The sequence below is a fragment of the Bidens hawaiensis genome, unplaced genomic scaffold (genome assembly GCF_021521415.1).
Source record: "Bidens hawaiensis isolate Kalapana, Puna unplaced genomic scaffold, B.hawaiensis_p1.1 tig00013365_1, whole genome shotgun sequence".
NCBI classification, from domain to species: domain Eukaryota; kingdom Viridiplantae; phylum Streptophyta; class Magnoliopsida; order Asterales; family Asteraceae; genus Bidens; species Bidens hawaiensis.
The window spans coordinates 301128-373216 of record NW_027492133.1 but is presented as its reverse complement, the minus strand read 5'-3'; the positions used below and the strand labels follow the sequence as shown (position 1 = coordinate 373216).

The window sequence follows — 72089 nt, the reverse complement described above, 5'->3', positions numbered from 1 at the left end:
CTGCGCCATTGAAATCGCGTACTTAACTTTCTTCCTGGTCTATGCCACTAGAGAGTCTTTGGTACGTCTATTAATATATTTTTTTTATGCATTACATTATTCACATATGTTTCATATATGAACATATAAAAAACATTTGCATATATGTCATTTACAGAAATTTACAATCAAGTTAGTTGTGTTGTTCAACATATTGTCTTTTGGGTTGATCGTGGTAGCAACATGGTATGCGGTCGAACAACCACTTAAACGAGAAGCCGTTGTTGGTTGGATTTGTGCAGTCTTTTCAGTTTGTGTGTTCGCTGCGCCGCTAAGCATTATGGTAAGTAACTATTAATCTCTTCATTTATTAACTTAGTTATTTCAACTAATTACTGATTAATGTTTAATTATCAGAATCTAACTTTTCTTTCCGGTTTTTTTCTTTTTTTTTTTTTTTTGGCAGAGATTGGTAAGACTGCACGTAGTGGAGTTACATGGGGCTTCAAACGTGATGATGTGGCTGCATATCTCTATGTTAAAACCATTACGTGACATGCAAATATGGGGCCTTTATCTTTGCCCGCTAAGGCCTTAACGGGCTCCAAAATTCCAAATGTTGATAATTGAGCAATTAATGCAATGAATTCTTCTAACGGGATAATTCATTAAAATGCAAACTTGCAAATATAATAATAATAAACTTCAATTTTTTTCACTAATAAACTAAGAATTTAACCATTTTTGTCACACCAATTCTATATTTTCTACGTCGATAAGCCTTGAAAAAGATGGATCAACTATCCAACGATTTATCTTTTTGGAAGGTGGATGAGGCGGTGATAATCGAAGTTGTTCGAGTGCGAGTTAAACTTTTAGTCAAGGACGACTGAACCTCAGGACCTGAACTGCTTGGATGAAGACCGCCACTATAACGGAAACGAGTGAAACTTTTATTTGATTAATATGCTTTTGTATTTTTTTATTTTTATTACTTTTTGTTGTTTTAGCATTTAAACTATTATATTTGTTGAATTATAAAGTATTAAGTAACTAAAAAATGATTAAGTAATAATTGCAATTTGTTAAAACCATTACACTTGATCTAAAAGGGGCTTTAGTGAATTCAATTTTATCTACATGGAGTCTAGTGTCATTTTAACGAAACAACCACTACATATAGTCTAATAAGAACCAAAAGTGTTGAATACATGCCATTCTCACTATCATTCTTCCTCACCCTATGTGCTGTAATGTGGTTTTTATATGGATTTTTTATCAAGGATTATTATGTTGCTGTAAGTATACATTTTATATATTCATGTTCTTTATTTAACAAGCTTTTTTTTGTTGATATCATCCTTGAAAGAAATACTAAAAAATAATGTAAATATATTTTTTTTGTATCTTCATAGTTTTAATAAAAACTTGAAAGAATTTTTTTCATGTATAAAAGCCTACAAGTTATAATATGTATGAAATTTTTTGTTCTTATGATATATTAATATGTGCACATTATAAATCTAACTGATTTTGTTTTAATAGTGTTTTTTTCCCTCACTTTTTTGGTAAATTTTTTATAATGCTCAAAAGTAAACTTGTCTTTTGTTTTTGTAGACACCAAATGTGCTAGGGTTCCTGTTTGGCGTGACACAAATGATATTATACTTGATGTACAAAGGCAAAAATGAGGGCTTGGGACCAATGGCTCAACTAAATGGTCAGGCGGCAGCTGCGACCGTGGTGGACTTGAGGACAATAATGGAAATGCAGGAACAACCCGCAGTGGAGATAGAGGTAGTGTTGGAAATGCAAGAGCAATCAGTGGTGGTTGGAGATGAAGCCAGTTGAGAAAAGAAAGAAAGACGTCGCAACTAAAGTACGTACTATGTGTTGGTTGATTGCATATAAAATAGAAGTTACAAGTTACAACTAGCTAGCCGAATATAAGCATGAATGTTTTTTTTATATATATTTTTAAGATGGGGGAGAACACGTTTAAATATAACTATAAATGCTGATCATTAGGTTAATCTTTTGAATTTACCATACTTTCTAAAACTTATTATATAGTAAATGCTTGCTTTTATGCATTCACATCACACATGTGGATATATATGTTTCTCTTTAGAACAAGTTACATTAAATGAAACTTAGCAATTAGCAAGAACAGTAATTAAAAGCAAATTAGAGAAACAAAACAAGAACATTAAAATTAGTTACACCTCATCTCTAGAAACAGATTGTTACTAAATTTGCTTGTTAATATCTGGTTGTTTGACCTTGACCTGCCACTAATCATTTTTTTATCGACGTTTTTGACTCCGCACTAAGCCACTAGTTTAAATTTAATCATTAAAGCATTCATTTGCTTATTTAATAAAGCTGATTCCTCGATGGCTTCTCCAACTTGTCACAATGAAAAAAGGTATTAACCTTAAGCTTCTAAAAACACCATATCACTCTCATCTCTTTATTTAGGCAATGCATGTCAGAAAATTGGTGTTGTGAAGTGTGACATGAAAGAGAGAGAGAAGAGAGAGAGAGAGAGAGAGAGAGAGAGAGAGTGTTTTAAATCCTTGGCTATGTGCGGATATTTGAAGAGAGAGAAAAGAATTGTGAGTAATGTGTATTAAATGTAAAAAGAGAAAGGTGAAAGAGATTAAGTAGTGGGGTGATATGGCAAAGATTTTTGTTAAGTATTTTAGTTTGTATTGGGGATAGTCTAAGAAGTTCTAGGTGTTATAACTAATTAGACTCCTTTCTATAACGCGGATGCATTTGGACGCACTTAGCTGAGGTGGCAGGCGCATGCCAGGAGTGTAGCATTGGGGCTACATGCGTTTTGAAGAGGTCCATGTCACCACGAACACCCTAAATGCATCTATGGTGGGCCACACTGAATTTAAATTTTTTTTTTAAATCAAACATTTACATGGTTGTTTTTAAATAACTAATGTTAGTAAATAATAATTAATAAAGAGTTTAACAAAAAATAAATAATAACTAATTTAAATAAATAAAACGTTTAAATAAATACTCATTTATTACAAAAATTAAGCAAATAATAATAATTAATATTTTTAAGTTTCTAACGGCAACTAAAATTCAAAATAATTTTTAAGTTGCATGCTGAACACTTTCTAGCCTTCGTTTATGGTTGTTTTAAATCATGTAGTATTGTTCCAATTTGTTTTTGTTTTTTAATTTAAGTTTTATCTATGTAAGTTCTATTTATTTTTTTTATTTTTATTTTTGTTTAATAATTTAAGAAAAATCCAACGACTTGTTTTTTAAATATTAATTTGAATATTAATTTTCTTTTTATAACATTCAAATGACTATTTTCTTTTCAATAATGTTATAATAAAAGTTTTATTTCATTATTTAAATCATTTCTTTAATAAAAAGAATATATATGTTAAATAAAAATAAAAATAAAATGATGATGTGGAAATAATAAGATTGCAAGTGGGAATAATTAATATGATAGCATTGAGGGTAAAATGTACATGTGAAAAGAATGAGCAGAAAGTTGATGTGGAATGCTCACTAGGTCTGCATCTGATAGCGTTGCAAATGATCTTATCTATGATTCCTCACCAGAGCTTGGCCTTTTAGCGAATAACCATCATAGAAAAAATAAAACGAGATAGTTAAAGCATGCATATATATATATATATATATATATATATATATATATATATATTTATCTCATTTGAATTTTCCAATAAGTTGTTAGTCATGTACGCTAGTTTATTAATTAAGCTTTAAGTAATTTCGACTTTCAAAATCCCTAAATTAATTGTGAGATTAAATATTGACAAATGTTTAGTATCAGGAGATGCGCATGAGTGTATCATGCCCATGAATCGGTATCTCGTTGTTACCTTAATTCGTTAAACTGCTTATACAATAGATGAACTTGCTGCTTACGTGTCTGTAGTTAGTTTTGGACTTTTGGTTAAAGTCACTTTTATAAATTTGAAGACCGCAATGCAAAATCCTTATATTCTTATGTACTCATCTAGCAAACGCTATTTGGGTCACCAAGACTATACGGGACTGCTGGGAATGGTGTTAATAAGACCTCACATTTAACACCTAAAAACTAAGATTAATGTATTTATTTAAAAATTTGTAAGTTTTTAATTAGTAATGGAATTCTGTTTGTGATGTATAAATAGGGCACGTCAACACTAGGTTGGAGTTATATCAACTTTCGATCAATAAACAAACACGAAGTAAATGACTAACACTTGTGTATATTAATCAGTGATAATAACTCAAAAAACTTATTATAGTCTCTCATACCTTAACTCGGTTTGACTCTTGATGAACCCTAACTCAGTTGATTCTCGTGTGTTCTTGATGAAACCCTAACTCGTTTGCATCTCATGTTCCTCTTCGATGAACCCTAACTGGGTTACATCTTACATGTTCTATAATGTCCGGTCATACCTCGGTTTATATAGACTAACCTAACTTGCTAGCCAAGACATTACCAATTACAATTACAAAACGATTATGAAACATATTGTAATTAGGAAAGATAAGTGGCTCGTGTTACTAAAATCTAGACTAGGCGCCGATTAATCCTCGATTAGTCATTAGTTTGCACTTCATTGTAATTTTGGACTAATCGGCCAATCAATCGATCTATGGCGAAATCCAGCCAAAATCAAGTTTAATCGGATTTAATCGGTTTTTTCTGATGAGGTTCTGGCCAAAATCGGCGGTTTCCGGTGAGATTTCGTCCAAAATCAACGGTTTTCGGCGAGATTTCAGCCAAAATCAGCGGTTTTTCAGCAAGATTCCAGCCAATTTCCAGCCAAAATGTGTTTGTGTATTTATAAAACTGAAAATTTCATATAAAATTTGTGCATGTATATATAAAACTAAAAACTATAGGTTAAAGTCCAATCCGATTAATCCCGATTAATCGCTAGTCCCCACCCCACCGCCCGACTAGCGACTAGCAATTTTTATAACACTAAACATAGCCAACTATGACCGACTTTGCAATACTGGTGTCTCAGGTTCACCGACTTGTTGCATGGAGTCCGAAATTACGTCCAAAATTACATTCTTAATCTAGGTTATGTCTTAATCTCCATTCCCCAATACTGTAGACTTTTGATAAGTCATAGATGACACAAAATTTTCATTAAGGCTATTGATTTTTATAAGATCAAACGTCCTAATAATAAACATGTTTTGCATGATGATGATTGATAATACATTAATAGTTATTCCTATAGGATAAATGGTTATTTTATAGCTTATTAATGATTCCCTTAACCTCTGAATCGGTCAAAGATAGAGTATGTTTAGTTTACTAAATTAATGATTCACTAAGCCTCTTAATCAATCAAGCCTTTTCAGCACAAAGTTGCCAAACAACCCCTAAACCCCTAAGTATGTTTGAAAATAAATAAGGGATCTTTAACTCAAAGCTAAAAGAGTTTACATGGTTAAATCATAACTTAACACATCATAATTTTCATCATATACCGGCTATCACCAACGACATATGCTTAGTAACATGCACATGTTTCTAAATAATTTATAGATTATTACTATTATTATAATAAATTTAATAATTCTTATGGTCGGGGTCAGTGGACCCTCTTACCCCCACAGGTTTCGCCCCTGAAGCCAATTACTTTTTTGATGTATTTCCTTATCTTCTCGCACGACCCGTAACTCTGAATCTCATATATATTGGTTCACCAATCGGACCTGAACAAGGAACAAACTCAACATCATCCCTGCTTCTTACGTTATAATCTTTGACAACCTGATAGAATCGGTTGAACACGTATTGTATATGTCCACTAGTACCAATTCGTGCAAAAATTACTTCAGTAGGTCTAATGCTTCCATCAATTTCCATGTGCAAAGTAACTTTAAGCTTCTTTTGTTCATTGAATCGATCATTCATCTCCTTATTCATATGATATATATATATATATATATATATATATATATATATATATATATATATATATATAATATAACAAAAAACCGAAATTTAAAAATGGGTCAGGTTTTTTTTTGGGTTTTGAAAAGCAACAAATGTTACATCCGGCCCGACAACCTGATATGCCCGAATTTTATTTTATTTATTAAAATTGAAAAATTATAAATAAAATTATTTTATTTATTAAATTATATATATATATATATATATATATATGAAAAAAAAAATTATTTTATTTATTAAAATTATATATATATATATATATATATGAAAAAAAAATATGTATTCTTAATGTTTAAACCAAATTACTCAGCTAATTAAAAGCCTAAAAATTTTTTATTTATTAAAATTATATATATATATATATATGAAAAAAAAATATGTATTCTTAATGTTTAAACCAAATTACTCAGCTAATTAAAAGCCTAAAAATTTTTTCGCCCTCGGCTCAAAATTTGTTCACGATTCTCGAAGACGGCCCTGGTTGTGCCGCATATTTTTTGTTTTTTGTTTTTTAAAGTTGAATTTTTTGCTTGCTAATTTATATTTACGATTATATATTGATGCTGACTGAATTCGCGTCGGCTCGCAGCGCGTTGGAATGTGGTTGTGTCACGTCAACATTTCTTTTTTTGTTTTAAATATTTTTTATGTTATTTTTTTGGGGCTTATTGGAAAAAACTGAAATCGAAGCAAACCCAAACTAAAAATTGAGAAAAGTGAAACTAAAAGGTTTTCAAAAATTCAAAAACTAGCGTTTCAGTTTTTGGTTTGATTTTACCCCAAAAATGACCCAAACCGAATTGTCTATACCCCAACCACTAGTATATGTAATATGACTCAAGAATTAGTACACACAGAAAAAGGTAAACATGTTAGACGAGTTGAAAATTGTCCACAAACTGTATTCAAGTGCATAGTAACTCTCAGGGGTTGGTCTAAAATCGAAGGATCAGTCAGTAGACCGTAAACGAGTTGAGCTAGATTGGGCTTGGGATCAGGCTCAAAGTTAAATGAGCGAGCTTAGCTCGGTTCCACTTGTTTATTTTATCGGGTTAAACTGTTGAGCTCTAGATCGGCTCATAAATAACTTGAGCCAGCTTGTTTATTTGAAAATTAGAAATTTTATATAAGATATATAAAACAATATAATAATATATTTAAAATAAACATAATGCAGATTATATATTACAAAAATTTATAATTTATATTAAAAATCTGATTATAACTTTTATATATATATATATATGGTAAGGATCCTAAGAGAACCGTTGACAAATTGAGAACTTTGAGAACCATTTTGGACCACTTAAAAAACTCTAAAAAAATATTTAAAAAATTATAAAACAAAAAAAACGAAAATTTTTAAAAAGTAATAAAACCAAAATTCTTATATTTCATTCCGGTTTCAATAAAAAAAATGAAAATTTTTTTCTTTTTGATCCGTATTATACCTAGACACATATGTATACTTTCATTTAATCTCTAGTTACATAATGTACACATATGTACATTATCATTTAGTTTAAATTATACATTTGTGTATAGAAAAAAGACTTATGTGTACATATATGCACATATTATATATATGTGTATAATTTAGCTGAGCCAAGATTTTTTTTTTTACGTTCTTTTTTTAAGAAACCGAGATGATAAATAAGAACTTTGGTTTTTTTACTTTTTTTATTTTGTGTTTTTTTTTTGTTTTATGATTTTTTTGTGGTCCAAAATGATTCTCATCGTTCTCAATTTCTAAAATGTTCTCACATGATCCTGATCCTATATATATATGTTAGTATAATACAGATGTTTTCTCACAATTTTTTTATTAAATTTTTTTTGTGTATGTTGAAATGCTAATAGTTAATAAGCAATAAATATTTCTACCCTCGCTTTGCAGCGGCTAGTACGTGACGGGAAGTCAGTCGGTATTGGTTCGATTCGTTATGATAAAATTTTGGGTCAAAAGTTTCATTACTAAAGTTGAGGAGTCAAAAAATAAAATGTTAAGTTTGAAAGAACAAAAGTTTATCAACCAAAATTAAGGGGAAAAAATACATATGTGAAACTTTCGTGACAATAGTCTAATTAATTAAAGTTAAAGGGCCAAATATTATATATACCAAACTTTTATGACCAAACTCACCGAAGTCTAAAAAACATAACATAATACTAGTGGAAGTGCCCGCGCGATGCGGCAGGGGAGGCAAGATTCGGCCGCTGGCAGTTCGGTTCTTTATGGTACCGCATTTGCTATACCAAAATTTATATTTAGTATTTTGTTTACGATATAAAGAATCCAAAATTGTTGACTAAAACTTCTTCTATAGCTTCACCCACCATAAAAAAATTACCCAAATTTTTAATATGTCCGCAACCAAACCGAATTCACACAAAACTCACCAATCGTCTCCGGATCTAACCAAATCATCCAACCACAAAAAAATAAAAAATTAAATTGTCGCCTATTCAGGAATAAAGTATGTTAGTCGGAATGAATCAGACTAATCATACAAAAAATTTGTAAGCAACTGATCATCTTGACTTTATTATAAAATACTCACAAGCGGCAACGACAATTTGCAACATCAATCCTCTGGTGATATAGCAACTTTGTAACATTTTAGGTAAGTCCAACATCTATCGTGGTCGTAAAAAATTCTTAGTTCATAAGGAATGTAGTGTCTCTTAGATCTCGTCATTTTTTTAAGAAACATTATCATTGATTTATATCACGCTAATGGGAAATCAATATGTTTAAGAAATATATTTATCATATTATATCCCGCATTTCGCACCTATGAAATGAACTAAAACTGTAAACTAAAGTCACCACAATGACATGGGAGTGTTCACTCTTCTAGTTTTATAAAGTGGAGACTTGTGACAAATGGAACTGTATACGCATAATCTTTCACTTTAAGCTTTATATGATTAAAGCACCTTAAAAAGTTTTATAGAGATGGCTTATACTTCCAAGAATTTGTCCAATATATTTATATCTAACAAGTAAATCAACAATAATTAATAAAAATTTGCTACAGTCAAGCATGGTGAAACTGGATTCGAGTCAAAAGTAGCATGTCATTTTAAATAAAGTATAAGACTATCAGTTAGACTTTATATGTATTCATTACCTGACGAATCAAATATCATCCCACATACACAACATATCCACTTAACAATAATAATCTTATTTAACAAATATTAGTCAATACATCCTGTCCCGAAAAACATGCCAAAGCATACACATACACATACAGACAAGACCTGATCAATTTCCATGCTTCTTAACCGTTATAAAATTAAATACCACTGGACATGCTTTGCGGTCCTTTTAAAGATATTTGTCCATGAGATACATTGTGTTTTACAAACGCCACCTTCTTTTTCTAAAAAAGTGTGTAACATATAAACATATTAAGTTGTGTGCACGCGTTTAACCATCTTCAATAGCTATAAAATGGGAAAAACAACTTACATTGCGAAAACGAGTCATTTGGTGATTAATCGGTGTCCTAAACTATTCTCATGGCACAGACTACATCAAAAACATATGATTAGTACTATCTACATACGCACACGTATATATATATATTATATATCAAATGGGCCAGGTTTATTTCATTTGCTTCAAATTGTTTTAATAAACAGTATATCAAATGCAATTGTAAGTTTAACTAAATTCACTAAATAAATAAAATATGAAAATGAAATGTTGTTTTAATGAAATTTGAATAGACAGATTAAACAACAATTTAATTTAGTTTATGTTCATTGCAACTTGCATCAAAAATAACTTTAATTTAACTACATTGACATCATAAAAAGCTATGATTTACGGATGAGCAATAACCGAACCGAAAACCGCAAAACTGAACCAAAAATCGACTAAACTGAACCAAAATTAACCAGAAAGCAGTTATTGGTTTTTTTTATATCTTCGATTAACCAAACCAAACCAAACGAGCAAAAAATCGACTAAACCGAACCAAAAATCAACGAAACCGAAGCAAAATTAACCGAAAATCAGTTATCGTTATTTTTATACCCTTAACCAAGCCAAAAATTGACAAAACCAAACCAAAATTAACCGAAAAGAAGTTACTGGTTATTTTTTATACCCTCAATTAACCAAATTAACCAAACTGAAACATTCATATATTCTAGCTTTTACCCATCCTTGTCACGTATTTCATGTTTTATCCTACCATTTCATGTATATAAATTACCAAATTCATATATTTCATATTATCATACAATTAAATTAATGAAAAACCTAAATAAAATAACATAATAACTGATGTTGAGTATGTAAAAGTATGTAAGAGCTTTGAGCTTTGAAACTACAAGTTTGACGTTATAAGTCAAATGAACAATCTAAATAGAAATGTAAAACTATTTCATTTAAATGATTTTGAATCATTGTTTTCTTGAAACAACAACATTTCAAACTCAAAAAGGTAAAAATTTCAATTTAATCAAATTTACTAAACTACCATTATCATATTTGATTCAATTAAAAAAAAAAATCATGTCTACTAAGAATAAGAGTATTGGGAGAACTTGTGGGCCCAAAGTCTCTAGACGGTTAGCCAAGAAACAAAACAACTTGACTAAATTGGCATCTAAAGAGGTTGGCATGAAAAAAAAATGCAATAAGTAGGCATGTAAAAAAGCGGTTTTCAATATATTAGAAATTTAAGTAAACACAAGTAAAATCTGCAAAAAGTTTAGGAATTAAATTTTTTGATCCCTGTATAGTAGTAACTCAATGGCCAGTGAAATGAGTAGGGTTGACTCAGAAACACCTTTAGTCTAAATCAGTAACAAAACTTTAATAATATTACCTTTAAACATGTGAACTAAATCGAGGCCAACAACACAAACAAGTGAATCTGCAGATGTGATGAACGCTTCTGATGTGGTACCAGGAGCAAACTGAAAAGGTAATATGAAATTGCAGTTTTCTAAATTTGATTATTTTGAATCTGCAGTCTTTTAAAAAAATCAAAATCAATCAAACATAACAACTTTAAACCAACATTAGAACATATCACTAAAGAAACCAATATGAATACCATATAATTCACCTATTTTTATCCTAACCAACTGTCCTATTTGTAATTTTTATATATAAAAAAAAAGAATTGGTTGCAAACAAAATGGACATAGAAATTGTGACAACTTGTAGCTTAAACTTAAAAGTGTAGTATAAGCAAACCTAAATTCTGAAACCGCAATACATACATTGAAGATATCTAATTAGGTTTAAACCAAAACCCACATGTAATCGGTTATGGGTTAGTAGGATAGGTATGAATAACATATGTGTTTAGTAAATTAGGCTAAAATACAACCTTTGGTGATCATGCATGATTAACGAAGAAAATTAGTACTGATAGGTCAATTTGACATAAATATTTGTAGAATTTAGAATATACCGTATCAGAAACGATTATAGGTCGATCCATGATCCCTGCCATAGTATCACCAGCAGCTATAATTGACTTCAAGGAATAACCCTAAATCAATTTGTAGAAGAATTTACAATGGCGTTTCGTTTTCCCCAATCCTCATCCAAATAACCCTAAATCATGGAGCACCAATTTTGCATAATTTTGAGATTTACATCTTCTGTAGGCGTTTTAATTGTTGATGATATAGATATAGATATATTATATTGACATTTACTAGGGGTCAAATAGTATAACATATACCAAGGGCCAAATAGTACACATAGCAAACTTTTGTGGCTAAAATTTAGCAAACAAATCTTGGTTAACTTTGCCTTTTATACAAACTAGGTTGCTTCAAATTAAAGGTTTTTTCAATTATTTTTTTTCCAAATAGTGTTACACTATGTGACTATACATTAACATGCATTTAGTTGGTGTGTGCGGTAAAAACCCTAGTGTTGCGGTGTCTATGCGAATTCCTTTGGTGTGGGTTACGCTACTCTGGTCGGTTGCGAACTTGGGCGTTGCAGCAGCAAGTCGACGCGAATCTAATCGGTTTTGTTTACGTTTGTTTTGGTACCAGAATAAAAAAAAATCAATAATTATATATTACATATATAGATAAATATCGGTGGCCGGCGTCGTAATTAGAGATGGCCAAAAAAACCGGTTGGGGAACCGGTTTACCGGTTTTTACGAAAACCGGTTTTTTAAAAACCGGTTTGACCGGTTTAGAAACCGCCGGTTCGTCTTTCGGTTACAAGTTCTAGATCCAAAACCGGTTAACGAACCAGTTAATGGAAAAACCGGTTTTTTTTATTAACCGGTTATGGAAAAACCGGTTAACCGGTTTATAAAAAAACCAGTTTATAACGGCTATATGCCCGTTTTTTTTGTTTTTGGACCGTTTTTTTTTTTTTTTTTACCATTTTACCCCCACAAACATCTATATATAGTTTAGGTTGGGTATTGGTTAGATCACACTCGATTATACAACTCCAAACGCTCTAAACGTTTATTTCATACGCGATTATTTTGTTATCTCACGCTCAATTATACCACATTACCACTCCATACGCTCTTATTTCGTAGTCGTTTATTTCATACTCGAGTATACCACTCTTATTTCGTAGTCGATTATCATGGGTGCCTCGAACACGGGGAGAAACGGTCGTTCGGGTCATCCCCACGAAACGAAACCATGATGTTTGGCAACATTTCGACCTATGCGAAATGTCTAACGGTAGCCAAAAAGCTCGATGCAAACATTGTTTGAAGTTTTATGGCAAAGATGCAAACTCCACTTTAAAAGCGCATGTACAAAGGCCCTTTTGCAAGGCCTTGAATGACGAATCTGGAAGTAGTTCGCAGCCGGAGATGACGAATCAAGGAGCGGTGTTTACGTACGACGTTGAAGCGGTACGTCAACAGTTTTAAAAAAAAACCGGTTAATAAAAAAAACCGGTTAATAAAAAAACCGGTTTATTAACCGGTTCTAACCGGTTTCCAAACCGGTCCTAACCGGTTAGACCGGTTAGGGTTTTGACAGCAAAAAACCGGTTTTTCCGGGCCAAAAAAAACCGGTCCGGTTAATAACCGAACCGGTTTTTTTAAAAAAACCGGTTTGTGCACCTCTAGTCGTAATGCCATCTATATTTAATATTTTTTCTTTATTCACACATTTAAAGAAAAACATTAAATATCAGTGGCGGTTGCGGCGCCGACCACCAATATTTATCCGTATATATAACTAGTTGGCTCACCCATGACGTTGCGGCATAGCTAGGTCGCCAAGGGGATCTTGGGGTGCAAACATATTATATGTTTAGTCCATGTTAGTGTAGCTAATATATGTTGCATAGTGGTGTTACACATACATGCTGAAAACATATATTTTACTTCTATATATGCTAATTACCCAGGTGCCCTTTATGGTCTAGTTGGGTTTTTTTGCATTTACATACCAGAACATTTAACTAGTACATGCTAGTATCCTAGATAAATATGGCATTGTCTTGCCAATGGTGGTTCCTTTTTTGCTGGATGTCTTTGGTTGTGCTATTCCCAAGAAAGCTTATGTCCCCATGTTCTTCGTCGCATCTTTTGCTTCTTTTCTCCGTCGTTTATTAGATATGATAGGTACATGGACTTAACTAAGTGTAAATCTCTAAAGCGATGACATAGCTACTACATGTCATAATCCCCTCTGTCAATATAGAAAGGCGAGACATCAGAATGACGAACGACAATCGATCGACAGGTAGAAGCGTTAAAAATAATGCCTTACCAAATGCAGTTCTCGTGACCTCATTTCACCAAATCCGAATTGAGTAGAAATAAGCTGAATAATAAAATAAAAGAACATCAAAAAGGCTTTTAAACCTGGTTATTGCAGTTGTGTATTGGATTGTGTTTTATTTTAATACTTTAAGACTAACAATAATAAATGGTGTGTTTTATTTTGATACTTTAAGACTAACAATAATAAATGACTTTTAAAGGGGTCAACTTGTGAATGTGTCGGTTGAACCTAACCCGACTCGTTTAGCTAAATATGTTCAACCCGATTTCTAGCTACACACATTTATAAATATAAATTGCTAAACTATTGACTATTTTTTACTTGACTTATCACTCACTTCCTACTTACAAAATAAATTATATATATAAGAAAGCTTTATTTATTTTTAATACTTATTTTGTTAGATTTATGTTATATTACAGTTAGTGTGACTTTCAATTTGAAGTTTCTTTATCATATGCTATAAAGACGGTGTATGGTGGCGATTAGTCTATATGTTTGATTCAAAAGCGGACACAACTTACGCCTATAGACCGAGAAGCCAGGGTCCTAAGGTACCAAGAGAAGAGGAATACAAGATAGTTTGAGAAAACGATTAGTTGCGCGTTTAGGGAAGCATACACGGAAACATTGAGTGTCCCTTCATTTTGTAGTGGCTCCTCTACAAACTGGTTTATCTTTTGGACTCATGAAACCATGCATGTAAAAAAACAACCTTCTAACTTTACAAGGCATAGACTTATTAATATGCAAAGTGCGTGGCCCGTCGCAACGCGCAGGTACAATTCCTAGTATATATTAATTTGCAAGTTACCATTTACACACAAAAGCTTATTGTTCATAAGTAATTTTACTACTTTGCTGTTCATAAGTAATTTCACTGGTTCCACCGATTAGACCCTTAGAGTGATTCAGTCGATACATCGATACACAGGCGTGCTTGAAGTGGCATCCGTTCTCAATATATCTTTGACTATTCTTAGAAATAGCCGTTTACTCATTCAGAAACGCCTCCTAAAGTGTCCGCTTGTGAAAGTTGCGTCTTCGGCAAAGTAGTCGGCTACCAAATGCTCGTTTGCGCCGTTACGACCTCGATTCAACCAAGCTTTTCTTGTGAGCAGACACAATGTTTTCTCGTCATCGAATAACATATTGGCACTAAACTCTGTTGCGTGAAGGGACAAAGATGATAAATCCGTGTAAAAAATTTGGTTGAAATGGTTTGAGAATGGTTTGTATATATGTATGTATTTATAATATAAATAAACAAATTATTATTATTATTAATTTATTTTCCAAAAGTAGCCGTTAGGCTCCAACAGTCAAAAAATAATCAAATGACCCACCTGACCGTTGTCACGATGGCCAGGTCACACGTGAGATGGGAATGAGGGGGTGCGGTGTTCAAATGAAATTACAAGACCCAAATTCATTATTTCAAGTCAAATCGTTTAGGTCTAAACACTACGGGCTCGCATTAAAACAACAAACCAAGCCTAGCCTAGCCGAACTGAACCGAACCACACGTAAAACTGGAAAACCGAAAATCAAGATGCTAGCTTAAGACAAAAACTGACCCAAACCAACCATGCATATCGTTATTAAATATATGTTTAGGTAATCATGAGGATATATGTTGTGGTATAAGGAAAAGTTTACCAGGGAAGAGGTATAAAAGTTACCTAACATTTAATAAATAAATAAAATATAAAGCTTTCAATATACATGAACTTGAAGAAATATCTTTTTAAGAAAGTTATCATTTGAACGCAAACATGTTAAAAACTATAAACTAAGGGATTTCAAACATGGAATTTAAATTAAGCCTAAAATTTTTAGTTTTTACTAAACTATGAACAATTGTTAGTTATATAAATATAAATATATATACACACACACACAAGAGAGGATCACGAGAGAACTCATTATTAGAGACAAAACTAGAGAACTTTCTGAAAAACACTTTCTGAGTCCCACATGGGTATATGCAGTATTACACATATGCAATACATTAACTAGAGACTTCATGAAAAAAAATACACTGAGGACCGCAATGGAAAGTACTAGCGGTTCCCTTGAGCATCTAGTATGGATGGGTCGAAAGTCACAACAATCAAAATTTTTTTTCCTACTTCTATGTTTCGGGTCGGCAATCCGATTTAGGTCGGGTCAAACAATAATTCCAAACCCTAACCTACCAAATTGAAAGAAATACAAAATGGTGAAATGTGAATTACCGAACCTCTGCTTGCTTCTGTTGACTGTTTCGATTAACCGATTTCACTCCCACACGAGTCAGTTCCTAACCTCAGGCCTCAGCCGACAACGGCAATGCTCAATCAATCAATCGATTTCACATCCAAACGATTTCATCAATTCACTTGCTTCTCAGCTTCTGTTTTGACTTTTGTGCCGAACCTCATAAGTCAGTAAGTCACACAACGACCATAGCACAACGGGACCACCGTTTATTGTTGTGTACTTGTGTTCGAACATTAACCATATGTTAGGGTTGGATTTTGGGCTTAATGCTTAGTTTTTTTGTTTAAAATTTATTTGGGCTTGGTCTTATGGAGTTTTGTTTCTTAGCCTTCCTTTCTTTATCGTAACATTTATTTCGTAAACGATTTTTCATCTTCGGCTTTAAACAAACTTTACATTTATAAAAATTTAAGGCTGGCCGCCTGGCCCTGACTCAAATAATATGAATGGGTCGGACTCAAATAACTTGGCTGGGCCGCACTAAATACATATATATTTTTTCTTGATTTTTCTGGAAGAAGGATACTATTGAGCGAAAAACGTGATGGGGCCGCGGCCCGGTTCGGCCCGAGGAAAGATCCGCCGGTGGCAATAGGCATATGTACTTTGTAGTACTACACATATGCAATACATGATTACATGATATATATTGGTTCTGAAATTAAATTCTTCCCCAACTTTCTACAGGATCTACAAGAACAAATCCACAAAATGATTTCAGTCAGTCCCTCAATTGCTTTATTCAGTTGCATACAGCTTCTTTACTATGGCAACCGCAAAACCAACACTGGCACGATGATCATCACAATAAATTCAATAGGTTGCGCCATTGAAACTGCATACTTGGTTGTCTTCCTGATTTATGCCACTAGAGAGTCTTTGGTATGTATATGCATCACATATGAACATACATATAAAGAACATTTACATATATGTAATTCAAAATCTTGGACTTTTGCAAAAATTCACATTCAAGATACTTAGCATATTGTCATTCTTGCTGATCCTCTACAACACGGTTTGTGGTGGAACATGGGCCTAAACGAGAAGCGATTGTTAATTGGATCTGTGCTCTCTTTTTGGTCAGTGTTTCATTGCCCGCCCCCCCTCCTCTCAGCATTATGGTAATTATTATTAATCTCTTGATGTATTAACTTATATTGTATCAACTAATTAATTAATGATTCAATTAACAAAGGTTAACTAAAAATTTTATACTTCTATTTTGCTTTTCGTGTGTGCAGGGATTGGTTATTATAACTGAAACCGTTGAGTACATAACCTTGTTGTCGTTCTTCCTAACCTTGTGTGCTATTTTATGGTTTTTCTATTGTGTTTTGATAAAATATTACTATGCAGCCGTAAGTTTATGTTTTATACATATGCTGCTAAATTCGGCTGTGTTAGAAGTGAATTGTTTCGGATTACGGGTTGAAATATTGAAAATCAGGTTTCATGATTCGGTAACAAAATATAGAAAAAAAATAAATATGTTTATTTATTTAATCTTTATAGTTTTAATAAATATATAAAAAAACAAAGCATCTTTATTATTTTCTTTTTCTGTATTTCGGCACCGAATCATGAAACCCTATTTTCAATATTTCAAACCGTAAACCGAAAAGTTTACTTCTAACACTACCAAATTAAAACATGTTGTTAAAACATATATATAAAACATAAACTTACGGCTACATAGTAATCTTTGATCAAAACACCATAGAGAAAACAAACGATGGCACAAAGGGTGAGGAAGAACGACAGCAAGAAGGGCATGCACTAACGGTTTTAGTTCTAATAACCAATCCTTGCACACACACAATAAATAAAAATGTAAAACTTTTTGTTAAGTTTTGATAATTGAACTATTAATCAGTAACTAGTTGACATAATTAAGTTAATACATTAAGAGATTAACAATAACTATCATAATGCTGGCGGGGCAACGAAGACAGAGACCAAAAAGATAGCAGAAATCCAACCAAAATTTGCTTCTCGTTTAGACCCAAGTTACGCCCTGCTTGCGGTGCGCGCATATAATGTATATATGTGTGAACCCTCGGGTGGGCAAAAGTAAAATTGCACTAATTTTGACGTTATTTTACTAATCTCGTGAAAATAACGTTAAAAGTGGCGGAAGGTTAATCAGGCATCATGTGGTGGCGTTGATAGCCGAAAGACAAGGGCACATGCACCGATCAGCCGGTGTCCCGATGATTGAGTGCTATGTGCCTTATGTCCAAGGCTTGATGCAAAACTACTATCGAGCCGAGGGTCTCACCGGAAGCAGCCTCTCTATCCCTATGGGATAGAGGTAAGGCTGTCTACATCTTACCCTCCTCAGACCCTACCATAGCATTGCTATTGGTGGGATATACTGAGTACGATGATGATGATGATGTTTAGACCCAAGTTCCACTGCAAATCGTGTTGTAATGAGGATCATCCCGAATGACAATATGTTAAACATAAGTGCATTGAATGTAAATTTATGAAAAAATCGCAAATTTTAAATCACATATGTAAATATTTTTTATATGTTTATATGTGATGTGTATGCATACCAAAGACTCCCGAGAGGCAAAGAAGAGGAAGAAAACAATGTCTGCGGTTTCAATGGCGCAACCGACTGAGTTTATGGTGATGATCAGCATGCCATGTTCGGTTTTGAGACAGCCATAGTAAACAAGCAACATGCAGTAGATTAACAGAATCAAGGGACTGATTGAAATCTATCTTAAGATTTGTTCTTGTAGATCCTATAGAAAGTTGACCTGGAATAATTTCTTTTCAGAACCAACAATAAATTCAATAGGTTGCGCCATTGAAACTGCATACTTGGTTGTCTTCCTGATTTATGCCACTAGAGAGTCTTTGGTATGTATATGCATCACATATGAACATACATATAAAGAACATTTACATATATGTAATTCAAAATCTTGGACTTTTGCAAAAATTCACATTCAAGATACTTAGCATATTGTCATTCTTGCTGATCCTCTACAACACGGTTTGTGGTGGAACATGGGCCTAAACGAGAAGCGATTGTTAATTGGATCTGTGCCCTCTTTTTGGTCAGTGTTTCATTGCCCGCCCCCCTCCTCTCAGCATTATGGTAATTATTATTAATCTCTTGATGTATTAACTTATATTGTATCAACTAATTAATTAATGATTCAATTAACAAAGGTTAACTAAAAATTTTATACTTCTATTTTGCTTTTCGTGTGTGCAGGGATTGGTTATTATAACTGAAACCGTTGAGTACATAACCTTGTTGTCGTTCTTCCTAACCTTGTGTGCTATTTTATGGTTTTTCTATTGTGTTTTGATAAAATATTACTATGCAGCCGTAAGTTTATGTTTTATACATATGCTGCTAAATTCGGCTGTGTTAGAAGTGAATTGTTTCGGATTACGGGTTGAAATATTGAAAATCAGGTTTCATGATTCGGTAACAAAATATAGAAAAAAATAAATATGTTTATTTATTTAATCTTTATAGTTTTAATAAATATATAAAAAAACAAAGCATCTTTATTATTTTCTTTTTCTGTATTTCGGCACCGAATCATGAAACCCTGTTTTCAATATTTCAAACCGTAAACCGAAAAGTTTACTTCTAACACTACCAAATTAAGACATGTTGTTAAAACATATATATAAAACATAAACTTACGGCTACATAGTAATCTTTGATCAAAACACCATAGAGAAAACAAACGATGGCACAAAGGGTGAGGAAGAACGACAGCAAGAAGGGCATGCACTAACGGTTTTAGTTCTAATAACCAATCCTTGCACACACACAATAAATAAAAATGTAAAACTTTTTGTTAAGTTTTGATAATTGAATTATTAATCAGTAACTAGTTGACATAATTAAGTTAATACATTAAGAGATTAACAATAACTATCATAATGCTGGCGGGGCAACGAAGACAGAGACCAAAAAGATAGCAGAAATCCAACCAAAATTTGCTTCTCGTTTAGACCCAAGTTACGCCCTGCTTGCGGTGCGCGCATATAATGTATATATGTGTGAACCCTCGGGTGGGCAAAAGTAAAATTGCACTAATTTTGACGTTATTTTACTAATCTCGTGAAAATAACGTTAAAAGTGGCGGAAGGTTAATCAGGCATCATGTGGTGGCGTTGATAGCCGAAAGACAAGGGCACATGCACCGATCAGCCGGTGTCCCGATGATTGAGTGCTATGTGCCTTATGTCCAAGGCTTGATGCAAAACTACTATCGAGCCGAGGGTCTCACCGGAAGCAGCCTCTCTATCCCTATGGGATAGAGGTAAGGCTGTCTACATCTTACCCTCCTCAGACCCTATCATAGCATTGCTATTGGTGGGATATACTGAGTACGATGATGATGATGTTTAGACCCAAGTTCCACTGCAAATCGTGTTGTAATGAGGATCATCCCGAATGACAATATGTTAAACATAAGTGCATTGAATGTAAATTTATGAAAAAATCGCAAATTTTAAATCACATATGTAAATATTTTTTATATGTTTATATGTGATGTGTATGCATACCAAAGACTCCCGAGAGGCAAAGAAGAGGAAGAAAACAATGTCTGCGGTTTCAATGGCGCAACCGACTGAGTTTATGGTGATGATCAGCATGCCATGTTCGGTTTTGAGACAGCCATAGTAAACAAGCAACATGCAGTAGATTAACAGAATCAAGGGACTGATTGAAATCTATCTTAAGATTTGTTCTTGTAGATCCTATAGAAAGTTGACCTGGAATAATTTCTTTTCAGAACCAACAATATAATAAGAACAATATAATAAGAACTATGATTGTATTGGGCACGGTCCGGTCAAATCATTGGTAACAATTTTTTTATTTTTGTAAACCAACTAGTGTTTTACCTGGCACGTTGCGCCAGAGCAAGTCAGTAAAACTCAGCTGGTGGTAAAACCCAAGCGTTATCGGTCCCAAGCACTAAGGTGATTAGTCGATGCGAGTTTGGTCGGTTCGGTTTTGAGCGCTATGGTACCGGAACGAAAACCATAAATAAACCAAAAAAATCGTAAAATTGAGGTGGATCAATGAGGTAGCATTGGTCGGTAAAACTCGAACTTTGGTAAAATCCGAGTTTTGTCAAATCCCGACCATTGACGCAAATTCAGTCGGGTCGGTTTCTGACACTTTCGTTACGAACTGAAATTAAAAAGAACAAAAACAAAATTGACATTCAGTCGTTTTCGTTACGTCCGTTGAGGTAACAGAACTAAAACAAAAGGCAAAAAGTCTACGTGAATTCGGCTGGTTACCGTCACGTTCGTTACGGTAGCATAACTAAAACCAAAAATTGGCATCCGGTCGGTTTTCGTTACATTCATTACGGTACCGAGACTAAAGAAAAAAGGAACAAAAAAAATGCCAAGAACCAATAGGGTACCGCAAAATGGCTTAATGGTGGTTTTGCAGCACCAAAGTTCTTATTTGTTATTATTAGTAATAGTAATATCAAACCATAGAACTCTAACTAAACCAAACCAATCCCTTAGTAACAATTTGGTTTCACGGTTTGGCAATGGGCACACTGGCCTTCTATAGAAGATGTCCAAAATAAGCGATTTCCGCGTAACATTTAACAAACCCTAGGCACATAAGCGATTTCAATAGGAACATAAACGATTCCAACATTAGTCACCTAAAACAAAACCTATTCACATAAAGCAGTTTACAAGGAATTCTTAACCTGAACACATGACTTACTGTATATGATATTCAAATTTAGAAGACACACAAAAGATGGGCTTAGCCTACTTTTGATTCACTTTAGTTTAAACTAGTATTTTACCATAACCTAAGAAACTAACGACGTCCAAACACTATCGCGTCATATGTGATAGATGCGTTTACGCAATACCTTGTTGAATCATGAAAAGGTTGTTACTGTTGGTAATAAATTTGCAAACACAGTGTGTCATACACAATGACGACAACGACTACTACTACAGCAGCTAGCAAAGAGTCACCTTATATCAGCAATTTTGTTTGCTTTATGTAATTATTAATACAAAAATAAAATCTTTAAAGAAAATATTAGAAACCCAGCATTATATTTTATTTTATAAATTAATAATAATTCAGTTAGTAACTTGAGTTTAGAGGTGTACAAAAAACCCGGTTAACCGGAAACCGAAGCGAACCGGTTCGTTTCTAAAACTGGTTCCCAAACCGCCGGTTCGTATAGCGGTTTGAGTATTTCATAATCAAACCGGTTTTAAAACCAGTTTGTTGTCTTAAACCGGTCAAACTGGTTTAAAACCGACCCGAACCGGTCTGGATCAGTTTACCTACTTCTATGCTTAAACCGGTTTCTAAACCCAACCGGTTTGACCCAAACCGGTTTGGAATGTGCAAAAACCAAACCTGTTCGGTTTGTAAAAAAACCGGTTTTGTACACCTCTACTTGAGTTTATTTATTTTACCATGGGCATGTAGCAGGTTTTAAAGGGTAAATGGGCTGGTAATGGATTTGTTGGGCTTGGCCTGCTTGACCCAACTTGTGTTTTTTAAAGCCCAGATGGTTTAAAGGTTGAGTCAGTGTGCTTGTGATGATGATTCATTCATAATTCATCAGATATTTTTCTCATTCTCATTCTAGAGAAACCCTAAATTCATCTTGATTGTCAATCGGTGACAATGAAGATCTATACAATGGAAGACATGAGTGCCAACGATGGAGGACGAAGAAGAGCCGACAACGAGTTAAAACAGTTTTTTATTTCTAATAAAATTCATAATGTAATATAACAAATTTTTACGGTCCAGTCTCAGTTCATACGGCTAGTTTTATGTATAAACCGTAAACCAAACCATTTGCTATGCTTTGAAAACATTGAAACTGACCGACCAAATAGCAAGTAAAAAAACGACCGTGAAACCAAACCCATGACCAATTTGAGCACGATTTGAAATCTAAGAACACACGGAAGGAAACGTACACTGGCGCCAAGAACGCAGAACGAGATCATGTTGCCTGTAAGTAAATAAATCAAACCAAAAATTAGAAAGAAAAAATATAGAAAAATGAGATGATATAATTAAGCCAAGATGATGAGACTGACAGAGATGAATTATGGTGGGAAAAAATGAGACGATACATAAGAAGTTAGCACTGTTATTAAATGGCATGATTTATAGGTGGTCTCTCAAATCATCATCATCATCATCATCATCGTACTCAGTAAACCCCACCAATAGCAAAGCTATGGTATGGTCTGAGGAGGGTAAGATGTAGACAGCCTTACCTTTACCCCGTAGGAATAGAGAGGCTGCTTCCGGTGAGACCCCCGGCTCGATAGTAGTTTTGCATCAAGCCTTGGACATAAGGCACATAGCACTCAACCACCGGGATACCAGCCAATTGGTGCATGTACCCTTGTCTTTCGGCTATCAACGCCACCACATGATGCCTGATTAACCTTCCGCCAATTTTAACGTTATTTTCACGAGATTAGTAAATAACGTCAAAATTAGTGCAATTTCACTTTTGCCCACTTGAGGTTTCATCATCATCATCATCATCATCATCGTACTCAGTATATCCCACCAATAGCAATGCTATGGTAGGGTCTGAGGAGGGTAAGATGTAGACAACCTTACCTCTATCCCATAGGGATAGAGAGGCTGCTTCCGGTGAGACCCGGCTCGATAGTAGTTTTGAATCAAGCCTTGGACATAAGACACATAACACTCAATCATCGGGACACCGGCTGATTGGTGCATGTGCCCTTGTCTTTCGGCTATCAACGCCACCACATGATGCCTGATTAACCTTCCGCCACTTTTAACGTTATTTTCACTTGATTAGTAAAATAACGTCAAAATTAGTGCAATTTTACTTTTGCACATATATACATTATATGCGTGCACCGCAAACAGATATATACATTATATGCGTGCACCGCAAACAGAGCGTAAAATATTATTTATTGTTTTATTTTATTTAATTTTAAATTTTCAATCAATTAAAGAATTAGTTTTCTGTTATCAGGGCATTCCTTATCAGCAAGTATAATCAAAAAGAGAACACGAAGATAAAAATTTTTATAATTAATAATTTTTTAGTTACTAAAAAAATCTGATTAATCCTATTATAGGTAGTGCTATATTTATGACACTACTGATATTATAGGTAGTGCTATATTTAACAACAGGACCTGCTATTTAGACACCCTCTCACTCTTTAGAGAGGGTGTATGTAAAAGAGAAAATGTGTGTAAAATGGGTGTATGAATAACAAAAAGGGTGTCTGAATAGACAAACCCTTAATAAAATGGTATTCAATTCGAATATTATTATTACCTGTGATGTGATGCTTTTAGAACAAATAACATCCAAAACATGATATATATTATTGGCTTTAAGAGCTTGTTTGAGATTGCGTTTGAAAATAACTTATTGGCTTATTGGTGTTTTCAAAAAGCCAATAAATTAAAAAGTGTTTGACAATCACAAAAATCCTTTTTGTTTTAGCTTTTTGAAAAGGTAAAAAAACAGTTTTCTAAAAGCCCAAAATTCTGGCTTTTCAAAATGACTTTTTAAAAAAGCCAATAAGCAGTTTTCAAACTCAATCCCAAACATGATCTAATTAATATCATTATGACTCTTGTGTAAGGGATATATACACATGCTTTCTCACAATTCCTTTATTAAAATTTATTGTATATGCTAAAATATTGATAATTTATAAACAATATCATAATAGTTTCAGGACAAATACAAATCATTATTAACATGAAAACAGTAAGAACCAATTTGTTGTTATTATTAGGTTTGTTTTTATAAGTGTTTGCTGTTATTTTTTGTTTGTATTTGCTAATTTCCGATTATGAGACGTTATAAGTAGTTGTTGATTTACATTTTGTTGTTATTATTAGGTTTTTTCTTATGTTGTTATAAGTACTTGCTGTTATTATTTTATTGCTAATTTTGATTCTTTTGTTGTTATTATTAGGGTTTTTTCTTTGTTATTATAAAACATTGCCTATATAGATTGGTATCGTAGTCGGTATTGTTTCCTACGTTCTCATTTTTGATAGATTGGTATTGTTTCCTACGTTCAAATTGGTATTGTTTCTACGTATAGTACAAATGATTAAATACAAGTTGCGGAATTGTTAACATAGGTTCGTGATAATTTTATAAGTAGCGTAATTTTTTGTCGTATAATTATTTCTACATGTTTTGTAATGTTTTGTGCGTACTTAACTTTTACGCATAATTGGGTCAAAAGTTTTAAGCCCAATCCGCTAATAAGTAGTTTAACACATTTCATGCCAAAAGTTAAAAAACTCGACCCAAATTCATTATTTCAAGTCAATTTTTTAGGCCTAAACACTACTGGCCCACATGTGAAACCAAAAAACCAAACCATGCGTAAAACTGAAAAGCCGAAAAATAAAGACTTCAGTTTAAGCCAAAAACCAACCCAGCCCGACCATGCAACCGCTAATAAAAGTAATTGTTTTGGTAATCCTAAGGCTGCCTGTTGCGGTATAAGTATAACGAAAAGTTTACCTGCATTAATCACTAATCCTTTGCTAAACATTGACATATACCACCATTAGGAAGATGTTAGTTACCTAACATTTAACAAATAAAAAATATATATAAATAAAGTGTTACAGCTCAACCTACTTTATGATATATACATATTAAAAAAACAATGTGCTAAAAGTCCTACAAAACCATCTTTATTTGCTTTACACGCGCACTCGAAAACATACACAACGATTACATTACTACACTACGAGGCGGAATAACACCATACCCTATATATTATCTGACGAGCATATAACCTCACACGTGATTCACCGATCCATTTTGGCAAAACGTCCCCTGATTCTTGTCCTGCTTTCAGCCCGTACCTTTCGTGACTCGTATCTAATATGCTTATCGTACCTGTCATCACACCAATAACAAACAAAAAAGTACCTCAAGGCGAGCTCGTTTTTACACACCTACATATAATTTGCAACAGAGTTCTGAAACCGCTAGGGCTGTAAACGAACCACACGTTCAGCACATTGTTCATGAACCGTTCGGCGGGAAGTTCGTTTATGTTCGTTCGTTTAATAAATAATGAACACGAACAAGAAATTTAGTTCGATTATTTAAACAAATGAAGATGAACAGAGCCTCCGTTCGTTCAATTGTGTTCGTGATCGTCCAGAAATGTGTTCATGAACATTCGTTCATGTTCGTTTGTATACGTTGTTCATGAAAGTTTTTCTGTACATTTAGTTATTTTATCTAAACATTTTATATTTTTTTTAATTTATTACCCCTAAAATAAAATAGGAAATCATGTTCTCAGTCTCACATTGTTTTGCATTGTTCCGATTTCCTTTCTCATTTATTCACATTGATGAATACATCGATCAGAATCTCTAGACTCGGCCAATTTTATATGTGTTCGTTTGTGTTTGTGAACCGTCCGTGAACACGTTCATTTCCTTATTGAACGAACATGAACATAAAATCCTGTCCGTGAACCGTTCGTGAACACATTATTTCCTTAGCAAACGAACATGAACAAGACCTTGTCCGTGTTTGTTCGGTTCGTTTGCAGCCCTAGAAACTGCCTAAACAAATGTGAACATTAGGGTGGTTCAAAAAGCTCACAACTCGTGTTTGGCTTGAAAAAGGCTTGCTCGAAATCGACTCGTTTATAAATTACAAATTCTGTAGTTTACAAATTCTGCACCGTCTATGTTAAAATATTATTTATTGTTTATATATTTCAATATGTTTAATAAATGTAAAAACTTAATTTTAAAAATTTCATATAAAAAAGCCGGCTCGAGTTATTCACGAGCCGATCTTGAGCTCAACATTTCAGCTCGGTAAAATAAGCGAGCCGACCCAAGCTGGTTCGTTTAACTTCAAGCCCGATCCCAAGCCCAATATAGCTCAGCTAGTTTACAGCCTACTAAGTGATACTTCGATTTCAAATCAAACGATCAAGAACCCGAACACAATTTGTGGACAATTTCCGACCCGTTTGGCATGCTTACCTTTTTTATTAAAAGTTTAAAACCCCATAGGTTAGACCAGCCCGTTAATGATTGAATACAATTTGAACCATTTCCGACCCGTTTGACATGTTTCCTTTTTTGACTGGCCCGTTTAGAGTTACGACATAAAAGAAGACAAACTACCTTCGGGATTTCTTCTTCTCTTTATATCTTGTGAGTGCGGTCTCTCTCTCCTGGCTGTTAATATCTCGTAAACCGAGACCATGAAAGACTTGTATATGCGACTGGTCTTCATTATTAGCATTAATGTTGCTTGTATTATTAATATTGGTGGTTTTTTCATCAGGGACTATGCAGATTACATCGGCATTATGTCCTACTAATTGATCGGAATAAAACTCGCGATCCACAGCATCTGAACCATCAGGGCACCATTGGAACATATTCGTCTGTATATACAAAAGCACAGTCACCATCAGGGCTGTTCAAAAAGCTCGTGGCTTGCTTGAGAAGTTGATAAGTATTCAATAAAATCAAGCTTTCGGTTTCAGAAATATAATTTTCTTCCATTTTATATGCAAAACTTAATATGTAGAAATAAAAAAAATTTAAAGAATACATGAGCTGGCTTGAGCTCGATATCCCAGCTCGTTAAGATAAACTAGCCGGCTCAGGTTGGTTAGTTTACACCCTAGTCACCACGACGCAAATGGACATGAGTCACATACTCACATGACAGATGGGCTAAACATGTGCATATGCAGGTTCGGTTATCCATTTTTTTCATCTTTTTTTTTATTTTATAAATATTATGAACAAAGAACAATCGGAGACCCAACAATAATATTATACCTCTAGTGAAGAAACTACATTCTCATCAAACTTATGTTCAAAGCCCGAACTCATAACTTGAAGTTGTTCAGAAAGAAAAGGAAACTCGCTTCGTGGTTTAATCATTTCTTGACCACTCAGGTCAGAATTTGCTAATTCTCGAAGCTGGTTAAGAAGTTCGTCTTTATACGCTCCAAAAGCAGCATTTCGGTTCTGAATTCAACAGAAACAGCCTAACCAAAGTTAACATACGCGAAAAGAACCACGAAAATTTAACCTTTAATAATACAAGAAAAGACATAAACATGTCTAAACAAGCCAACTTACCCAGTGAAATCTCGGTCACAAAAAATCTATTTTTATTTATTTTATTTTATTTATATTTTACGAGTACAGCAATCCAGTTAACATAAATGATATGCCTCGCAATTTTGACCCACTGTACTAAAAATCGGGTTGATAACAGTTGATCTTTTAAAAATTTTGGGTTGATATAGTGGTTGTTTATCCGACGCTTGAGTGCGTGTAACCAATGCCGAAAACCATAAGTAAAGCTAAAATGTACAGTAATTTCAAAAATCATTTTTTAAACCAACCCGTTTTAACCCAAAACGCATCCCAACCCAAACCAAAACAACCCTTTTTAAATCAACCCGTTCCCACCCTAACCCGACCCGACCCGTTCACCAGTCCTAGTAAGTAGTAAACATTAAACAACAACCTAAACAACAAGTCCGTCCCACCCTAACCCGACCCGACCCGTTCACCAGTCCTAGTAAGCATTAACCAACAACCTAAACAACAAGTTATACCTTAGGCAAAGGCGGAACGCCCATAGCCTGATAATTATGATCAAACCCACTACTCACAATCAAATCATCAAGACTCACAAACCCAGGAGTCTCCCACACAAAACAATCCTCAAACCTGCCACCCGAACCCGACCCATCCTCCTCACTGAAATTAAGCCCCTTCTTACTCAAATCCTCAAACCCGAAAACCGCCAACAAGTCCGTCACCGACGGGCACCCATTAAACCCTTCCAACGGCCTCCGATCATGCACCGGCGAACCCGACTTAATATTATTATTATCAAAATCATTATCATTAATATTAATATTATTATTATGGGTTTCCCAGTCGCAATTCGAGCAGTGAACAACGGCGTGGGTGGAGCAAAAGATCGAGGCGGGCGAGTTATCGCAGCTGTCGCAGAGTAAAGATCGAGTGTGTTTGGTGAATAATGGGTTTGTGGAGTGGACTTGGCGGTCACAGGATAAACAGAGCTTGGCTGTGTCAGCTCTGCAGTATAAGAGTGCGGTTGATTGGTTGCAGAAGTCGCACAGGCGGTGGTTTGTGGTGGTTTCCGGTGGTGAATTAGGCATGGCTTTGGGTTAAATTGAAAGTTAATTTGGGGATTTTTGGATAGAAATTGAAGTGGGTTTGGTGAAATTGATGTGAAATTGGTGAAATTGGTGAAAATTGAGAAGTGGGTGTGGATGAAATTAGGGTTTTTGGGTTGAAATTGAGGTGAAATTGGGGAAATCGGTGAAAATTAAAAAGTGGGTATGGATGAATTTGGTGAAATTGGTGAAATTGGTGAAATTACGAACTGGGTTTGGATTAATTTAGTTAAATTGGGGAAATTGATGAAATTAAAGAAGTGGGTGTGGATGAAATTAGGGTTTATGGGTTGAAATTGAAGTAAAATTGGTGAAATTAGGTTTAAATAAAATTGGGGATGGAAGGAATATGCTTGGGGTTCAAGAAATGAAAATGAAGATAATGATGATGATGATGATGATGATGATGATGATATTATGTAGACTCAGAACTGCCAGTACAAGTGTAAAACTACTTTATTATTATTATATTTTTAACGATCAATCTTTTAAATGAACACGGTTCACTTTTATTATATCGGGATATACTCGTTTTCTGACATGGGGAAAATGCTCATTAAGGCCAATGATCGTGCACGCTCGCCTGAATACACGGCAGTGTGATGAGGTAAAACGAGTTCGGTTCAATTATCCAACTAGTGTACCTACTCGTCTAGTCTTTTATCGTTACATGATTCCGTCAAACTAAATGATAAGGGCCGGAATCAAATCTCTGTCACTTAAAACATCAAATATCTCACTTATCACTCCACCATCATTCATGATTGAAGAGGTAGGTCCCAGCAGAGCCCAGTTGGACCCGCAAGACTCACCTTGAAGAGGGACGTCTGCGCAGAAACCAACTGGATCCGCAGGACCCACCATGCTCAGAGACGTGACGTCCTTATGCGCAGTACGCAAGCTGTTCCCGCAGGAAATGCCTCCCAATGGTGAAGGACTCTGCCTGTTCCCGCAGCTGCGGATACAAGCCATCAGGGAAGGCCACCCGCGCAGCAAGGCTACACGCACAAGGCACTTAGCTCTCAATCACTCAGTGTCACCTGAAGGAATGAGCAAAGCCGGGAACAATCCCGCACAAAGGCGGGAGGGGGAATACTCCCGCCCAACTAAGCCAGTCCGTACGATACGGGAAGATCTTCTGTACTGTACCTGACGAGGTATGGACAAAAGATCTGACTAAAGATACGACAGCTTATTGACAACAGTATGGCGAGCAGCATGCTCCTGTACTGTATGTCACTATTAGCCGCTGCCTACTCACCAACTCCTGTCATACCACGTGCATAGTCGGCAGTTGGTGGAAAAGAAATAGTACACAGCAGGCCTGGTCACTGTCAGCCGCTGCCTACCCACCAACTACCAGCAGGGCACGTGCGTAGGCCACAGTTGGTGGAACAGGAATACTATTCAGCCGGCCACACCTCCTTGGAAACCTACCTTCGGCTATAAATACCCCAAATGGTATGATCATCTGATCCCATCATATCTTATCACATTATCATCATATTATACCTGATATCTGCTCTAGCAATCTCTTAATATACATTTATATTTAAAGAGCAATCTAGTCTGATTCTCACGCCGGAGGGTGGTCACAAGGAGGAACCCCCCCTTCTCAGTGACAAGCTCACGGTGTCTGTTTTGCAGGTTATCAGAAGAACCATCTTTGCTGGGTCTAACCCCTCGTGGGAAACATCTATCTAACCCCCAGGTTACTCGTAATCTGCCCGGGGTCCGGTTAATGTTTCTTCAATGATGATATTATTCAGTTCAAAGTTCAATGATCTAATTAGCCTGACTGTCTGGAGTAAAACTACTGATTTTATTCCTGTAGTAAAACTACTGTTTTCATTTTTATAATTGTTATGGCTGTTTAATTATTCTTTTACTATAAAAGTACTGGCTACTAGTAGAAAGTCAGCGTGTAAGTTTGACTGAATAATATTAGAAAGTTGTGGATAGGAGTGACGTGGAGGTATCTTGAACACAAGAGTTCATGTGTTTGGTCTTATTTTATTTTTTTACTCTGCTTTTCAAATTTTAAAACTTATTCATGGTAGGCCTGTAAACGAACCGAACATTCGGTGAATTATTTGTGAACTGTTCGGCGAAAAGTTCGTTTATATTCGTTTATTTAATAAACGGACGAACATGAACAAAAAAATTGTTTTCGTTTAATTAAACGAACAAACATGAACACATGTTCCGTTCGTTCATTTATGTTCATGAACGTTCGTTTATGTCTGTCTATTTATGTTCGTTTATGTACAAATAGAAAATAATTAAATATTATATTGAATAGATCATTCGCTTAAAAGTTTTATATTTGTTAATTTGTGTTCATTTTAAGTGTTTTCATTTAAGTTCGTTTATATTTGTGTTCATTTACATTTGTTCATACATGTTCGTTTATCTTTGTTCAGTTATGTTCGTTTAGATTTTAAACAAACGAACACAAATGTCCATTTTTAAATAAACAAACATGAACATAAATATTTGTTCGATTAAGTGTCCGTGTTCTTTTAAAGTTAAATGAACGAACATGAGCATGCCCCTTGTTCATGTTCAGTCAATTCATTTATAGGCTTTCATTATTCACATTGATGAATACATTGGTCTCAATCTATAGGCTCTGTCGATTTTATTTGTGTTCATTTGTGTTGGTGAACTGTTCGTGAACACATTAATTTTCTTAATGAACGAACATGAACATAAAATCTCGTTTGGTAAGTGTTCGTGAACCGTTCGTGAACACATTATTTTCTTAACGAACGAACATGAATAAGGTCTTGTTTGTGTTCGTTCGGTTCGTTTACAGCCCTAATTCATGACATGAAATTAGTAAAGGTTTATAATTTATTATTATTTAGTGTAGGTTGTGATAATTTTCTATTATAATCTTGAAATCTTACTTGAATAATTACAATGTTTGGCGAAGCTGTGACTTGAATAGTATTTCACTATTTCTTAATATCAGGGTTGTTTTAAAAAATTGTTATAAATTTTTGGGACGAAGACGAGAAAAAAAAAAAGAAAAAAGTGGCCCTTAAATCACAACAAAGTCATCAGCTCGGCCCGAATCTATACTGAGTTGAAAAGTATAGCTCGAGCTCGGCTCAATGTGACTCAAATTATTTCACTAATGGGGGCTTTCGAATTTGAGCTTAAAATATGACTCGAAACTATTATTTATAGATAGTGTGAAAGTCTGGGTGTAAAACAATCTTTAAAAGGAAGATAAGAAAATAAGAGAATTAATAGGACGCAAGTAGAAAATAAGGGTGCCGTTGACTGGATTCGTATCGGAGACCTCTGCATTTTCTAGGCGCAGCTTTTTAACTGCTAAAACATATGTTATACCGAATAAAAAAAATGTTTTTATATACACTTTTTTACAATACTTGGTTATAGGTTATAAAAATTTTAATAATAATAATACGGATGGTAGCTAGATATTTTTAGAATAAAAAATATTAATGTACATGGTATATTTTTTCGAAAAGCAGATTTCATTAAACCAGAAAATCTACATAGTATATAAAGGTCTTTTTTCTTTTAAGAAAATGACAGCCCAGAGAAATTGGTAGGTTTAAATAAAAAATTAAAAAAATCATGGAAAATGAAATTAAAAATTGAAAAGGCTACCAGAAGTTTCTTTTTGGACTCTTTTCTCGACTATTTTATTTAGACTAAAAGTTAGCAGGTCCCACACTTTATTATTAAATATTAAATGGGTTAGGTTATAACAGGAAATATAGTTTTTGTAGGAAGGATCCATTGATTTTAAATATGGAGGGTTGAGATTAGTTTACAGGGAAAATCAAGCGTGAACACAAGGTAAAGGGCATAAAAGGAATAACACATTTGTTGACTTTCTCTCTTCACATGCAAGGCACATGCCAAGTTCCCACATCATTTTAAAACGTCCATAACTTTTTTTTTACGATGTTATTATTGAAAAACAAATTCACCATAATAACGAGTGTTTTTTGATCTTTTATATGAGTACCATATTGTAATATAAAATTAAAAAAAAATTAGTGGGTTTTTTACAAATTTTGTTTCACCGAATTGTGTTTTACAAAATTGTGTTATACAATAGTATTTTTCATTGTGTTTTTTCCATTGTGTTATTTACATTGAGTCATATAATTGTGTTTTTTATTGTGTTTTTATTATTGTGTTTTTTTTTTCATAGTGTATTTTTCCATTGTGTTTTTTTCATTGTGTTTTTCATTGTGTTTTTTCGGACTTTTCCGCCGAGGTGTTGGCGGTGGACGGTGGAGTGGTGGTGGTTGTAAGAGATGAGTGAAGATGTAATTGGGTTTTATGTAAGTGGATTTTTGAAATTAATTTAAGTGGGTTTTGATATTAAAGTAAGTGGGTTTTGATATTAAAGTGTTAGACTAAAATACTCTCCTTCCTAGCCTTCTTAGGAAAATCAAACTTCTTATTTGAACCTAACCCCTATAATACATACATCACCTGTGTGCGTTAATCATATATCCGATTAAGTATAAAAATAAATAATATATAGGGAAAATTACTTTTTGCGTCCCTGCGCTTTTAGGGCGGAGACACAATGAGTTCTTGAAAAGAATTTTGAACTGGTTGAGTCCCCTTGGTTTCAGAAACGAACAATTTGAGTCCCTGTGGTTTCAGAAACGAACAATTTGAGTCCCTCTGGTTTCAGTAAAATGAAGGTTTTACCCTGAAAGTTAAGTAAGGGCAAGGACTCAAATGGTTTGTTTCTGAAACCATGGGGACTCAACCAGTTCAAAAAAAATTTCGATGACTCATTGTGACTCCGTCTTAAAACTACAGGAATTCAAACAGTAATTTTCTCTAATTATAGTTACTCGGTTTAGTAAATATGACTATTTACTAATTTTACTTTTTAAATGCTAAGTGAGAACTACAAGAATCAAATAACACAAGTATGTATTTTGCTTTGAGTGTTATAAGAATATGATTATATAACCGGTAGCCACTATCTCATTAAATTATTAACGTATTATATACATATGTTTTATAGTTTTCTCGTATTTCTTAACTAAAAAATGGCTCTAAAAAAATGCGTCATTATGGTTAATACTATAGCTTTTAACCATGGTTATGTGTGATTGACGACTAATTACAACAATGATATGGATACAAATAATTCATTTTTAATAGTTCATGATAGTTATGAGAGTGTAGAAAGCCGATATATAAGACTTTGTTAAACTTGACAGGTTTGTTAAGCTTTCATAATTTTTTTAAAATCGACGTTATAGTTTTTTTTTTTGAACGATCAACAAAGAAATAATATTAGCGTTTTGTATGCATGAATGATAGAGGGAATGGAATGATTCATTGCGTAGGAATGAAAAAAGTGGTGTTTGGTTGCTCAAGGGAATGGAATCATCCATTACACATGCCATCAAAACCATTAACCATTCATTCCCCACCCCCTTCTTTTTTTCATTCCATTCCTCGTTCACCCTATTTTCTCAACAACATCACCACCACCACCTAACAACAACAACCACCACTACCATCGCCACCACCGACACCTGACCGCCACCAGCACCTCACCACCAACGCAACCACCGCCACCTCCGCCACCACCATCGTCGCTGTAACCACCGAAAAACATTGTCACCGTCGCCGCTAACCATCACCGCCACCCTACCATTACCTTCACTACCAATGCTATCACCGCTTTGACCACCGCCACCCCCACCACCACTGTCGCCACTGCCACCATTATTTTCGTCGCCGGAGTTAACATCAGCGCCGTCGCCGGAGTTAACACCAGCGCCGTCGCCATTGCAGTTTTTTCTTCTTTTTTTAATAAAAAAAATTATTTTGAGATATGAGTGTTTTTATTATTTCTATTTCATTCATACAATTTTTAGGATACCAAACAACATAAAGTAATAATTCATTTCATTCCCATAGGTTAACCAAACAAGATAAAGAAATGGAATGATCCATTTCATTCCCTTGTCCATTTAATTCCTTCTTCCATTCCATTACCTCCAACCAAACATTGGTTGTAGGTTGTAGGTAATGGAATGAATGGGGAATTGAATAGGAGAATGAATGGAATGGACAATGGAATGAAATGGATCATTACAATTCCTTTGTCTTGTTTGGTTAACATATAGGAATGAAATCAATTATTAATTTTTATTTTTTGGTATCGAAAAAAATTGTAGAAATAAAATGGAAATAATAAAAATACTCATATCTCAAAATACTTTTTAACAAAAAACAAAAACAAAAAAGAAACACTACAATGGCGACGGTGGTAGCTCTGGCGACGAAAATTTTAGATGTTGATGAATTTTAAATTAGTGGACTAAATTGTATATTTATTTGTGTAAAAAAGTTATCACTAGCAATTTTAAAGGCCTAATCGAAATAAGATTTTTGTGGTCTTACAATTGTGAAAGAAAAATAAACGCTAATAACCGTTTTGAACTCGTGACTTAGAGCTAAACAACACACATAATTACCAGTAGACCAATACATAATTTTGTTTTTAATTTGCTCATTATAGTATATCTATATTTAGTTTTTTTTTTTTCCAAATTTGGAGGCCTTAATTAAGTATGGGCATAAAGCTCTTGTTTGGTTTCGCTGGCCCACAGCCCGGCTCTGCACACAATATTACTGAATGAATCAAGGGGATGGCTTCAATGACAGCACATAGTCTTAAATGGATTCGTAGATAAACATGATAGCCTGAATACTTCCAAGTTTTTAACCAGGTTAGATATAATAACCCAGTATCTGATTATCTTAGTGTTGCGTTTCAGGTTTTTAATCTGTTCAAAACTAGCACTCGAAGACGGATGAAAACTTTTATTTATTTCAACAAATTTATACTATATTATTTTGAAACTATAACTTTTGTTACTTTCAAAGTTAATATCGAGTGAAAAGTAAACGATAAACAATGCAATGGTAAACAATAAGGCTGAATATGGTAGGGTGTTACCCCACAACATTAAACAGTCATGTGGCACCATTTTTACAGGTTTAAAGACGATAAGGGCCGTTAAACACCACCAGAGGGATGGGCGGTATAGGGTTAACGCTGCAAAGGACAAAGGGGGTGGACGTTAGGAATGGCGATTGACATGACCGTTGATGACACGCCAAACACTCCACAACAAACAGTCTTAACACTAAACACATGTAAAAAGTAAAAACAAACAAAACAACTTCTTATTTATTTGTTTGTTTATAAAAAACATGGGAAGAAATATTTTATTTTATTCCTGATATGGTCCAGCCGACTTTGACTAGAATTTGCACTATCACTTTGACCCAGAATGTCCCAACACATTAAATAATTTGAGTTCACACATCAAATAATTTGAGTTCACACCATATATTAAATATTTTTCTTATATCATGACATTTTAATTGTAAGAAAAAAAAAAGAGAAGAATTAGAAACAATATATCTTAAAACTAGGAGTAAGTTTTAGTTATGCGGTTTGTCCAAATATGTAGTTTTAATCCAAGAGTTTTAAATTTGTGATTTTTGTCCATGTGGTTTCATTTCATATGTAATTAAACTCAACTCCTCTAGCCCTGTAACATCCCGAAATTTTCAAAATGATATTAATTATATTACTTAATAATAGAGGGAAAGTTGACTCGGGTTCGGGAAATAAATAATAGAGTAGGAGTTGGTATGAGTCGGACTAGTGTTAGATTAATTGAGATGGGTTAAATGAGAATAGGCCTTAGGTCCATGGGCTCTAAGGGATATAAATATCCCCTAAACCACCATAAAACCCTAAACCTCATCTCTTTCCATTCTAATCTCTACACATTCAAAACACACACACCATAAACGAGCAGGATCCGAGAGAGAGTAAACGTTAGTTGGTGCTAGATCGTCGTGACGAACCAAAGCAACAAGACCAGCTCGTGTTCGTAAGTTCGACTCGTTCAAGTCAGCCGTGCACAGCTGAAGAAAGGGATTACGATTAACGGTGAACGTAACCGTGTTCAGGTGAGTTTCTAGCCCCATTCCTTGTTATGTTTTCGGAGCTGTGTGCATACTCGATGTGTTGTTAATACATTTATCCTAAGTGATAAGTGTATGCCATATGTGATATGTGTGATAGATATGAATGATTGTTTGTCGGTACGCGAACGATCTTCGGATATTGCGCGTACTGTCAGGTTAAAAATAAAGGTACAAATATTATATATCGAAGATGTATGAATATTTCAAATGAATACTTGTCGGGGCGTGAACGATCTTCGGATATTGCACGTAACGACAAGGGGTATGGTTGTTAAATGAATGAGGTAAGGAATGCCTAGAGTGTTCTTATGTTATAATGTAAGTATGTGTATATAGGTACACGAATGGCATGTGAGTTATACGTTCGACATAGTAAGTTAGGATGGCAAATCCCTCTAGCTTCTGTCGGACATAGACTCGGCTGGTGATGGCGTAGTTAAGGACTGCGAGCCTTATACGTGAAGTAGATGATATATGTAAACGTAGATAAGGACTGCGAACCTTATACGTAATGTAGATAGGCGTCAGCATAGGAAAGGACTGTGAACCTTATACGTGCTGTATTTGTAGCATAGGGGAGGACTGCGAACCTCGTACGTGCTATGAATTAGGTTGCAACATAGGGAAGGACTGCGAACCTTGTACGTGTTGTGGATGTATTTCAGCATAGGAAAGGACTGTGAACCTTATACGTGCTGATTTTGTAGCATAGGGGAGGACTGCGAACCTCGTACGTGCTATGAATTAGGTTGCAACATAGGGAAGGACTGTGAACCTTGTACGTGTTGTGGATGTACTATGGTATAGGGAAGGACCGCGATCCTTGTACGTACCATAAATGGTGAACATAGGTAAGGACTGCGAACATTGTACGTGTTCACGACCTTGAGTACAGGTATAGACGGTGAACTATGAACGTACTCTCGGTAGACTGAGGTTAGTGATTGTAGATATGTATGTATGTATGGTAGCAAGTATGTATGTAGAACAGAAGGGTAACTAGTGAAGTATGGATATGTATCTACAGATATGTATGTATATGTATGTATTGTATGGCGTTCGATTAACTAGAACTCACTCAGCGTAGCTGACTTTTAGTATGCACGCAGGTGAGCTGATTATAGAGTTAGCATGAGGATGACACACGGCATGGATTGAACGGCTGGCATCTGAAGAAAGAAGTAAAGATGTTTTAAATATAAAGTTTTGTGTTATGGTATCAAAGAAAAGATTTAATGTTTTGTAACAAATGATTGATGTTTTATATTCCGCGAAAAGTTTTAATAAACTCTGATTTGAAGAACTGTGTTTATGAGTAAATCCGACGCTAAAGTAGGGTCACCAGGTTCGGGGCCTTACAAGCCCCGTTAAGTCTGGTCGTTAAATCCATCAGCGTTTCATTCACGTGAGGGACAATTTTGTCCCTTCTCTCCCTAAATAAACCTCAGTCCTAACTCGCAAGCCCCATCAAGTGAGGGGTTGGGGTATACATGGGGAATAAAAGGGGACAAAACTGCCCCTCACATGAATGGCACGATGATGGATTTAACGACCATAATTAACGGGGTTAGTTGGATCGGGTGTAATTGTAAGTAAAATGAAATCACAGAGACGAAAATCGCATATTTGAAACTATTCAACTAAAATAACATATTTCGACAAACCACAAGGACTAAACGCCACAGTTCACTCTAAAACAAGCATATATGATGTATTTGTAATTTTTCATGTTAATGAACAAATTTTAATCCATTATTTTAAGATATATCCACTCCAACCGGTTAATTACTAAGTTTCAATCCAAATGATGGTTTAATGAATCAAGCATGATGTTAGTAGTCGAGCATGAATCAAGCTCGAGCTTGAAAATCTATCTATAAATCGAACATGAGCTTGAACTTAGGTTGTTTACATCGCTGCTATTAAATTTAAATAATAAATTGTAATTATACAACCTACTTTAATACAACATAATAAACTTTTTTCATAAACTAAAAAAAAGTATATATACACTTTTATGACTTAACCCATGTAACTTTAATGATAGAAAATTTGGATTGAAAATTTAAACTATGATTAAGTTACTTGTAATAAATTACACCGCTAATTTGATCAATGAGAATTTAATGATGCGGGAACGGAAGTCATCAAATGGCTGTAAAAACTCGGTGATTAAACAAAAAAAAAACTTGTAAGAACCGAATGGTTCAAATAAACCTTAAACAAAGATGTTCTAATAATATAATCTCAAAAGCTGCTAGACAATAAATCCTATATCTCAACTTATATGAGAGTCATAGTTTAACCAGAAAACCAAATAAAATAAATAAGAAATATAAATTATAAATTATAAATTCAAAAAAAAAAATTGAAGATATTCTCTTGTTTTTTTATCATTCAAATTTCACTTTTGTTGTCATTTCTAATTTCACTGGCATAATCCTTAAAGGGAAAATTCTTAAAATGACCCTATTTTGAAAAGAGATTTTAATTTTGTCTCACAAACTTAATAATTCCAAAAATGTCTCATTATAACTCATTTTTGACCATGTATTAGGAAATCTAGCACGTCTTTAATGATGTGTTAGTATAACACGTCGTCAAAGACATGTTAGATTTCCTAACGCATGGTCAAAGTGAGTTAGGCCTCCAAACGAATGGTCAACGACTTGTTAGTATCAAACATATAGTCAAAGACATGTTATCCTTTAGTTTTTTTTAATATTATATTATTATAACAAATTTACTTATATTTGGTTTTTCTTTTATAACTTCTAATATAAAAATTTTTATATTATTTCGAATATAACGACGAGACATGCTAATTTTTATTTACGAACCGACATAAACTTACTCCAAATCAAGCCTTGCCAAATCAATATCGAAATGTTCAATAAAATTTGACCCCGCACGGTTTTAAATAAATTTTTTGTCAACATATAGATAAAAATACGCATGTCTTCTAGGTATATTCGAAATAACATAAAATTTTTATATTAAAAGTTATAAAAGAAAATTCAAATATAAATAAAATTAGTTATAATAATATAATATTAAAAAAAAACAAACAAAAGGCTAACATGTCTTTGACTATATGTTTGATGCTAACACATCGTTGACCATGCGCTTGGATACCTAGCTCATATTTGACCATGCGTTAGGAAATCTAACACGTCTTTGACGACGCGTTATAACACGTATTTGACGACGCGTTATAATAACACATCGTTAAAGATGTGTTAGATTTCCTAATGCATGGTCAAAGATGAGTTAGAAGAGGACATTTTTGGAATTATTTAGTTTGTGAAACAAAATTGAAATCTCTTTCCAAAATAGGCTATTTTGAGAATTTTCCCATCATTAAATCATCATATATTTACACTCAGTTTACACTTTCCGTTCGATTTCACTTGCAAAGAAAAGCGTTTCTTCATTTCATTCATAATCATTATTGTGAGTGAAAACTAGAAGCTACGATGAATTGTTGATTATACTAGTGAGATTGCCATTCACAATGAAAGTGAAAGCTAGAAGTGCCATTGATTAAACTGTCGGTATGTGATATTATCGGCCTAAATAAACATGAGTTGAGACCAGTGGCAAATCTGCGAAAATCCATTACTGGAATAAAAACGGGTCAAGTTAGAACGGGCCGGGTTAAAAAATTAATATCGAAAACAAAAACACATCCAAACATTATATTCGAGAACCCGTTAGTCCATTACTATGCTGATTACAACACTTATAAGGAAAGGGTCAAGCCATATATCTAAGGATTTTGTGAAACAAAAGTCTCAACTATTAACGCATGTTTAAGTTCGTCTCTCTGGTTCGTCTATAGTTCCAATCCTTCGGGTATTGTAAGATTTACAGTGACTGCACTTGTGACCAAAAATGTGAAAGAACGCTTTGCTAGTATTGTGACAGTCGTTGCACAAGATAGAAATCTGCAAGCCGAGAATAATTCTGGTTTAATTTCTACATAACTTTAGTTGGATGTCAAGTAAATAATCAGAATACAGACAAAGAATTACCTCGTATCGGTATTCTTCAGGCATGACAGTAGCTTCAATCTGTCAAATTATATAAATAATACGCTCGGTAATATACAATAATACAAAGATAAATAGTTACAAAAGAAATTGTAGACACCTCTTGGTCCAATCTTTGCCATGTGCTTGACATTGCAGAAACCGACTTTGAGCATATGGGACAACGGTATCTGCAAGATGAAGATACCGTTATTATTTATTAATAAACTACCAGAACCAATTATTGTATAACATTAGAAACTTGGTAAAAGGATAGTGAACTAACTGATCCTGGTTGATTAACTCCTTGTAGCAATCCAGATGAATAGCATGCCTACAAACCATAATTGTTGCGGCCTTGATCGAGTCAAAAAGAAACTACCAAAGAAGGATGTTTGTTATCATCAAAAGCAGATAATATAATTATAAAATGAATATACAGTTATATTGATCCATTTCGTTAATGGGTCGACTCGGTTATGTTTAATCACTAAGTGTAATTTTGACATGATTATGAAACATTTTGACACAATAATTATAAAAAAACCAATATTTATTGGATTAACAGTGTTTTGGGTCAACTTAACCCATTATGAACTGTTAACATACCTCATAACATATAGGGCAGTGGTTTTTCATAGAGTTTCCGATACACGTGTGCTTACCACGCAACTTTACATCAAAGCATGACCCTGTGTTTGCGCACATAATATAGTCAATGACTCAAGGTTCGCGTGTGTTAGGTGTTGCTAGAGCTGTAAACGAGCCGATCCAAATCAGGGTGGGCTCGGTCAGCTCGTTTACAAACCAAGCAGAGCCAATCCGGCTCATTTATCTTAGCAAGCAGAGCCAATCCAGCAAACCTTGTCAATAGCTCGAGCCAGCTGGTGGCTTGTCAAGCCCACTTGTTATTTTGAAAAAATTATTTATATTTTGTGTTTTTACACGTATTGATATATATAAAAACTAAAAATAATATATGCAACTTACACATATAATACAAAATTTATAAACTACAGCATTCATAATTTATATATATTAAAAATTTGGATCATAATTTAATATATACTAAAAATGCCATACGACTTAATGTCATATATATTGTTAGGATAAAATACAAACAACTTTTTTAAGTGAGAAGTATAAGAAGCGTTAAAGTAATTATGCTAAAACCAGAGTAATTATTACTCTAGTGTAACTGTGTGAGCATAGTTACTCTAATGCTTCTTAAATTTCTCCCGTTAAAAGCTGTTTGTATCTGATCCCACCCCTTTAAAAACATTGGTAAAGGAAATATAAAAGAAACTGAAAGAGCCGGAAACCGAATGAGAAAATGAGCACGTACCGCACTTTTGGCAATGGAAGAAATTCGTTACACCACCAACTCTGTAGTTATTAATATTATGTCATTAGCCTATCTCAAAAGAATAATAATCATATACAAAAATTAACAAACAATGTCACTTTTCTTTTACTAACCTACAAATTCCACAGTCATTGCAATGAAACTGTTCCTTTGAAATCTGAGTTACAAGTTGCCAAGTTACAACAACACAACAAAAATTAGCATATTGCTTAAAGATCTTTATATATGATTTTATTCTTACATCATCATCATAGAACTTGCAAATTCCACAAAAATATTCTCCCATTTTCACTCCACAGTTGGTACATATTTGAGCAACCTATCATATCAACATTAAAAATGGCTATATAAATTATAAAATTAAAACATTTGCATATATTCATTTTACATATAAGATCTAGAGACAAACCTGCTGTTCAGTATTGCAAATTGCACAAATAACCTGAAAACCACCAAAGCATGAGTACAATAAATACCTTGTGTATATTGAAAACAAACAAATAATAATCAGTATTAGTTGCCAATTAGTCGGCCATTAATTGGTAATCAGTGAGTGACCGATTCGGTTTCAGCTAATTGGACCCAATAAACGGTAGTTGATCAAAGCCAGTCCAAATAGACCGAAATCGTTCGAAATTTGGTCGAAATTGGTCAAAAGATATCAAAATTTGAAAAATTGTACTTACTAATCCAATCTGATTAATAAGTTTAAATAATTATATATAAAAAATTTTGAAATCTTTTGCATATATATAATATAAATAATTTTGAAAAAATACATATAAAAATTCAATCAAATTAATCGCTAGTCAGCGGGGATAAGCTTGAGCTCTTTGTCTAAAGCTTGGCTCATGAGGCGTTTGTTGAAGCTCGGCTCAACTCGCTTATTATTTATCAATTAATTTATATACTTTTTTCATTATTTCGAGCTTAAACAAGCTTCCCATACAAGGCTCGACCTTGATCTCAAAAACTAAACGAGCTTTATTTGAGGCTCGGGCTTGAAAAAAGCTAGGTTAGTCTTGAGCTTTCTATCGATCCGATCTTGAGTAGCTCACGAGCGGCTAGGCTTGCTAGTACACGTAGCCGCAGGTGAGCATATAACTGAACTAACTAAAGTAACCGACTTAACCAAACAATTAACCGAGTTTGAATTAACCGAACCGATTTAAATCAGAATTTAGAAAAGTAAATAAATACAGTACTTGCTTAATATCGTGACGAACGATTTCGTGACGGTCCTTAGGGTTTGCCAATGCGTTCTACATACACCAAATCATAACAAATTATTATTATCAAATAATAATTAGACTCAATCAATTAAAATGAAATGAAATGATAATAATGAGTGACCGTATATTCGTTGTGACAATGGCGGCATGTAAATATCTTATTACAACACGGTGCACGGATTTTGCATCGTCTCCGGTAATGATTACACCTAGTATTATTATTATTATTATTAATTCAACAAATTAATCAATATAATAATAATAATAATAATAATAATAATAATCGGAATGAATGAATTATTTACCCGTGAAGCAGTTTTCCGACGTCGCGAGGATTGGTTTGAGGTGACGAAACGTCGTCGTTGGACATTGTTCAATGTAGAGATGAAATGAATGAAGGGCAGTTTGGGATTTGTTTATTTAATGTCCTTTTACAAAAGTGTCTTTTAAGATTCGAGCGTAACTATGCTTGAGTTTGGCTTGTTTTAATAGTTCGGGATCGGGTTTGGCTTAGCTTATTATTTATTAAGGTGTTGTTAGTTTTTAAGAGGTAAAATGTCTGCACTCTGCGGACTATATTTGCAGACATATGTAGAAGAAGATGTGGACCAAACCTCTGCAATCTGCAAGAAGAAGACTGTTTTTTAACGTATGTAGATTGCTAAAATAAGCCGGTGGTTGTGTAAGAACTGTGATAGTGAGTGGTGGTGGTGGTGCTGGATGGTAATGGTGGTAGTAGTGGGTGGTGGTGGCGGACGATGGTGGTGGTAGAAGGCTGGTGGGTGTTGGACGATGGTGGTAGCAGATGGTAGGTGGCGGACGAGGTGGGTGGTGGTGGCGAACGGTGTGTGGTGGTGGTGGTGGACAACGGGTGTTGGTAGAGTGTGGTGTTTCAACCCTCTACAAACCTCAGAAGATCTCAGAAGTTGATGAGCCAAGTCTGGACCAAGAATAGCTTGCGCTGACATTTTTTAATGAAATGTCTTCAAGAAAACAAACAGTCAGCAGAAAAAAGAGCCTGCACAGACCTTTTTCAGAAAAACAAACAACACATATGTAAAAGACTAATAGAGGAAAAACTAAAAGTACAGAAGACTCGTTAAGACCCAATGAGCCTAAACGAGCTTCTCATACAAGGCTCGAGCTAATGTTCAATAACTAAATGAGTTTTGTAAGACCCCGAATCCTGGGAATCCTACAGTTAGTATTCATCCATAATACTTATAAAAATACTTAAACTTGAAAATAGTTCAATCCATTAAAATAACCAATTCAGAGTATAATTCAGCGGAAAACCATAATTAATAAAACAAGTTCCCGAAACCCGGGAATTATGCCCAAAACCAATTTAAATGTATTTAATAAAACTTTAAAAATAAATGTTCAATATTTAAAACTTCCGTCTACGTATGCCCTTCACCGTCCAAGTAACTTCGTGCACGTCCAAGCGGTAACGCATCCTTCTCCTAACCTGAAACTCACACTAACATGCACACAAAGTCAGCTTGAGCTGAGTGAGTTCAAGTTTTAATAAATAACATCAATAATAATAATCAAAATAGTCATCCCAAGAGTTTTAAAATAAACGGGATATAACAGTTAGGCCAAATAAACGGGATATAACAGTTAGGCCATCATCAACAATAAGAAATCTTCCTTATATATATGTATAAACATCCTTATAATTATATATAAACATCCTTATAATTATATCCCTACATATATATCATCCAAGTAATAACATCAGGGGCGAGCACACGTACAACCCAAACACGTAACATCATCCAAGTAAAAACATCAGGGTCGAGCACACGTACAACTCAAACACGTAACATCTCATCCAACGTATGCAAACACGAAGTAGGCATATGTAAACATCCATAGTCGATAACGACTACTAAACATCGCCAAATATTGGCCATACAATAATACATACATATATACATACGATAATATCATCTCAAGGCCTACTCTATACAAGTAAGCCCATCTAAAATAATTTAAACAATTCATCAAGTAAAAATCGCTTAGGTGTGCATGCTAGCCCAAAATCTTAAAAGAGTGAAAAGGGGCATCATGAACTCACCTGACACAAGACACGTATTCACCACGAGCTAGAGAATCCCTACGTAGCCCCACGACTCAAACTCCTGTCGGTTTACATGCAATCATTACTAATGACATCAAGATGACTCGTTTATCCTACGAGACGTTCTAACATGGTTCGAGTTACCTAAAGCCTCGACCTCATCAAACTCAATCACAATAGCCCCCGAGGCCTCACATTCACCAAAACGACCCTTAGATACTCTCGGGAATAAAGAATTCCCAAATTACCCCCGGAAGCACTAGGTGATACTAACACGCGCGTTTAAGAGTCGTTTAGGCAATTAACATCCAACTCAGCCCTGTGTGGACCCAATATGATAATTTCACAGCCAACAAGTCCACACGACGCTACACGAGTCAAATGGGTCGGTAACTCGCAAGTATAACGCACAAACTATTCAATAAACGCAATAGCGTGTTGTACCGACCCGTTTTGAGTAACCGACAACCAATTCAGCCCCATAACTTATAAAAATGATTTTTCAACAGCCCGTACATCAAACCAAGTTCACCCGAGCTGAATTGGTCGTTAATCACTTCAAACCTCGCGTTAAACTCAACAATCAACAATTCTAGTCAACCGAACACAATCTTTCAAACTACAACTAGTTGACCAATCTAACGAACACCAATGGACATGATTTTTAAGTATGATATACTAGACATACCTAGGAGGATTTTGGTGCAAAAACCTCAATCAAAACAGTCCCGGAAAGGTTAGAATTGACAGCCACCCCGTAAGCCTACAACATGCAATTTAACGATCAATACGCGTGATATAAAGATCAATTAAGGTGTAAAAGACTTGGGGAATCGTAGAACTAACCTTCAATTGATGTTTTATGCTCAAACCTTGGAGAAAATCGCAGGGGGGGGGGGGCTTCTTTGGTCCAATCGGCTGCTAGAATGGGGAGGGAGTTAGGGTTTTGTGTTTTGTGTTATAACATAAAAAGTTTCATTCTAGCCCCTCCAAGTTGAAGGACATGACAACTTGAAAAGAAAATTAAATGGTTTAACGTATCGGGATGACGAGAAGGTTTCCGAGAAGTGTCGGTTAAATCCCGAGAATTATACATACTTTACAAGCTTCAAATCTTTGGACCGAAAATTAACGAGTGCTACAAGTTTTGTATGAGGCTCATTGGTGGTTTGGCCTAAAATTTCCGTTAACGGTCGACGAGCCTAGATGAGCTTCCCATACAAGGCTTGAGCTCAAGCTCGATGGCTAAATGAGTTTTATATGAGGTTTAGGCATGGTTCAATCTCGAAAAGTTTGGGTTTTCAACCTTTTTTTATCAATCTGAGCTCGAGCAGCTTGGCTCGTTTGCACACCTGGCATGAACATGTAAAATAATAAATTCAAATACCGAGTTTAATATTTACAAACTAACACAGCACATCTTTTGATTTTGGCTTGGTCCGGTTTCTAAACGAGTTAAACACGAGCAAAGGTTTGCTCGGTTCAGTTACTCATATATGTGCATTTTGTTAGGTTTTCATATTCATGTTATGCATTCCTTGATTTCATATTCTAGCTTTAACAAAATTCTTGGAATCAAACCGATTAGGAATGGAATTCATACGGGTTTATGACAAAATAAACACTCTCTAAAAGATTTGTGTGTGCCTATCTCATGGATTTTTGTAGGTTTGCGTGCTCAATCAAAAAATATTACGAGTATTAATTTATTATTAATTTTAACTCTTAACACACCACGTTAGTTTAACCGGTAAACGAACTTTATATAAGGTCTCACACTAGTCATATTATGTTTTAACAAGCTTTTATGTGTGAATTATATAACTAATAAATGTTAAGCTATGGTTGTCTCATATTCTTCTACTGTAAGAAGACTTTATTATATTTTAATTGGGTTCTTGCGTCATCTATTATTGTACGGTTGTATCTTTAGATAAGATAGAGATATTTTAATTGGGTTCTTGCATCTTCTATCGCCTCTTATAGTTGTATCTTTATTATCAATCGGTTGCTTCTAAACATCCGTTCCCTTGTCAGCCTCTGTTTGCCGTTGTTTGTTGTTCGTGACGATGGTTTATGAATGCATGCCAGGTGTTCGACTAAATTAGTGATAAAAAGTTACGACTATATTCCTTCTAAGCCGGCAGTACTAGAATCATGGGAATTGATACATTTAATATTCCTAGGACGATGTTATGATCGGGTTGCTAACACACACGTCCAGTTTGCAACTAGGAATTACTATTGCTTTGTGCTCTCACTACTCGTGACGAGGAATTACGAGTACAATAACAGTTTAAATAGAGATAAAACTAGAGTTACAAACTTAGAGAACAAGAATACATAAACTGGCCATAATATACATAGGACCGGTCCAAATAAATCAATCATATCTTTAATCTTCATTGAACCCTAATAAACACGTCTTCAAGTAACCGGGCCCAAACCGAGCCACCACAAACATGACAAATGTTAACAAATTTGTCATATATGAGACATGGGATAATATATCAAATAAACTCTACTCAAAACAAGTGTTAAAAATAAAACATAACACAAAACAACTCATTTATTCATAAATACCTATCTAATTTAGTTTCTCAAATTATTCAAATTCATCAAAACACAAAGGATACATAAACACCTCAAACAAACTTTTGCTCTACAAGCTTTAGGTTTAGTGAGTTTGGCCTAAAATTGGTCCAATTTCGCACGAAACATAGATCACCCACTCAAAAAGATTAAAGAAAAACCGTTTATAACAGGAGACTATTTCAAATACCTGTGACATCAAAGTGATACTGATGATCATATTGTCACATAGATCTATAAGATTGTGCATCCACATGAATTCAATTTTCCCTTCTCATCTTGTTTTTTGGCTGCATTGCATAAAAGATGGATTATAAGTGGTAATTTTGACCCGTTTACAAATGGGTCGATTTAATTTCAAACAAGTCAAATGCGGTTGATTGACTGAATCACTGAGTTAGACGAGTTAAAAGTAACTAACACCTCCTTCATTGCTTATTGCTTATTTTTTAAAAATATTTTATTATAGTCTTCGAAATCGTATTAGGTACATTTATATGTGTCCGTGTAAGCGTATACACATGAAAATGCATTAATAAACGCACCTGACTTTTTTTTAGCGAGAATGGGTTGAATCACAACATGCATTGTGATTACTCCACCTGCAAATCCGCCATCACGTACCCCAGATTCAGATAATGTCTTATTATTCTCCAAAACTTTTCCCAAATGTATGAGCTTTATGTCGTTCACTGTTTTCGGTACTACAGATTTACCTATTACAAAATCCATAATTGAGTTTCTAGATAATACCTTTTTAATAATCAAACTTATATATAAGTTTAAAGGCAAGGATTACTTTTTTAGACATCTAAATAATATTTCTTTTTTTATAAAATTTTCTTTCACATAAGCATTTTTTTTGCATATGGGACATCTGATACGACATCAACCAGCGCAAAAACAGTTAAAATGAGATTGGTTGCTGTAAGTTTGCTTCAATTTTGTGCCTAACTTAATATTGCGCCTAATTAGCTCATGAACTTACAGCCAAATAGAATAAAGAAATAAGATAAGTGAATGTACGAACAAGAAAAGATGATCTCAAACCTTGAGGCCACTCAGAAACAAGCTTTTGCTTAAGAGCAGATACAGTAGTTGAAGACGCATAGCTGCTATGGCTTATATCCGTTCCATCATATATTCTGAATTTAAGTTCGACATACTCAGTGCCTTCAGCCATTATATACAATCACACACTACAATATGTCTCTTCCAATTTACCTGCACAAACAATATCTCTAAACATTATCATGTCTAAAAACCGATAACCAACTGCTAACTAGTACAATTAGAACATACAAAGCCAATTATAGTTAAGAATACTTGACTTAAGTTATAACCTTGTTCAATGAAGAAAACCAAATTATTAATTAAACATAGAGCATATGCATAGCATGTTATAAAGCAATATGTCGTTTTCATTTTCTTCTCTCTCATCGTCCTATGATTGCTTGGGTGAGACGGATTGGTTGTATGTGCCAAAAAACCTTTCACAAGTATGACCACTTTATCTTTGTCAATGTGGGTGTGTTGTGTGTTTTGAAAGTGATCTTGTGATACCGAATGATCAATCAAGTATATAATTTGGATGCTTTCTCTTACTTGAAGTTATTATAATCACTTATAACAGTATAAGAAAGGGTAAAATAAAGATATATAATCAAATTTACTTCCCTGTAATAGGGGTCTGCATAAAACCGAAAAAACCGAACCAAAACAAAAAACTGACGGTTTGGTTTTAAGATTTTGTAAAAACTGAACTGAAATAAACCGAATTTATAGAATTTCATTTTTAACTCAAGTAATTTATAATGATTTAAGACATGTAACTCATAAATATATTAGCCTAAAATGTAAATAATGAATTAGTTATTAATTAACCAAATGATTTAGGCTCAAATTCACTATTTTAGGCCAATTTTTGTTTTCCGGCCCAATATTTTCGAGCTCAGTTGGAACCGAACCAAACCCAAATCAAAAGCCGAAAAAACGAAACTGAAGAAACCGAAACCAAATGGTTTTTAAAAATTCAAAAACCGGAGTTTCGAATTTTAGCCCAAAACCGAACCGTATCACCCCAACCTATGATATTAAGAAACCAACTTTGTTGTAGCTTTTATTAAACTGATTGATTATAAGCAGATAATTAGGTTACAAGATCACCATCCAAACACCATCTGACAACTGTGTAAATCAATAAGATAACAAAATCTGTGACCCTAAATTCATAACCTTACAAAAACAGACATCTTTGACCATTTTTTTCCCTCAAAAGATAGAATGTGACTTTTAGCCTACAAGTCTCTAGCCTGCGCCACGTGGGGCATGCCAGCTAAGGCGGGTAAGCCTTAGCCGACACTTCTTTGGCACTGAAAATCATAAAAAGTTAGTTCAGACCAGTCAGGAGATGACACGTGTCCCAAGCATGCTAACTTTAGCCTACAACTTCAAGTTTTAAGCCGTTTGCAAGTAGGCTAAAAACTCGACGCCGGCTTCGAGATTTCCGTTTCTTCTTTTAGATGGGTAAAAACTTGAATTTGTAGGTTAAAGTTAGTCTACTCGGGACACGTGTCATCTCCTGACTGGTGTGAACTGACTTTTTATGATTTTTGGTGCCCAAAGAAGTGCCGGCTAAGGCTTAGTCGCCTTAGCTGGCATGTCCCACGTGGCGCAGTCTTAAAAGTTGTAGGCAAAGTCAAAGTCTAATATAAAAAAAATAAAAAAGGTCAAAGATGTCCACTAGCGAGCCAGAAACAAATAGAGTAAAAGAGAGAAAATGAGCATAAAAAAGAAAGGCAAACCTGGTAATGAATAGAAGCAATGGATGAGAATAATAACACATCTGAGTCACAAGAAGCTAACCACTTCATATGATCCTATCCAATCCAATCCAATAACGATACACTAATTTCTCACTGCAATTCACACACAATATATGAATATTAACAATTGATCATAACCTAATCGAGAAATTACACTAGTGCGATCAACAACAGAATATGTGAATTAACAAATTGATTGTAACGGTTTTGATGACGTAAGCGATAATAATAATAATAATAATAATAATAGAGCGAAAAGTGAAATTGAAGATGTACCTGATGGATTATTACGCCATTGATCGAAAGCTTTGATTGATTGGTTTCAATTTGGGGATATATATTTTTTTTGTTAATCCAATTTTTCGGTCATTTTTAACTTTTGTAACCAACTTTATTTTTAATAATACTGTTATATACGTCCAGAAAAATGTAATATCAAAGAAAAAAAAATGTTTATATTCGATACAAGTTACGGGTGAAATTAAATATGAAGTGTCATAGCATATGAAACAATTGTAATTATTTAAAAACATTCATAATGTTAAACAATTTATTAAGGTATAACAATTTCTCATAAATGAAATTATATATTACATGAAATATGACAGTGATGAAGGATTAGAACATGATAGTACAGAAATGAAGGATAAAAGTTTGTGTTTTATAGTTACTAGAGTTAAAATTATTTTGTTTTAAATAACATAAGTTTTGTTAAGATTTTACCTGCAATTTTAGATGAAGTCTTTTCAACATAATCATACAAGTTTGTCCCACAACAATAGTTTTCAATGTTGTTGAGACCGGATCCGACCCGGTGGTCCACCAACCGGGGTCCGTGGTTCTATGCAGCTTGTTCGGTTCTTAGAAACCGGCCAGTTTGAACCAGTTCACCGGTCCGACCAAAGAACCGGACCGGTTTTCTATGATTTTTTTTGAAAATTCTTGTTTTCAGCCTTAACGTCATTTTTGGGGCAAAAGCTATTCGGCCGTTCGACCGGTTGCCCGTCCGGTTTATTGTCCGATCCGGTTATGAAAACATTGATAGTTTTTAATAGTATATTTGGTGTTATAAATTTCAAACTATGTATCAATATCCATAATTTACAGAAATCTTTGCTATTGAAGAAACGTGGATCGACTCACTAGTAGACGATCTACTTTCCTCGGGTGTGATTATGCTATTTCACCGATGGTTTCTCTTGGATCTGTGTTCTTCCACCTACAAAATGAACAGCACCGTAAACTTACCCCTCAGAAAGGGACAGAGGGGTCCTCTTTGGGGTAACCCTCCGGTGTGAGAATAAGTATTTGTGGGAGAAGATAATAATATGTGAGAGTAAGGAATTCTGGAGAGTATTGCTTAATAGCTGAATACTCTGTGTGATTGTGTTACTGGATGTAACTGTCTGATTGAATGTAATTGAATATGATTGAATGTGAATGAATGAGTGTCCCTCCTTGTGGAGTTGATGCTGTATTTATAGTGCTAGGGTTTCCACTGATTGGGCTCAGCCTTGTTGGCCTCCTCCAATTGCTCTGCGTCACGTGTCCTCTGGGACACCTGGTGCTTTCTCATTGGTTATAATCACGTGGTAGCACATGGGTTATGCTGAGTTGTCCACCTTTCATTTGGCAGCTGTCAACATCAGCATATTCTTATTCCTTAAAAAGATACCTTCTGGAAGGTTGTCTGACATGCACAATCAAGGTTGCCCTAATCCTGATTTGGATAAGGACGAGGTTGATTATATGCATGTGTGATATGCGCCAATCCTGAGGATGCGCGAGGTCTTCTCTTTATTCTCACGCGCAGATGTTTCATGCGCAGATGTGATATGCACGAGCATGTGATATGCGCCGCGCGCTGATGCGCCGCGCGCTGATGTGATATGCGTGAGCATATGTGATGCGCGAGCATATGTGTGCCTGGGCATATGATGCCTGAGCATGTGTGGTGCCTGGGCATATGATGCCTGAGCATGTGTGGTGCCTGGGCATATGATGCCTGAGCATGTGATGCATGAGCATATGTGATATGCGCCATGCGCATAGGTTTTGGCTTTGTGACTTCTTAATGTCTTGATTTCAAGCCTCTTGTCTATATCTTGTGGGTTGACCCGCCTTGCTCGGTGTTGAGGCGGGTACATACCTCTTCAAGCCCCCCCAGTCTAATGTGTGTCTTGTCTCGCGCGAGCGAGGCAAGATAGATATTAGACTTAACAGTTTGTTTTTTTAGTAGGGGTTTGTCTTTTTCTTCTTATTATTCACCGTTGCGCGAAATTCTATCCTTTTGGTTGTAAACGAATCGTCCCTGTATGTGGTTGGTTGTTGCTGACGTGGGCCAGTGATGGAGACGTGTCAGGCCTTTCGTGTGCTCGAGGTGCTACAGTTGCCTTTCGTGTCCCCTCTCATGCTGTCAGGGACACGTGTCGCGCTCGCGTTGGTCCGTTCCTGCGAGTGGTGGCGCGTGAACTCTGGCAGCAGCCGTATAGTTTCCTTTCATGTCCCCTCACACAGTGTCAGGGACACGTGTCGCGCTCGCATTGGCTTAGACCTGCGAGTGGGGGCGCGTGAAGTCCGTTCAGCACCAAAATTTCTCTCTCCTGGGCCTATAAAAGCCAGCCCTTAGAGTTTTTTTTTATCCTTCATCTTCTTGTTTAATATTCATAGCTCTTCTTTCTTTGTCTTCTGATTATCTTTGTTCTGCTTCCCAAATATCTATTATTCAGAAGCAATCTTTGTTCGTTGTCACAGTTGTATGTCTGATAGCTCAGACAACACAATCTCCCCCATCCATTGCCGTAGAAAATCGTTAGTAATGTCTACATTGAAGAAGACCGGCAAGGGGAAGAAGGCTGCTGAGGTCTCATCGGAGGAGGTAGGGAGGACCAAGGCTGTGAAGAGGTGGAATGAAATCCCCTACAAATTGAGGCAGGCTGATCTTGACAGCCTTATTGCCTCTCAGGGTTTTCCCCCCCTGTTTGGCTGCATGTTGCCTGGGGCCGGGCAAACGGCGGCGGACCCGCCCACCGGCTATATATCCCTTTATAGCCATTTTTTCACCCACTGCAACCTTCGTCTCCCGATGACAAGGTTTGTGGGTGCGCTGCTTAAGTTCTATGGGATTCATATATCCCAAGTCCATCCGTTTGGACTTGTGCGCATGACTCACTTTGAGTTCATGTGCAAATCCCAGCGCGAGGAGCCCACCCCTCGGCGCTTTCAATTTTTTTATAAGCCCAAGATCCAAGATTCTTGGTTCTCCTTCATTCCTCGCAGTCAGAAGGTGAAGTGCTCCACTGTTTCATTCAAGAGCCTTCATGACTGGTCTGAGAGGTTTTTCTATATAAGGGCTGGTGTGATCCCCATCCGCATGACCATGCGCGCGATTTCTTCTGCGCCTGCGGATGTGGGCGTCCTCAAGAACCCAACTGGCGCCTGGGTTAATAAGTTGACCGCTGAACCATCCCCCGCCAAGAACATTTGTGAGGAGGCGCTGGTGGGGGTTGGTATGAGCAAGAGGTGGGCGGACAGCTCGCTTGAGCCCGTTATCCAAGTCGACGGGCTGCGTAAGTTTATCTTACTGCTTTACTTCTGCGCGAATATAATTCTTTTTGCTGATATCATTTGACTTGTTTTGTGCAGTCACCAAGGAGTATATCCACGCCGCATATGATGAGCATATGGAGGGTGGCTCCGTCGCGCTTGGCGCTGGGGAGGTTGGTTTCCCCGATCGCTTTGATGACATGTTCATCCCTGTTGATCTGGGATTTGTCTTCGACAGCGATGCGCCTGGTAATCCTTTGTACTTATGCTTTTTCCTTTATAATACCAAATTTTGCTAACACTTCTGTTGCATGTATTGTAGATGCGCTCGAAAACTACGAGCTGGAGCTCGCGGAAGAGGAGGAGGAGGAGGAGGCGCCCCAACTAAAGCGTAAAGCTAAGGGGAAAACTGGCGCAGGGGCCAGTAAGAAACAGAAGAAAGATGTTGCCCCTGTTGTTCAGGATCCTCCTACTCAGGCGGGGGGATTTGGGAAAACCCAGGAGTTTACCACCAAGGTTTCCCTGTCTTCCCTGCCTCAAAACGTGGGCAGACCTCCTGTCCACCTGAGGTATGGTGCCACTACCTCCTTCCTTCGCGCGGCGGAAAAGGGGAGCGGTGTTGCGCCTTCTACAGGTATACTTTGCTTATCCTTTATGGTTCTATGAGCGCGATTCTGATAGACTTACTAATGAATCTTTGCTCACTCAAATGTTTGTAGAGCCGGCGACAGCGCAACAAGATGCCGAGACTGCGCCGGCGGTCGCTTCGAAGTCCCCTGTTTTACCCTCAAAGAAGGGTAGAATGGACTTCATGGCGATGTTTGCTTCGCGAACGGAGTTGCGCCAAGGTACGTATTGCGCTCTTATTTTCTGACTTTCTTTTAGATCAAGTCCTTAACCATTTCTTTTTGTTGATTTTTTCATAGAAGCCGTAGCTGGCGCACAAGCTGCTGGCGGCACTCCTGGCGCCGGTGCCAGCGCCGTTGGCTCTGCTCCTGCTCCTGCTCCTGCAAGCGATGAATCTCCCCTCATCGGGATTACTAAGGAGCAGGAGGCCGTTTTGCGCGCCGACCTAGCGGCGTCGAGACCTCCCTCAACTCCTCCTGCGCACAGCCCTCCTTGCGAGACCGATTTTGATTCTAGGTCGCAGGAGAAGAGGCCTATTTCAGAGGAGGATGAGGAGTTTGAAGCTGAAGAACCCGCTGGCGCCCGCGCCAGCCCTGCTGCGCCACGAGGTTTCGCGACGGAGCCTTCTCGTAGGGCTGGCGATGACTTCTCTGCTTCATCCCCGCAGGTATAGGTTATTTTTTGCTCCGCTGCGCGGACTTCCATCTTAATGTTTTGATAACTTAGATAATTACTTTGCTTTTGCAGGAAGCCAATCACATTTACCGCCCGAGATGGAATATTACTGAAGATAGCACATTTCAGTCCATGGGTGTGTGTGCGGAATTCTGGGCTCATGCTGTGCCTCCATCTGAAAGGAGGTTCCAGGAGGACCGCGCTCGCGACGACCTGCTCAATGATCATATGTTTGCTGGGTCGGCCTTCTTTGCTGCCTCCCAAGAGCTTCGCTCTGATTACGTAAAAGTACGTGATGCTCTTGCGGAAGCCAAGCAAGAGGCTAAGGTGTCTGCTTGGCATCTTTCTGATGCTCGCGAGAGAGCTGAAAAGCTCCAAGCAGAGCTCAGTGAGAACAGAGCCAGTGCCAACAGCGCCTTCGTGAAGCGCGATCATGAGCTTCAGGCTGCGCGTGAGAAGCTGCAGGCGGCGGAGGCGGAGGCGGACAAGTACGCGCGCAGAGCGCGCGACTTGGAACTGGAGGCGGAGGCGCGTGACCAAGCTCTTGTCCAGTCTATAACTGAAAAATCATCGCTGGAGAGTGAGGTTGCGCGCCTGAAGAGGGAACTGGCGTCCGCGCAGGCCGAGAAGGACGAAGCCTTGGCGATGGCAGCGTCTAGCCAGGAAGCACTTGATTCTGCGCGGACTGAAAAGGAAGAAGTCTTGGCGGCAGCAGCGTCCGACAAAGAGGAGCTAAAAAAGACTAAGGAAACTGTTGAGTTATTAAACTCTCAGGTTCCTGCCCTCGAGACGTCTGTTGCTGGCCTCGCGCAGGATCGCCAATGGCTGATCTCACAGGGCATGACTCGTTGCGCTTACGCGATGAAATACTCAGGCGAGTTTCAGGCCCTGGTGATGGATTGCAACGCTGCCGCGCGCTTGGTGGGCCGAGCTGAAGGGTTCACGGATGGTTATGAATATGGCATGTTGAAGAAGAACCCATCCGAGTACCCTTATCAGAGCGACGCTGCCTGCGCAGAAATGGCCGCGATGGGGGAGAAGTATATGAATACTCCCATTCCCATCCTTGCGCAGGTATTTTAACCTTAATGAGATTACCTTGACTTATTTTCTAAGTCTTTTTGCACTCATATTTTTGCTTATGATTTGCAGATATCCGCGCTTGCTGACCAGCCCGATCTTGGCGCGCTAAAGAAATTACTTGACGAGTGTGAAGGGGCTGGTGGCGGCGATGATGGCGCGGGGAATGCTGGCGTTGCTAGCGGCTCTGGCGCGGCCAAAGGATCCGCTCCTGACACTGTTGTGCTAGAAGACTCCATTCAAGATGAACAACTTGACTATGGTCAGTTTGGAGAAGACGAGGAGCAGGCTGCGCCAGATGCTGAGGGCGATGATGAGGATTATGAAGAGGCTGACGTCGACGTGGAGACTTGAGAAGCCCTTCATGTTTTTTATTTTTATTTGTAATTTGTATCTCATCATCTTGTAAACTTGTAAATTTCAATGCTTTTGAATGAAATTCTGTTATTCCCTTCTTCGCATCTTGCGCATTCCCATTCATCTCTTTATATCGCATGTTTGCTTGTTGAATATAAGATATGCTTGCACGTTGGAATAAGAACAAGGTTGTAAGGAATTTATTATACTTAATCCTTGTCATATTGTAAGTGATATTTCCATATCTTGATTATGTTGACACGCGCCTTGGCGTTTTCATTATTCCTCTTTTGCGCGACGTTTTCGCGCATGGAATTATGAATTTTTTAGCCTTTACGTGTCAATATGTGTTACTCAGATATCCATTACAGTTTCATGCGCGACCTCGACCTGAGACCTTAACAACTATGTTTTGGCATTTGCTTTGCCTTAGTTGTGTTTAGGTATTTTTATGGTCAGGGTGCGCAGTATGTAGGATGGATGTTGTGAGTGATTTGAGCTAAGGCTCACATTATTGGGCTAAGGCCCTGACGTTTTAGAGTTAAGACTCGTTAACGCGTTTGAGCTTGAAGCTCGCGCATGTATGTTTTACTTCGTTTTATTTCATTTTGATGTCAATACAATGTTGTCATATTGCTCAAAATTAATAAAGGGAAGTGTGAAACATGTATGCAAAAGGTAATAGAATTGGGCTAAGGCCCTGACGTTTTAGAGTTAAGACTCGTTAACGCGTTTGAGCTTGAAGCTCGCGCATGTATGTTTTACTTCGTTTTATTTCATTTTGATGTCAATACAATGTTATCATATTGCTCAAAACTAATAAAGGGAAGTGTGAAACATGTATGCAAAAGGTAATAGAATCCACATTAAGAGAAGATAGCGCGTATCATTATTCATAATGGCTTAAAAAGCCTTGATTACAAACTTGACATTTTTACATGAAACATTTTCTAAGCTGTGCCGCGTTCCATGCGCGTGGGATCTTCTTTCCATTCAAATCTTTTAAAGCGTATGCGCCTTTTCCCAATTCTTCCGAGACTTGATAAGGTCCCTCCCAATTGGGGGACATTTTTCCCGGGGGTATCGCGCGGCTAGCTTCATTGTTTCGAAGGACAAAATCATTTTTCTTGAAGTGGCATTCTTTCACGCACTGGTTGTAATATTTTTCCAGCTTTTTCTTGTACTTGGCTTCACTGATGATAGCCGCCTCTCTGCGCCCTTCAAGTAAGTTGAGATCCAACCGTCTTTCGCGCTCGTTATCAATCTTGCTCATCATGAGCACTCTATGGGATGGGCATCCAATTTCTGTTGGAATCATTGCCTCTGTTCCATAGGTTAGGCTGAACGGGGATTCGCCATTGCTGGTTTTGCTTAATGTCCTGTGTGCCCACAGGACATTAGGTAGCTCTTCGACCCAAGAATGGGATTCTCCCTCCAACCTTTTCTTCAGCCCATTTAACAAGCTTTGGTTCGCGCGTTCCACATGTCCATTCCCCTGAGGGTGATAAACTGAAGTGAAAATTTGGTTGATGCGCAATTCCTTGAGCCAGCTGGATATCTTCTTGTCAGTGAATTGCTTGCCATTATCGCTCACAATTTCCATGGGCAAGCCAAAACGGCATATGATGTGACTCCAGATAAACTGCTTCATCGCTTCGGCTGTTATTTTTGCTAGTGGCTTGGCTTCAACCCATTTTGTAAAATAATCTACTGCCACTACCAAAAATTTTACTCGCCCAGGCGCTTGCGGTAGGGGACCCACAATGTCAATTGCCCATTTGTGGAAAGGCCATGCTAAGGTTACTGGAATCAAGTTGTTCTTTGGCCGCATGGTGTTTGGCGCATAGCTCTGACATGCTTTGCATTTTTGGATCTCCTTTAGAGCGTCCAAGTACATGCCTGGCCAATAGTAACCTGCGCTCATTGCCTTGGCAACCACCATGCGCGGGCCAGCATGAATTCCACAGATTCCTTCGTGTATCTCTCTGATCACATAGCTTGCTTCCTCAGCATCTAGGCATTTCATGAGCGGTCCCAGATAAGAGCGTCGATATAATGTACCATCAAGCAGTTCATAGTTCTGCGACTTGTGTCTTATCTTCCTCGCTTGCGCGCGATCATCTGGTACCTTTCCCTCCTTCAAGAATTCCATTATTGGAGTTATCCATGATGAAGGGGTTGTATGAGTTACCATGACAGACTTTGCTACCACCGACGGGTTGCTCATGACTTCTACCCTGACATCTTTGCCAAAGTGATCAAAACTGGTTGATGCCATCTTACTCAGCGCGTCGGCAGATTTGTTTTCACTGCGCGGAATATGAATGATTCTGAAGCAGTCAAATTGCTCGATGAGCTTTTTCGCCTGCTCTAGATATAGAGGCATGGTGTTCTCCTTGGCATCATAAAGGCCATTGACCTGTGCTGCTACCAAGTATGAATCAACATGGGCCTCTAGATTTTTAACTCCGAATTTTTGCGCGATGCGCAGGCCAGCCAGCAGGGCTTCATACTCAGCCTCATTGTTGGTGCTTTTGAAGTCCAACCTGATGGCGTAAGTATATTCCTGATTCTCTGGATCCACCAACTTGAGGCCTGCGCCGGATCCTTCGTTGTTTGAAGCTCCGTCGGTGAATAATCTCCACACATTTTCTTCGTCATTGGCTCGCGGAGGGTCTACCTCGCGCTGAGCCTCTTCAATTTTTCCTTCTGGGACCTCGGCAATGAAATCAGCCAAGACTTGTCCCTTTATTGCTGGACGGGGCTTATAGGAGATCGTGTGCTCTCCTAATTCCAGCGCCCACTTTGTCAGCCTTCCTGAGAGCGCGGGACGGCGCAAGACTTGCTGGATGTTGTAAGCAGTCAGAATTTCAATGGGATGACCATTGAAATATCTATGAAGCTTGCGCGACGCGTGTGTTAGTGACAAAACTAACTTTTCCATGATAGAGTAGCGCGTCTCAGGATCTGTCAGCACCCGACTCACATAGTATATTGGCGTTTGGATTCCCTTGCGATCCACCAATAATACTGCGCCGATGGCGCGCTCTCCTGCTGATAGGTACAATGTCAAAGTTTCACCAGGAAGTGGAGCTGTGAGCGCGGGCAAATTTATCAAACTTTCTTTTATCTCACTGAAAGCTTGCTCGGCCTCAGGAGTCCATTTGAATTGGCTTTTCTTTAAGCAATTCCTCAATGTGTTGACAAATGGGGTAGATTTGCTTGCATGGTTCGCTAGGAACCTGTTGATTGAAACCAATATACCATTCAGCTTCTGGACTTCTTTCATGGTGGATGGCGAAGGCATGTCAAGGATGGCCTCCACCTTCTCAGGGTTCACCTTAAAACCATCCTTGGTGACCATTACACCCAGAAATTTTCCCTCTTGCACGCCGAAAGTGCATTTGCTCGGATTAAGCTTCATGTTAACTTCCTTTAGGCGCCCAAGGGTTTCCTCGATGTCTTTGAGCATCTGTTTTTCCTCCCTGCTTTTGATCACCAAATCATCCACATAGACTTCTAGGTTTCTTCCAATTTGCTCGTTGAAAACAGCATCCATAAGTCTTCGGTAGGTTGCGCCCGCATTCTTCAAACCAAAGGGCATTTTTGTGTAACAAAAAACACCCTTGTCGGTTCTGAAGGCGGTCTTGTCCTCATCTTGTGGTGCCATTTGAATCTGATGATAGCCCTTGTAGGCATCCAGGAAACATTTAAGTTTGAATGGCGCCACGGAGTCCACCTTTGCGTCGATGTTTGGGAGGGGGTAACAATCCTTTGGGCACGCTTTGTTGAGGACCTTGAAGTCAATGCACATCCTCCACGACCCGTTACTTTTCTTTACCATCACAGGATTGGCTACCCATGTCTGGTATCATATCGGGCGGATGATGTTTGCGCGCAATAGATCCTCAACCTGCTCATTCATGGCCCTCGCCTTCTCATCCCCCATGACTCTCTTCTTTTGAGCAATTGACTCTATAGACTTGAACGTGTTGAGAGAATGTTGCGCCAGGTCTCGCGGAACCCCAGTCATATCAGAGTGTTGCCACGCGAAGACCGACATATAGGCTGTGAGCAACCTTTTCATTCTCAACCTCGTGTCGTCTGATATCGTAGCGCCAATTGTGATTTTTTGCTCCGGGAATTTCGGGTTGAGAATCCATTCTTCTGGCGCGTTTTCTGCCATTGGAATTTTCATTCTCCCCTCCCGCGGAGTACTTGTCACTGCGCACAAATGATCTCGGTATACAAAAGTTACACCTGTTGGTGTTGGGAACCCCAACGCGCCGTGCGCTGGCGACGGTATGGCGTTGAATTGGGCAATCGTTCCCCTACCCAAGATCATATTGTGGCAAGAAGTGGTGGGCAAGACCAAGAAGTTAACAACTTCGGCTCGCTTGTGTTTCTCATCCCCCATAGTTAGCTAGAATTGAATTTGACCTAGGGGATGAATGATTTCATTTGAAACACCAGAGATTGGTGCATTCACAATTTCAAGCCTTGCTTGGTCTGCCGGATCCAGTTTCCTGAAACATTGCTCATACATGATGTCTGACTCGCTGCCAGTGTCCACCAGGACTTTTGACACTTCGTAATGAGCAATGTGTGTAGTGATGACCAGAGGACTGCTAATTGAAGGGCCTCCCATGATTCTTGGGAAGATTACTTGTTGCTCGCGCCAATCTCCTTGGATTTGCGCGCTTCGTTTCCTTGATGTTTGCCCTTGCCTTCCTCCCTCGGCTACACAGATTCTTTTGTACTTTTTGCTGGCTGAGGCTTCTGATTGTTCATTTTCTGGTCTTGAGTTTTTCACCAGGTGAGCCAGCTTGCCTGATTTCACGTCCTTTTCAATTGCATCCTTCAAGTGGTGGCATGCATCAGTGTTGTGCCCTGTGGACTTGTGAAATTCACAGTACTTGCCACTGTCTGATGGTCCCTTGTAGTGTAGTGGCTTGGGGCTTTTGAATTGGACATTCTCAGTGCTTAACACCTGTGAAGGCGTTTTAGTGAGGGGAGTCCATATTCTTGGCAGAGGTCTGCTAGGATCTCTGCCGCCCTCCCTCTTGTCACCCTCCCCGCGATTACGAACGTCTTTTTGGGGCTGGGGTGGGCTTGGTTGCGCCTGCTTTTCTGTGGAAGAAAAACTGGTTGGTTGCAACCTGGACCATACAGAGTTCTGTTTGCCCCTTTTTTCTTTGCTGCGCGGTGACTCAGCTTGATGCGCTCTTTCTCTTGCCCTATCTTGGGCAATTTGTTTTTCATTTCTCGCGAAAACTCGCGATGCTTCCATTAACTTGGCCCACGTGGTGGGCATGCCATCTCTGCTTACGAGAGCTCGGCGGAGTTGATCACTGCGCGCGCCTTGTATAAAGGCCACGCGCATGAGTTGCTCAGTTATACCTCCGATTGCCAGAGACTCCTGATTGAAACGAGTGATGTAGTCTTCAATCGTTTCATCATTCCTGCGCACGCAGTGCATGATGTCATCAGGGTCGCGCGTGTGTCTGCGCTGCTGTACGAAGTGGGCTTGGAACTTTTCCAATAGTTCCTCGAACCCATCAATTTGCCCGGTCGGCAAGCTCTCGAACCAGACACGCGCCGCGCCCGTGAGGCAGCGAGCAAACATGTGACACCATGTTGGCATCGTCCAGCTCTCTAGGTTTCCCGTGTTGTAAAAACCTTGCAAGAAATCGTCTGGATCTGTTGTGCCGTTATATTTGCCCAAACCACTTGGCATCTTGGTTTTGTGCTGGATGGGAGCCTTAGCGATGCGCTCAGTGAACTTTGAATGTTTCACCAAGATGGTTGGTCTGTACGGTGTGGTTACGTCCACTTGCCCTCTAACTGGTGGGCTGTACGGTATGTGCAGATCTTGATCGGCTCTGGCTCCAGGCGCCATGTTCACAGGCGCGCGGAGCTGTGAGCCTCCTGCATGAGTATCTCGCGTCTTCCTCATGCTGTGCACTTCTTCATCACTGAACTCAGTGTGTGCAGTGTGAACAGAATGTCCTTCTTCCGGCGCGCGCGGCCTTTTTGTTCCATGAACAGTTTGCTTATCAAACGCTTGCCTTTGTGTTAAGTCGGCTAGCTTTTTCTGTTTGACCATCTCATTGTACTTGTCCATTAGACGCCGCTGCTCGTTTATGAGCCATTCTTTAGGATCATTTGTTTCATCTTCTGGACCCATTGGTCCTTTTTGTTTCGCGCCGGCAAGATTTTGTAACGTGAGATCGTCTGGAGGAGTTTCAGTCTGGCCGTGAGGAGTTGTGATGAAGGGACGGTTACTGGTGGTGCGCGTAGAATCACGCGGCCCCCTCAGAAACTGCTGCCCCTCATTAACATCCTCACGTTCAATATCCTCCAGAACTTGATCAACGTTATGAACGCCAGAAACCATGGTGATTTTTTTTTTATATATAGATCTGATGAGATCTGATTGCCGTTGTAACAGTGGATGGCGCCAATGAAGAAACGTGGATCGACTCACTAGTAGACGATCTACTTTCCTCGGGTGTGATTATGCTATTTCACCGATGTTTTTTCTTGGATCTGTGTTCTTCCACCTACAAAATGAACAGCACCGTAAACTTACCCCTCAGAAAGGGACAGAGGGGTCCTCTTTGGGGTAACCCTCCGGTGTGAGAATAAGTATTTGTGGGAGAAGATAATAATATGTGAGAGTAAGGAATTCTGGAGAGTATTGCTTAATAGCTGAATACTCTGTGTGATTGTGTTACTGGATGTAACTGTCTGATTGAATGTAATTGAATATGATTGAATGTGAATGAATGAGTGTCCCTCCTTGTGGAGTTGATGCTGTATTTATAGTGCTAGGGTTTCCACTGATTGGGCTCAGCCTTGTTGGCCTCCTCCAATTGCTCTGCGTCACGTGTCCTCTGGGACACCTGGTGCTTTCTCATTGGTTATAATCACGTGGTAGCACATGGGTTATGCTGAGTTGTCCACCTTTCATTTGGCAGCTGTCAACATCAGCATATTCTTATTCCTTAAAAAGATACCTTCTGGAAGGTTGTCTGACGTGCACAATCAAGGTTGCCCTAATCCTGATTTGGATAAGGACGAGGTTGATTATGTGCATGTGTGATATGCGTCAATCATGAGGATGCGCGAGGTCTTCTCTTTATTCTCACGCGCAGATGTTTCATGCGCAGATGTGGTTGACCCGCCATGTGATATGCGCCGCGCGCTGATGTGATATGCGTGAGCATATGTGATGCGCGAGCATATGTGTGCCCTGGGCATATGATGCCTGAGCATGTGTGGTGCCTGGGCATATGATGCCTGAGCATGTGTGGTGCCTGGGCATATGATGCCTGAGCATGTGATGCATGAGCATATGTGATATGCGCCATGCGCATAGGTTTTGGCTTTGTGACTTCTTAATGTCTTGATTTCAAGCCTCTTGTCTATATCTTGTGGGTTGACCCGCCTTGCTCGGTGTTGAGGCGGGTACATACCTCTTCAGCTATCTGCTTTCTCTTCTTTCTTTATCATTTCTTCAAAGTTAAAGATTACAAAATTAATCTTGTTATAATTAGTGGTATAATTATAACAAGTTTTTAAATTTGGATCTTGGTTTATAGTAAATGTGTTCAAAAATAACTTAACAAAACCAAATGGTAAAACAGTCAGTTGATTCGGCATGTCATTCTTCAAAATTGTAGGTAACGATTTGTCCTTAATTATAGCTTACCTTACACTTGCAAAGATTTCAACTCACTACCAAATTTATTAGTGACAAGAGGCATATCACTAAACCAAAAAATCATGGGTATTAAAACAAGCGGCATACCACTACAACAATATCATTGATTAAATTCAACATATTAAATATTTATTTTATACAATTACTTGTAAGCCAATAGATCATCGGTATTTTATTCTATCCATTCAATTATTTATATGTATGCTATTAACATTTACTATATTTTTATACTTTCAAATTTTTTAAAAGCCTTTTTAAATAATTAAAACCTTAATATTTTTTTTTTCTGCAATTATGTTTTGATCCTTATGATTCTTGTTTTAGTTTGCAATTTTAGTTGTAATTTACTTACAATGTGTTACAATTTGTCAACTGTATCATGTGGTTTTTAAATCAGGCCCGACCGGTCAATCAATAATTCGACAATTGGTTGTCCGGTCCAATCATGAAAACACCGGACTCTTTGTTCTAGTTATGGTACTCTATTTTCAATATTTCAATATAACACTAATCCTTACACGATTTAGAAAGATATACATCCAAACTTTTCCAAACTACAAAACTTACACAACATAAACATATTATATCCAACTAGCCCGAAGCAAAATAACTGGCGAGACGTGGAATGCGACAACTTCATAAATTCTTAACCGCTCAAATAGCCGTTTTCAAGATTCCATAAGAACTTTTCGAGTAAGATTGATGGGAAACATATTCACCATTCTTGGATTCCACCATCACCACCTTTCTTTTGCTGCTACTCCTATAAGAATCAAACTGCAAATCTTCGAGTATATGCCTTTATATCAATTTGGTTTCTTACTTTTCGAAAAGAGCATAAAAACTGGCCTTTGAGTGTATCAAAACCCTGCAACAAGAAGAATATAATTTCAACTCATTTGCTATGTTTTTGCTTTTAACAAGCAAATAAAAGTTTACATTAATTAATATAGTTTTATTAAAATTATATAATTATTAAATAAAGATTAACAAATTATATGATTATCACTAGGGTTGTTCAAAAAACTCGGGGCTCGTTCGAAATCGACTCAGTTTGCAAAAGATCCAACCAAAGCCAAGCTCACTCGTTTAAAATAAAATCCAAAATTTAATTTATATAAATTTAAGTAGTTTTATCAAAAGCCGTCGAGCCATCTAAATTACTTTTTAAAATTTGTATTTTTTTACACGTCATATAAAAAAAATTAAAATACACACAATGCAGAACTTATCAAATTCAAAATTCTTAGAATTTTGTAGTTTATAAATTCTGCATTATGTATTATTTTATGTTTTTATACATATCAATACGCATAAAAAATACCAAGTTAAAATTTGTAAAATTTTAAAAACAGGATGGCTCAACTAGCCATGAGTTGGCTCCCAAGCTCAAGCTCAAATCTCAGCCCGTTAAGAAAAATGAGTCGAGCCCGAGCCTATCACAGCTTGGCTCGGTTCGGCTCGACTCGTTTACAATCTAGTGTTCACTGCCACTATCGATATCTGTATTCCAAGCGTGAAAATTTATATGCGGATAAAATAGAAGCAAGTTTGCTTAAGAAGCTAAGTGCGATCAGGTCGACATTCCAGGCAATCGTCTTGTGGGGACATTATGCAAAAGGAAGTTATTAGAAAAGAGTGAATGAAAATGAAAGCTTGAGGCATTGAATTCTTTTCTTTATGTAAAAGGAGAGAATATATCTTTTTTAAGACCTTTTTCAAACACAAGTATGAATCTTAGAGGTTTGATATATTCGATATATCACTTTTTTGAGTGTTGGGACTTGGGAGGGTGGCAATCTGATTACTGATCAGTTTGAGAGTAGCTTACGTAAAACTGATTATCGATATGATAAACATGTCTGCTTTGTTCTTTGGGTTGTCATGTCTAACTCGTTTAATAAACATGACTTAAAAATACAAAAAAAATATATTATATAAGGTCAGCCCACCAACCTATTTACAATTTGATTACAACCCGTAAGCCCGTTTACAACTTATATATAGGGTAAGGTTCAGATTGATTCCACAAAAGGTTGAGAACCGTGGAAACATCAATATAACGCATTAACTTAATTACGTTTGATTAACTTTGTTCACATGTGAACGGATCAAAACATGTGTGAGATCACGCATTCTTTAATGGTCTTTTAACTTTCTTTTGTTATTAAATAGAAAGATTAAGGGCACTAGATAATATAAGCAAGAATCAGATTCATACGAAGGATAAACGTGTCGTCATCAACACTTGTGAAAACGGATAAAAACAACTAAAGTCACAACCTAAAAGCCACTAATGATATTATCCTAAATTTAATCTAAATAAAACCTAAGCAAACTAGTCATGGTCTTGACCCGAACTTATTCCTTCAGATTGCTAGTACACGTTCTAAGCGAGCGTCTGATATGGCCTGAGGAGCGGGATGAGAGCACCACGAAGGTGGAGTGACATCACCTCGTTGGTGGACCCCACAAGGTTACCCCCTATGAACACAGCTGGCACAGGGGGAGAGTTGCAGCCCCGGTTCACAAGGGCCTTCTCAATCTCCCAACCGTCTGGATCATGGTCGAGCTCATGAACCAGGGGCTCAACCCCTAGTTCATGGAACAGAATGGTCACAGCATAGCATAAGCAACATGTGCTCTTGCTAAACACGACAATTCCGTTCTCTGATGTCAATGTTTGTATCTTGTCCATCTTATGAAATTACCTTAAACAATGTCACGTGCCACCAACGAATTGGATTAAAATCAAAGGGGAGTTTTGGAGGAGGGTTTTGAGGAGGGAGATATGAGATTTGGCTTGCATAGGGGTTTCTCGGGCTACTTCTATTTATATAAAATTGTTTTCTCGTTACAAGAACATCCAAACGAGATGCTTTTTATATAGATGCTTGAAAGCTACTAAAGGTACAATTATATATGGCTACCTTTTCCTTTCCACACACCAAGGAACAAGTACTAACCTCCATCTTAAAAACATTATAATGGGTCGATTCAGGTTAAGCTTAACGGGTGAATCCGACAAAATGAAGAAAATGGGTCAAATTTATATTATTATTGTAGAATATTTGGCACGCTAATTATTTATTAAAAATGAGAATTTTGGACATAAGTGTTCTAAGTTATAATTGACATGCACCAAAAATAACCACTTTTTATTGAAATATAAGGTGGAAATTTTGATTCCGTTTAATGACGAATAGGTTAGTTCAGGTGATGTTTTATCTCCAAAGGTTGAAAGTCACCCAAATTTATTTTTAACGCACAACGCCTCCTAAATTATTATATCTTAAAACATCTTAAACATTTGATTATGCCAGAGTATAATTTTCGTGATCATCCTTGGGGTAGCAATTTCCGCCACAACACAAAAATATCAGGTTTTGGGTTGTTATATCAAACCCATTTAACAAACGGGCCAGGTTCACCAGTTTAATTAAGTGCTTTGCATTCAGGTTGGACCTGTTTCAATCAATCATACCCAGTGGACCTGTAAAACACGCTTAATTAAGCACATCGACCTGCCCATTTTTTCAACCCACCAACCTGATTAGAAAGTTTGTGACTTGATTATCACCCGTCAACCCATTTGACATGGTTAGATAAATGGGTTTGGTTGCACGATTATAACTGTGCCCGGGTTAGGGTTAATGTTATTGGCACGAACAAATATATTGGTAATATTCGGATTGAACAACTAAACCCGTATAAAAAGTTACCCGTTTCGATCCGTACCCGAGTTGATTGGTTAACCAACAGCTCGATGTGTGCAAGCTATGGAACATGAGTTTGATTCCTGCACATTCAGTGGATCCAAATAAACAGCCATAAAAGTCCACTAAATAAACTTTAAGATTCTAAGGCTTGTTAGTTCAATTTCTGAGATTCCTTTTATCATCTTAACTATATTCTCATGGTTGAAAGATTTAGAATGAGATTGCTTTCGGTGGGCTATGATTCTTGATAACACGCCCACCAACTTGCATACATTCTGTAACCACTTGTGAATCTTGTACGCGTGAGAGTTTTATTCATACCTTTTGCCACTAATAATAATTTCATTTGATTCAAATTCAGTCAAGTAAAAAAATGCACGATGAAAACATAAAAAACTCCATGTATTTAATTTTTCATATTTGACCTAAATACAGAAGAAAAACAGTTCCGGTCTATATGCATAAATAGTATTAGGGCAGGGCATGCGGGATTAGTAGCGGGTTCGGGTTCAAACATGTCATGTGCTTTACCCTTCTGAACTTGATAAAAATAAATAATGCATTAATTAAAACTTTACAAAAACAATAATGGTATAAGAATAATCCAAATATTTAAATAAAACGATAAATAAATTGGTTGTGATTGACATCTATAATGTATGCAAATCTTGCAAGAAATACAAGCCTCCAGGATCTTAGAGACCCGTTTTTTGAATTTTATCAGTTACTCAGTTAGTGAATTGGGCCACAAAGAAAAAATGGTGGCCACTTTTAATGCATTAGTTATAGAAAAGCCAAAATTCAGGACAAAAGTGTTTTCAACTGACAAGCCCGTTTCTGCACATACATAAAAAAAACCAAGTGGCCCGTTTCAACCCAAACTTGTCTTAACCCGTTACCAAGCCCACACACCTTGCCACCTCTAAAGCTGATACTAACCTCTTGTAGCAGCTTTTAACATTCAGAAGCGCATCTCTCACCAGCAAAAGCATATAAGATACAAAGGATTTGTGGTGAGGCCTTGAATATGACCGTTCATGTCCAAGTCGACGGTTTTCGAGATTTTAACTTGAATTCAGAGATGAGGACAACAGTATTTAGATGTGTGCAATATTGCAAGTAGTTAGATGAGACAGTTACAATCCATTTACATATAAATAAGTTGATCTGGGTTGTGTACTTGTGTTTATCTCTAACGGGTCAGTGGGTTAAGCTAAAGGTTTCGACTAAAAAGAAAACGGGTCAAATAAGTCTAATGGGAATAAAAACCTCAGTCTTATTATAACTATAAAGTTATTATTTTTGCCTTAATATAGTATAGGAAACTTTTAAGAAATAACATAAAAGTGTTTGTGGATTGGCCCAAACTGACCCGACCATACTTTAATCTACCAATTTGGCCCAAACCAGCTTTTGATGCATTACCTACCCAATTGACCCACCATTGAAGCACAAGTTCAAAGCAAAGTTGAACCAACACCAGCCATTTACTTTGAAGTTAATGTCACAAGAAGCTTAATTTATTTTCTTTGATTTGAATAATTAAGCTTGCGTTTAAGTTCTTCAGTAGGAATGAGGCTAAGCTCATTTTTATGCTCAAATGAATAATTAGACTTCCCCATGAAAATATTAATTTAAATGATCGTATACTATATATTACTAGTCAAAACTTATTGTTCTTTCAAGTGAATATTTCTGATTTTAAATTTAGCTTTTTCCTATGACCGACAATATAAGAAGCTCACAATATGAGTAGATTCATGTATTTTGAGTTGAGTGTGTTCAAAGAACTCGAAGGGACTAAATATGTAGTTTTTTAATGTTCAGGGACTTGATAAACATGATTTTATTACAGTTGTTAAAATGGAATTCTAACCCAAGTCAACGGTTAAAGGGTGTAATTTCCAGTGGAATAAAAAAAACTAGGGGGAGACTTGCAGACAAAAAGTCAACTGTCAAAGCCTAAGTCGATTGTCAGACGCGTCATTTTTTAATCATGAAGTATAGAAACATCAAAACAATATTAACATTGAAAACAAAAATAACATAAAGAAAGCAATAATTTACAATTATGTATCTTGAAGACTAGGAAGTCAAAATTAACAAGTGTTGACTCCTTTATGTACAGTCAAGAGAGCATGCAAAAAAAAACATCAGCTCTTAGTACACTTACACTCATGTTATTCTAACATGATGTTGTGCTTAAAGCTAATTAGTTATACTTTTATTTTGTGAACATACTATAGCTAAAACCAGATAGCACTTGCTTCAATAAGCTTTTGTTTCAGTGATCCATCAACATGAAGAGAAATGACATCACGGGCCGAGCCTACATATTTGCCACCCATAAACACTGCCGGGATAGCAGGATTACAACCTAGGCGTTGTAGGGCCCGCTCCATGTCAGCATCATGATCAACTTCATGAATTGCAGGACTTGCACCAAGTTCATAGAATAGTGCTTTAATACTATGGCACATGCAACACGAACTCTTGGTGAAGATAAGTGCAGCTTTCTTAGATGCCAAATAGGTTACTCTATCCATCTAATATAAGTTTCAAAGATAGTAGATCAAATGTAAGATGTTGTGGTAGACTTTGAGGTTTCATTGCTTCTTATATAGAAAAAAATGTTCCTTTTGGATATTTATCTGGATAAGAACAACGCTACTGATGATTTGTGTAAACAAGTTGACACATGGTATCTCTTCCTATGCAAGTCATATAATCATAGAAATATATAAAGTAATCTGAGGTCGTGTTCGTTGCATATTATATGTATTGAGTGATGAGAGGTGGAAAATTGGGGATATATTCTTTAATAAAGTAGACTTGTGGAAAAGAATCTATTAAAATACTCTCGAGTTAAAAAGTCAATCTAGGGAATTTTTCACTGTCAACACTATAGATTAGCCAACTCAACACAATAGAAATGACTCAGTAATATTT

At 36.7% G+C, this 72089-nt stretch overlaps 4 protein-coding genes and 2 pseudogenes across 4 annotated transcripts in view; 1 reads left to right on the top strand and 5 right to left on the bottom strand.

Annotated features, from left to right (window-relative positions):
- The window catches only part of LOC143543950 (bidirectional sugar transporter NEC1-like), a 2250-nt gene extending 420 nt beyond the window's left edge, over positions 1-1830 (top strand). Inside the window, exons 3-6 of the mRNA XM_077036153.1 lie at positions 1-61; positions 158-322; positions 1131-1277; positions 1597-1830. The exon at positions 1-61 is cut by the window's left edge and continues 153 nt beyond it. Of these exons, the coding sequence (XP_076892268.1) occupies positions 1-61; positions 158-322; positions 1131-1277; positions 1597-1830 (607 nt within the window). The remainder of the gene's footprint in view (positions 62-157; positions 323-1130; positions 1278-1596) is intronic.
- Positions 1831-25741: 23911 nt separating this feature from the next.
- LOC143543936 (zinc finger protein CONSTANS-LIKE 13-like) lies at positions 25742-29378 on the bottom strand. Its single transcript, XM_077036142.1, has 4 exons — positions 28651-29378; positions 27860-28051; positions 27191-27456; positions 25742-25931 (listed from the first exon to the last, which is right to left on the bottom strand). Exons 1-4 carry the CDS (start codon positions 29221-29223, stop codon positions 25841-25843), a joined length of 1122 nt encoding a protein of 373 aa, XP_076892257.1. The 5' UTR covers positions 29224-29378; the 3' UTR covers positions 25742-25840.
- An 11672-nt stretch (positions 29379-41050) lies between these two features.
- LOC143543935 (E3 ubiquitin-protein ligase MIEL1-like) lies at positions 41051-44284 on the bottom strand. The gene is made up of 12 exons (XM_077036141.1): positions 44210-44284; positions 44026-44113; positions 43878-43934; positions 43082-43114; positions 42914-42991; positions 42786-42829; positions 42652-42692; positions 41916-41998; positions 41593-41684; positions 41428-41497; positions 41310-41348; positions 41051-41222 (listed from the first exon to the last, which is right to left on the bottom strand). Exons 1-12 carry the CDS (start codon positions 44272-44274, stop codon positions 41088-41090), a joined length of 825 nt encoding a protein of 274 aa, XP_076892256.1. The 5' UTR covers positions 44275-44284; the 3' UTR covers positions 41051-41087.
- A 4278-nt stretch (positions 44285-48562) lies between these two features.
- LOC143543934 (membrane-anchored ubiquitin-fold protein 3-like) lies at positions 48563-49820 on the bottom strand. The gene is made up of 3 exons (XM_077036140.1): positions 49636-49820; positions 49131-49301; positions 48563-48875 (listed from the first exon to the last, which is right to left on the bottom strand). The coding sequence occupies exons 1-3, from the start codon at positions 49766-49768 to the stop codon at positions 48820-48822; spliced, it is 360 nt and encodes a 119-aa protein (XP_076892255.1). The 5' UTR covers positions 49769-49820; the 3' UTR covers positions 48563-48819.
- A 17930-nt stretch (positions 49821-67750) lies between these two features.
- Positions 67751-68248, bottom strand: LOC143543933 (glutaredoxin-C13 pseudogene; annotated as a pseudogene).
- Positions 68249-71132: 2884 nt separating this feature from the next.
- Positions 71133-71990, bottom strand: LOC143543932 (glutaredoxin-C11 pseudogene; annotated as a pseudogene).
- Between the last annotated feature and the right edge of the window lie 99 nt (positions 71991-72089).

What these genes read in the sequence shown, in the direction of transcription:
- LOC143543934 (XM_077036140.1), bottom strand. Translation starts at nt 49,768, where the DNA reads ATGGCTGAAGGCACTGAGTATGTCGAACTTAAATTCAGAATATATGAT. An exon ending in TGTTTCTGAGTGGCCTCAAG is followed by an intron (nt 49,302 to 49,635) that starts GTTTGAGATCAT and finishes ATTTTGTAATAG; the next exon opens with GTAAATCTGTAGTACCGAAA. An exon ending in TCTCGCTAAAAAAAAGTCAG is followed by an intron (nt 48,876 to 49,130) that starts GTGCGTTTATTA and finishes TATGCAATGCAG; the next exon opens with CCAAAAAACAAGATGAGAAG.
- LOC143543935 (XM_077036141.1), bottom strand. Translation starts at nt 44,274, where the DNA reads ATGTCCAACGACGACGTTTCGTCACCTCAAACCAATCCTCGCGACGTC. An exon ending in TTCGTCACGATATTAAGCAA is followed by an intron (nt 43,115 to 43,877) that starts GTACTGTATTTA and finishes GGTGGTTTTCAG; the next exon opens with GTTATTTGTGCAATTTGCAA. An exon ending in GGCAAAGATTGGACCAAGAG is followed by an intron (nt 41,349 to 41,427) that starts GTGTCTACAATT and finishes ATAATTTGACAG; the next exon opens with ATTGAAGCTACTGTCATGCC.
- LOC143543936 (XM_077036142.1), bottom strand. Translation starts at nt 29,223, where the DNA reads ATGCCTAATTCACCACCGGAAACCACCACAAACCACCGCCTGTGCGAC. An exon ending in ATGTAGTTTCTTCACTAGAG is followed by an intron (nt 27,457 to 27,859) that starts GTATAATATTAT and finishes TTGTATATACAG; the next exon opens with ACGAATATGTTCCAATGGTG. An exon ending in GAGAAGAAGAAATCCCGAAG is followed by an intron (nt 25,932 to 27,190) that starts GTAGTTTGTCTT and finishes GTGTGATGACAG; the next exon opens with GTACGATAAGCATATTAGAT.